The sequence below is a fragment of the Phyllobates terribilis genome, unplaced genomic scaffold (genome assembly GCF_046119375.1).
Source record: "Phyllobates terribilis strain yellow unplaced genomic scaffold, ASM4611937v1 Scaffold_1__5_contigs__length_1240528914, whole genome shotgun sequence".
NCBI classification, from domain to species: Eukaryota; Metazoa; Chordata; class Amphibia; order Anura; family Dendrobatidae; genus Phyllobates; species Phyllobates terribilis.
This window is the reverse complement of record NW_027362761.1, coordinates 895,765,785-895,837,873: the sequence shown is the minus strand read 5'-3', so window position 1 is coordinate 895,837,873 and position 72,089 is coordinate 895,765,785. Positions and strand designations below refer to the sequence as shown.

At 40.4% G+C, this 72,089-nt stretch overlaps 1 protein-coding gene and 1 long non-coding RNA gene across 4 annotated transcripts; both read left to right on the top strand.

Moving 5' to 3' along the window:
• Window positions 1–19,466: 19,466 nt before the first annotated feature.
• Window positions 19,467–42,773, top strand: PITX2 (paired like homeodomain 2). 3 transcript variants are annotated; one of them, XM_073640901.1, is made up of 4 exons: window positions 19,467–19,544; window positions 30,317–30,392; window positions 39,550–39,755; window positions 41,402–42,773. In XM_073640901.1, the coding sequence occupies exons 2-4, from the start codon at window positions 30,347–30,349 to the stop codon at window positions 41,963–41,965; spliced, it is 816 nt and encodes a 271-aa protein (XP_073497002.1). In that variant the 5' UTR covers window positions 19,467–19,544; window positions 30,317–30,346; the 3' UTR covers window positions 41,966–42,773. The 3 variants fall into 3 exon arrangements, with proteins under 3 accessions (XP_073497002.1, XP_073496991.1, XP_073496980.1); XM_073640890.1 differs by lacking the exon at window positions 19,467–19,544 and adding an exon at window positions 25,737–25,984 and having other exon boundaries at window positions 41,402–42,772; XM_073640879.1 differs by lacking the exons at window positions 19,467–19,544; window positions 30,317–30,392 and adding an exon at window positions 37,664–38,281 and having other exon boundaries at window positions 41,402–42,771.
• Window positions 42,774–43,387: 614 nt separating this feature from the next.
• Window positions 43,388–46,168, top strand: LOC141171847 (uncharacterized). The gene is made up of 2 exons (XR_012252383.1): window positions 43,388–43,791; window positions 45,261–46,168. It is a non-coding gene; the product is annotated as an uncharacterized lncRNA (long non-coding RNA).
• The last annotated feature ends 25,921 nt before the right edge of the window (window positions 46,169–72,089 follow it).

The window sequence follows — 72,089 nt, the reverse complement described above, 5'->3', positions numbered from 1 at the left end:
TTTACAGACTCACAATAAAACATGCAAAAACGAAACCAAAATGGATTTTCCTGGGAAAAATGTTAAGGAACATCCTTTCCAGGGTAATGACTTGTATATAAGGCAAAATAAATAACCTAAAACAAAAATGCTCCTCCATACCTTGGGCTATGTTCACATGTAGCATTTTTGATGTGTTTTTGCAATTTGGAATTGCTTTCAACCAAGACAAATGCATTCACTGCGAAATGTAATTTTAACATTTTACAACCTTATCTGGCCATGTGGTGTGTGACACATCATCAGACACATGCATACAGTGCTGAAAAGACATGGGAACAGCATGGGGAAGACCCCTGGAAGCATCTCTGACTCCCAGGTCACTACCTAAAAGTGTGCCCATCAAAAGTGATCCTTGGCTCATGCAAAGATGCCTCCCACCATGCACCTGTCATTGCAGACTTGCAACAATCACTGTCCACATACTTGTCCCAGCGTTCAGTTGTCCCTACCCCATTCCTGTGGGTGGCTGGCTGCAAGTATAATACTATACTGCCAAATTTTTTACAGCTGCTTGCACTTGAAACGTGGCCTTTTAGGCTCATGGAGGTGGAAGTTGTCCACAACCTTATTTCAGCGGTGGCCAGGTGTCCATTCTCGGTCCCCAGCCACTATTTGTCCCTGTGTCGTCTCCGCCTTCCACAAGCATGGGTCCTACAACATTACCCGTGCCCTCCCCAGTGCACTTACTGGGAAGGACCGCCTAGCCACAAACACGTGGACAATCAATGTGGCCAGGGACGATAAGGAGCCAGTCCACAGCTTTTTGTGAGAATTGTATTTCACCACAGCCATATTTTTTAGCTCGGTGAAAGGACTGACTTGGGAAACCGTATCTACTTCAGCTGTCATTTCTCTCAGGAAGTTCTCTAATGCAGCTTGGCGCATAAGCAATGGCAGCCCGTCCAACATCAGCTCGCACTTGTTGGTGGTGCTTCGACACACATACATCTTTCTTTACCCTTTAATTTCATGGCGACAGAGTTGGGCAATGGCCTGATCTGCAATGCGGTTTCAGAAATAACATGCATCAGCACGTCCAATCCACGTTAAAAAAGCAGCCATAGAGTGTCCGGGAACCTTCCCACACCTACACACTTTTCTTAGCCAGGGCTGCTTCTCGGCAGGGTTGTACGGGCCCACCAGAGAACCGGAGAATCCTCCGGTGGGCCCTGGCTTCTCCTTCAGGAGAGTTCATAGTACCGAGGTGAGGCCATGATGATGGTAGAGGCCACCATTTGCTTAGTTTTCTGTTACTTGGAATGCAAGTGCAAGTATGCAGCCAGACACCCACCCAAGCACAGGCCGCAATAGTAAACTGCCAGATTTTTGGGCAGCTGCTTGCACTTGAAATGTGGCCTTTTAGGCTCGTGAAGGCGAAAGCTTTTCACAACCTCATGGAGGTGACGACCGGGTGTCCATACTCAGTCCCCAGCTGCCACTATTTCTCCCAGTATCATCTCCGCCTCCCACAAGCAAGGGTCCCTGAACATTACTGCTGGTACTTTTCTGTGGTAATTTGCTTGCCTACTACCAGCCTGTAATATTTCCAGTGAACTATGGTACGACGCCATGGTATTAGCACTGGCCCCAGTACCAGTAGCGAAGCCATCACCAATTTCCTTCTCAGGAATTCTATTTGGTAGACTGAGTGGCTGCCCAAATACATTAGTTTCTCACAAAGGAGCTGAAGATAGAGTGGCAGTAGGTGCAAGTTTCTCCAGCCTGTTAGATATCAAAGGGTGAACGGCAGCACATTGGCTCAGTGGTTAGCACTGAAGCCTTGCAGCGCTGGGATCCTGGGTTCAAATCCAAGCAAGGACAACATCTGCAAGGATTTTGTATGTTCTCCCCCCCTGTTTGCGTGGGTTTCCACCTCAGTAAAAAAGGAGCCATAGATTGTGCCGGAACCTTCCCACACACTTTTCTTAGCCAGGACTGCTTCTCGGCAGGGTTGGACGGTCCCACCAGAGAATCCTCGGATGGGCCCTGGCTTCTCCATCAGGAGAGTTCATGATAGCGCAAACTTTGCAGCAGCTATGGGGCTCTTGAGCGGAAGAGAAAGGTGAGCCCTCAGAATCAAATCCTCTTGTGGGCCCAATGTTTTTCAGTCTGACACTGCATCTCAGTGAGAGTTGTATTTCACCACAGCCATATTCTTTAGCTCGATGAAAGGACTGGCATAGAGGGTAACCGTATCTACTCCGGCTGTCATTTCTCCACCAGTTATAGGGTAGGCAGTGAGTGCAACGGCTGCCAAAATTTAGGAAAAACCCTACTAACAATTTAAAGACACATAGAGCTGGGCCAAAGTAATGACATGTTCCCATTAGAAAGGAGAGTATCTGCTATACAGTTATAGAGTATGTGTAGCGCCCCGAGGGTTCGGCCGCTACAGGGGTATTGCACCTATGCCAGAGGTGTGATATTCCACTCCCAGGTAAGGATGGAGTATGGACCAGGGCTCAGTTAGCTGCATACAGCACACACACCCCATTTCCGAGGGACAGCTCAACGGTGCTCCCACTAGACATAAGTGCAGGCACGACCGACTATGTCCCTGCCTGGAGTGGGGAGGGGGGGGGTGGAACACCCAGTGCTGTAGGGGCAGATAGGGGTTGGTTCCTGAGCGTAGGAAGGAGCTCATTGGTTGCTGGTCACCTGGGCTCATGGTCAGAGGGAGGTATAAAAGGTGGGCACCATCTTAGATCTTCCAGAGAGGAGAAGACAGGGAGTAGAGGCTCTGTAGGAGCTCTACTCCAGAAGGGCCTAGTGAGAGGCCGAGGAGGAGGTGAAGGGGAGCTGAGATTTTGGCTCATCTCAGCTCCAAGAGAAAGGAACAGAAAGGAACAGAAACAGAAAGGAACTGCAAAGAAAGAGAGAGAGAAACAGAAGGGCTCAGGAACAAGAAGGTGGAAGGGACCCTAAGAACCCACGAGAATCCAGGGTGAAGGGTCAGGCAGATTAAGGGTACCGGATCCCAAGTTGGTGGAGGAGAAACTACCCTCAGCCAAAGACCGGTCGTCGTGATCATCTATTGGTGCGACACCTCATCAAACCTGCTAGGAAGGCACCATATAGGACAGCGGAGGAGGGGGCCCACGTTTAACCGCACGAGTCCGCGGCAGCTGGACAAAAGTGGGTCACTGGTGAGGCAGGCCAGAGAAAGGATTAAAGGGGGTCCTGTGCCATGCTCCTGAACTGCCTGGGAGTTGACCGAGCCCCTCACCTGGTGGACGCAGCACGGCTCGGGCGGTCACTGCCGACGGAAGTGACCCGGAACAAACGAACTGTGAGTAAAGACCCTGGACTGTAAATTGTTGTCCGTGTGCTCCTTCGCTCCTCCGGCACTACCGGTACTGGGACCTTCACCACCATCACTCCCTCCATCCACTACACTGCCATGGGGCCGCACTCTTCCCGTGGGGAGTCACACTACCCTAGCTGCACACCTCATCAGCCCCAGCGGTCTGCATGCAGCGGCGGTTCCTAATAACCGCAATCCACGGGTGGCGTAGTCGGACATTATCTGAAGCACGTAGCAGACTACCATTGGCCTGACCACCCTGAGCCGCGGGACCGGACCGCCACTACTACTACCCCCATCGTTCCCCTATTGCCCGGATTCGCGTGCCCCACGGCCCAGGGGGCGAGTCATATGCAGTGAGTCCAACGGCTGCCAAAATTTAGGAAAAACCCAACTAATAGTTTAAAGACACATAGAGCTGGGCCAGAGTAACGAGTATGACATGTTCCCATTAGAAAGGAGAGGGTCTGCTATTCAGTTATAGGGTATGCAGTGAGTCCAATGGCTGCCAAAATTTAGGAAAAACCCTACTAACAATTTAAAGACACATATAGCGGGGCCACAGTAACGACATGTTCCCATTTGAAAGGAGAGGGTCTGCTATTCAGTTATAGGGTATGCAGTGAGTCCAATGACTGCCAAAATTTAGGAAAAACCCCACTAACAATTTAAAGACACATAGAGGTGGGCCTCAGTAACGACATATTCCCATTAGAAAGGAGAGGGTCTCCCATACTGTTTGCCTATGTAGTGACTGCAATGGCTGTTAAAAATTTGGAGGCACTCCAATGCCCCTTGCAAGAGAAGTAGAGATCAGAGGGCCTCCTGAAAACAATGTTCCCATTATCAGGAAGTGTGTCTCCCATACTGCTTGCCTATGCAGTGAAGCAACGGCTGCTAAAAATTTGGAGGAACTCCAATGCCCCTTGCAAGAAACGTAGAGGTCGGAGGGTCTCCTGAAAACAATGTTCCCTTTTTTAGGAAGTGGGTCTGCCATACTGTTTGCCTATGCAGTTAAGCAATGGCTGCCAAAATTTGGAGGAACTCCAATGCCCCTTGCAAGAGACGTAGAGGTCGGAGGGCCTCCTGAAAACAATGTTCCCATTATTATGAAGTGGGTCTCCCACACTGTTTGCCTATGCAGTGAAGCAACAGCTGCCAAAAATTTGGAGGAACTCCAATGCCACTTGCAAGAGGCGTAGAGGTCGGAGGGCCTTCTGCAAAAAATGCTCCCATTATTAGGAAGTGGGTCTCCCACACTGTTTGCCTATGCAGTGAAGCAATGGCTGCCAAAAATTAGGAGGAACTCCAATGCCCCTTGCAAGAGATGTAGAGGTCGGAGGGCCTCCTGAAAACAATGTTCCCATTATTAAGAAGTGGGTGTTATGTACTGCAATTAAGAACTAAGGAATAGGAGGGAAAAGCTGTCCCTGCACTGAGACTCATCTTAAACCCTACGCTGGGATGGGTGCCCTATTCCTTGTGATTAGCCCCACTGACACTCCTGCACTGAACTCAAAAGAAGACCTAAAGGAAGGGGAAATAGGTCCCTAAAAGATCTAAGGACTGGGAGCAAAAACAGGAGACCTCCTAACAGAAAAGTTAGTTGCAGATACGAAGATTAAAGGGAACAAAACTGGTGGAACAAGAAGTCCCAGGATATAAATTGTCCTAAGCACAAAGAACTAACAAGGCAACTAGCCAGAGCACAAGCGTAACAACACTGATGTCCAGCAAGGAATGGGAGACATGTGCTGAGTAATAAAGAGTGAGGAGATCACGTGACCAAGACACCCAGCACCAAAGGAAAAGACTAGAAGCCAGCAAACCACAAAAAGGTGGCCGAAAAGTAAAACAACATAGATTCTAACAGTGGGTCTCCCATACTGTTTGCCTATGCACTGAAGCAACGGCTGCCAAAAATTTGGAGGAACTCCAATGCCCCTTGCAAGAGACGTAGATATGTTGATATGTTACATATGGTGGTGATATGGTGGTGGAGGATGAAGATGCGGAGAAGGAGGAGGACAAGAGCAAATAGACAAAATCAGGAAGCGTATACCCATGTCTGGGTGTGAAGACAGAGGTGCATGGGAATAGAGTTAGACCTCCCCAAAAAAAGACACTGTATTTGAGTTTATGTTATGCTGCTATCATTGGGTGGTGTTGAGAAGTCTGGCCCAATCCAGCCCTTGTTCATTTTTATAAGAGTCAGCCTGTCAACATTTTCAGTTGACAGGTGGATGCACCTATCGGTTATAATTCCACCCGCGGCACTAAAAACCCGCTCTGACAAAACGCTAGCGGCAGGGCAGGCCAGGACCTCCAATGCATAGAGAGCCAGTTCATGCCACGTGTCCAGCTTGGATACCCAATAATTATAAGGCCCAGAGGAATCACGGAGGACGTTGGTACGGTCGGCAAGGTACTCCCTCAACATCTTCCGAAACTTTGCACTCCTTGTGAGAGTACCCCCCGCCTCAGGGCCTGTGCGATGGCAGGGTCTGAGAAAACTGTCCCAGAACTTTGACAGTGTTCCCCTGCCTCTGGTGGATGGCATTTGTGGTTCTCTCGCCTGTACTCCTTGGTTGTCCAATGAACTGTGACCTCTGCCGCCAGCGTTTTCAGATGGCAATTTTTTTAATAATTCTGCAAAAAGGGCCTTCTCGTACTGCACCATTTAATTAGGCCTCTCCTGCAAGGGAATAAGAGACATAAAGTTCTCCCTGTAGCGTGGGTCTAGAAGCGTCACCAACCAGTAATGACTGTCATCCAAAATTTGGACAACGCGAGGATCACGGGAAAGGCAGAGAAACATAAACTGAGCCATGTGTGCCAGACTGCAAAGAGGCAAGGCTTCCGTGTCCTCACCAAGAGGATGACTGACCATGCTCTCCTCCTCATCCTTCTCCTCTTCCTCCTCTTCCCTGTCCTCAGGCCATCCACGCTGAACAGACGGTATGACAGTTGTGCAGGTAGTACCTTCTATAGTGCAGGAAACTAGCTCCAGTTCTTCCTTCTCCTCCCCCTCTTCCTCATTGTCACCCAATCCACGTTGTGATGAGATGAGGCTGGGCTGTGTGTAATCACCCTGTATGGTTCCTTGCCCATCTCACCATGCTCCGCCTGCAATGCATCCTCTTTAATTGAGATCAGAGAGCGTTTCAGAAGACAGAGAAGCGGGATTGTGACACTAATTATGGCGTCATCGTCGCTCACCATCTTGGTGGAGTCCTGAAAGTTTTGGAGGACGGTACAGATGTCTGACATCCATGTCCACTCCTGAGGTCTTATGTGTGAAGTCTGACCTGAATACCGATGGCCTTGTTGATGCTGGTAGTCAACAACTGCCCACTTCTGCTCACAAATCCTTCCTAACATCTGCAATGTAGAGTTGCAACACGTGGGGACATCACACACCAGTCGGTGAGCCGGAAGCTGCAAACGCTGCTTAAGCACGGCAAGGGCGGTGGAAGCTGTAACTGACTTTCTAAAATGGGCACACAGATGGCGTACTTTGACAAACAGATCCGGCAGATCCGGGTAGGTTTTGAGAAACCACTGAACCACGAGGTTAAGCACATGGGCCAGGCATGGTACGTATGAGAGCTCACCTTGCCTCAGAGCTGCCACCAGGTTCTGGCCATTGTCACATATGACCATACCTGGCTGTAGGTTCAGCGGTGTCAGCCACAGATCTGCCTGCTCTTTCAGAGCTGTCCACAACTCTTCAGCATTGTACGGTTTGTTACCTAAGCATATTAGCTTCAGCACAGCCTGTTGCCGCTTGGCTGAGGCAGTGCTGCAGTGCTTCCAGCTTGTGACTGATATGATCATTTCGGAGATGGAGGCTGAAGAGGAGGAGGAGGTGCAGGAGCTGTAGAATGTGGGGGCAACCCTGTTTGACCCAAAGCCCGCAATCCTCGGAGTCGGGAGGACGTGTTCTGTCCCAAGGTCTGACTGGGTCCCGGCTTCCACTATGTTAACCCAGTGTGCCGTCAGCGCGATGTCCTGTCCCTGCCCACAAATACTTGTCCACGTATACACGTGGACTTTCCAGGTAACTGCATTGTTGAGGACACGGCTAATGTTGTGGGACACGTGCTTGTGTAATGCGGGGACGGTACACCGGGAGACATAGTGGCGGCTGGGGACCGAGTACTGAGGGACGGATGCCGCCATCAGGTTGCAGAAAGCTTCCGTCTCCATGAGCCTAAAAGGCAACATTTCGAGCGCAAGCATTCACGAAATGTGTGAATTTAGTAGTGTGGCCTGTGGGGCGTTAGCTGCGTATTTGTGCTTGAGTTCCAAGGACTGGGGTAGGAACATCTGAACGCTGCGCTGGGACAAGGATGTGGACGAGCTTGCTGATGGTGCTATTTGAGAGTGTTCAGCGACAGGTGCAGGGCTGCAGGCATCTTGGCATGCGCCATGGACAGGGGATTGACGTGCACGCACAACAGCGGAACAAGCAGTGGTGTCACGCAGACACTGTTGCTGGACCCTGGGGATCGGCCTACTTAGTCGGGTGCTTTGCTGCCATGTGTCTGATAATGCTGGTGGTGGTCAGGCTGGTAGTTTTGCCACCCCTGCTGATGCTGGCCTCGCAGGTGGTGCAAATGTCATTTTTGGGGTTATCGGCAGAGTCTTTAAACAACCAGACTCGGGAAGACCTAACAGTTGTACTGGCAACTTCCGTCGTGTTGATGTTACGGGGAACGGTTGCCCACCTTCTGTTTGCGGCCAACACACTGCTTGTTCTTGCCTGTTGTGGTGCTACGCCTCCCTCCCCCCTATGTGCTGCTTTCCTCACTCTGCATGTCATCTTGCCAGGTTGGGTCAGTGACTTCATCGTCCACCACCTCATCTTCTACTTCTGCACCCTGGTCCTCCTCCTGACTTTCTGGCAATTGTGTCTCATCATCATCCACCTCTTGTGACAGTTTCCCACTGTCACCTTCGTGTAACCGTGGCTGTTCAAATATTTGGGCATGGCTACATGCGATCTCCTCTTGCCCCACTTCAAGTGGACCAAGCGAGAGGCTCGAATCTATAAATAGAAAAGTGAACAGCTCTTCGGAGTGTCCAAGTGTGGGATCAGTTGTCTCTGGGCACTCGGCATGGTGGGAGGAAGGAGGATCAGGGTGAGGAATATGCAGTCCAGACTCACGGCTACTGAGACTTGACCGTGTGGAAGATAGGGTGGTGGTGGTGGTGGCTAAGTGACTGGAAGCATTATCTGTTATCCAACCAATAACCTTTTTACACTGCTCTGTGTTCAATAGGGGTATTCTGCGGTCCCCTATTAATTGGGACAGGAAGGTCGAGCGACAAGATGTGGGTGTTTGTTGTGGCACAATTTCAGCTTGCCCACGATCTCGGCCTAGTCCTCTGCATGCACCATCACGTCCACTTCCCAGTACCTTGACACGCGCCTTGCCCATTTTAAATGGAGGACAATATTTTCCACGTTCACTACAAATGGCTGGATTTGAACTGCTGTGATATGTGATACGTGTGACGTAAAACCACAGTTTTAAATAGCTGGCCTGTAGGTTATTATTTTTCATAGCGACCTTGTGTCAATAACTTCACTGCCACACTGCAACAAAATTTAAATGGAGGCCAGAAATGGCTGAATTTGGAGCACACTTATATGTGATACGTGTGATGGAAAACCACAGTTTTAAATAGCTGGCCTGTAGGTTACTATTTTTCTTAGCGACCTTGTGTCAATAACTTCACTGACATATTGCAACAAAATTTAAATGGAGGCCAGAAATGGCTGAATTTGGAGCACACTTATATGTGATACGTGTGACGGAAAACCACAGTTTTAAATAGCTGGCCTGTAGGTTACTATTTTTCACAGCGACCTCGTGTCAATAACTTCACTGACACACTGCAACAAAATTTAAATGGAGGCCAATATTTTCCAAGTTCACTACAAATTTCTGGATTTTTATCGCTGCAATATGGAAAGGATCTGGCTGTATTCTGCAGTGCCAACAAGCAAATGGAGCAGAAAAATGGTGTACTCTGGATTGCTTTTTAAGCAAATAACCAGGATTAAGATAAAATAAAAATGTGCCTTTCTGTCTAGAAATATCTGTAATTATTACAGCAGCAGCAGACAGGACGTTCAGTGGACCCTCTTGTGCTGTATCATACACTGCAGTCTGCCACATACACTGCCTGCCTGTCTAGCACTGATTATATCCAGCTGGATTAGTCCTCGGAAGGACTGTTAGTTCAGATGGATATAGATATATGTTGTGGAATACCTATACTAACAGGATGTTCAATGGACCCTCTTGTGCTTTATCATGCACTGCAGTCTGCAACATACACTGCCTCCCTGCCTAGCACGGATTATATGCAGCTGGATTAGTCCTCAGAAGGACTGTTAGTTCAGATGGATATTATAGATATACAGTACAGACCAAAAGTTTGGACACACCTTCTCATTTAAAGATTTTTCTGTACTTTCGTGACTTTGAAAATTGTACATTCACACTGAAGGCATCAAAACTATGAATTAACACATGTGGAATTATATGCTTAACAAAAAAGTGTGAAACATCTGAAAATATGACTTATATTCTAGGTTCTTCAAAGTAGCCACCTTTTGCTTTGATGATTGCTTTGCACACTCTTGGCATTCTCTTGATGAGCTTCAAGAGGTAGTCACCAGAAATGGTCTTCCAACAATCTTGAAGGAGTTCCCAGAGATGCTTAGCACTTGTTGACCCTTTTGCCTTCACTCTGCGGTCCAGCTCAACCCAAACCATCTCGATTGGGTTCAGGTCTGGTGACTGTGGAGGCCAGGTCATCTGGCGTAGCACCCCATCACTCTCTTTCTTGGTCAAATAGCCCTTACACAGCCTGGAGGTGTGTTTGGGGTCATTGTCCTGTTGAAAAATAAATGATGATCCAACTTAACGCAAACTGGATGGAATAGCATGCCACTGCAAGATGCTGTGTTAGCCATGCTGGTTCAGTATGCCTTCAATTTTGAATAAATTCCCAACAGTGTCACCAGCAAAGCACCCCCACACCATCACACCTCCTCCTCCATGCTTCACGATGGGAACCAGGCAGGTAGAGTCCATCCGTTCACCTTTTCTGCGTCGCACAAAGACACGGTGGTTGGAACCAAAGATCTCAAATTTGGACTCATCAGACCAAAGCACAGATTTCCACTGGTCTAATGTCCATTTCTTGTGTTCTTTAGCCCAAACAAGTCTCTTCTGCTTGTTGCCTGTCCTTAGCAGTAGTTTCCAAGCAGCTATTTTACCATGAAGGCCTGCTGCACAAAGTCTCCTCTTAACAGTTGTTGAAGAGATGTGTCTGCTGCTAGAACTCTGTGTGGCATTGACCTGGTCTCTAATTTGAGCTGCTGTTAACCTGCGATTTCTGAGGCTGGTGACTCGGATAAACTTATCCTCAGAAGCAGAGGTGACTCTTGGTCTTCCTTTCCTGGGGCGGTCCTCATGTGAGCCAGTTTCTTTGTAGCGCTTGATGGTTTTTGCAGCTGCACTTGGGGACACATTCAAAGTTTGCCCAATTATTCGGACTCACTGACCTTCATTTCTTAAAGTAATACATGGCCACTCATTTTTCTTTACTTAGCTGCTTTTTTCTTGCCATAATACAAATTCTAACAGTCTATTCAGTAGGACTATCAGCTGTGTATCCAGACATCTGTACAACACAACTGATGGTCCCAACCCCATTTATAAGGCAAGAAATCCCACTTATTAAACCTGCCAGGGCACACCTGTAAAGTGAAAACCATTTCCAGTGACTACCTCTTGAAGCTCATCAAGAGAATGACAAGAGTGTGCAAAGCAGTCATTACAGCAAAAGGTGGCTACTTTGAAGAACCTAGAATATAAGACATATTTTCAGTTGTTTCACACTTTCTTGTTAAGTATATAATTCCACGTGTGTTAATTCATAGTTTTGATGCCTTCAGTGTGAATGTACAATTTTCAAAGTCATGAAAATACAGAAAAATCTTTAAATGAGAAGGTGTGTCCAAACTTTTGGTCTGTACTGTATGCTGTGGAATACCTATACTAACTCTAAACAAGCAAATCTCTCCCTGACGCAGCAGCACCTCTCCCTACTCTGCCTGATTCCTGAGTAGCCTGTGACAAGCATGGCGGCGCCCGGTCTTATATACACCTGATGATGCTGTGCGGCCAGCCAATCGCTGTAATGCCCACAACCAACATGGCTACAGCATTACAGTGTGTGGCAGGCAATCCCTGCATGTTCATTGGCTCTCTAAAGAGCGCCAAACATGCAGGGAGGAGACCCGAGCTCCAGCCCGAGCAACCCAGAAATACTCGTCGAGCGCCAAACATCTCGAACAGTGAGATGCTCGGGCGAGTACTGAGCAGTGGTGAGCACTTTCGCTCATCACTAATGCCGATGTCTCTTTTAAGACTAAAGCATGAAGACACAGATGTAGCACATAAAGGTGGAAGCGTTTGTGATATCACATGCTGCATCGCCTTGCATGCATCTGAAACTCCATCCGCACTGATGCCCATGTAATTTGGTTTCAAATTTTGCGGCCATTAGTCATCAAGGTAGGTTGAGTTTCGGAAGCAAGCAGCCTGCCGGAGTCTTTGGCATCACCCTTAAAGAGTGCACAAATGTAAAGAGCAGAGAACCACTGAAACTATGAGTAAACCACAGATCAAAGTAAAACTAAAACCAAAATAATTTTGGTTCTAGCTTCCGGTAGGGCAACTATTGACGTAATGATATTTTTGATAGCAAATAATTTTCAGCATTGATTGAGATGTTTATATATTCTTTGTTTTGAATGCAAGAAATTTGTATCAAACTTTTAACACATCCTAATGTTTCACAGTCTTTAGAGATTAGATATTACAATAAATCTATATAACCATATATTATTAGCTATGCCTGTTGTTACTCACTGTCCATTACTGTCTTCTATACCATTTTGCTGCTACCAGTGTCAATGAACTATACTCAGCAGGGTATCTACTTCCTGGCCATTATGTCATCTATACTGTAGTACTCCTGCTGCCCTAAACTGCCTGCTTCATCATAACTCTCTAACGTTCTGCTCCTGTCACAGACACTGCACAGCCACTTCAGCCACACATCTCGTGGCTGCCCACTGTGTTTTATAGTGCTAGACTGTACTGCTTCTGTCATGGCTGCCATTACTGGCTCTAAACAGCCTTACCTGCCCCATCCTAACTGTTTACCATGCAGCTCCTGCCACAGCCACTGCACAGCCATGCCAGCCAAACATCTCCCCATTGTGTTTAAAAGTTCTAGGCTGTCCTGCTGCTGCCAGGAAATGTACTCTTTTGAGGTTACACAAACATAAAACAGCTCACAAAATAGGGATCATTTTTGGAAAGTCTTGGTGACAACAAGCCATACCTTCTTCACTTTGAAAACAGTACTCCTGTTTTGTCTCCCTAAACAAGGGGATACATTTTGGAAGTATTGATAAAAAGCCTTTGTAATTTCCTAATCATTGTGTGATTACCAAACCAGTTGCAGGCCCCAATCCTAGTTGAGAAGCAATAACTTTTTCTCCTTCAAAACAGTAGACCTGTTTTGTCTCTCTCATTAAAGGGATCATTTTTGAAGTGGCTTTTGAAAAAGCTATTGCTTTTTTGCTTATGAAAATGCTACTTTCCAAATAGGGATGATTTTTGCACCCACCTTTGTAAAAATGCCTTGGCTTCTTTTGTTTGCACTGAGTCTATAATGGCGGACTTTTTTACAGTATAAATAGTATGCAAAGCCTAAAATTGCTATGTTTGGTACCATCCTTTTTCCCAAAGGCTGATAGGCTGAGGTCACTTGGACATTTTTGTGTTTGCATTACAGAGCTCAAAATGAGTTCAATAGACTACGAAGGAAACGTTGAGTGTTATGCACATGTTTTCCAGGCAATTAGAGGCTTTTTAGTTATGCAATTTGCAGCAAATAAATTCTAACTTATTATTTAAAATCTAATTTTGGCGGGAAAATGAAGCTGACAAATTTGAATTTCAAAAGATATATTCATCTCTACTATCTACATTGCGAAATGTACATGTATAATTTTAATATTGCAACAACAAGCCTACAACCGGCAGTAACCATTGTTCCACCATACCGCTGCACGACCAGCTCTACCCCCACCTACTGTATCTTCACCCATCCCTTGTAGGCTGTGAGCCCTCGCGGGCAGGGTCCTCTCTCCTCCTGTACCAGTCGCTGTCACGTTTTGTTAAAGATCATTGTAATTGTTTTTGCTATGTATACCCCTTTTTACAAATGTAAAGCGAGATGGAATAAATGGCGCTATAATAATATATAATAATAATATGATATCCAGCATAAGCTTTGTGAGTAATAGGTTTTCACAAGTTAGCCTAATTACAGACATTAAAACAATTATTTTGATTCCCAGCAAATGTATCCCATACAACATAAATCTGCCACAAATCCAGTCCCATGCTTCGGATCAAGTACTCTGATAGGACTTCTTTTCATTTATGTATCATATTATTAAAACTATTGTCACATCAGGACAACACTGAATTTTCACAAGAAAATCCAACACAGCATGAAAACTGCATTTTAATATTCAATTTGTGAATTTCTGCCCAAAGCTGCACCAAAACCACAGAAGTTGTTGCAATTATGTCTCTTGTCCTGTCTGTTAAAGACTGGACCTCAATTCATCATCACTGGTGTTTTGTACGCCAGCCTACAAGGACAGGTAACTGAAGTAAGAAGCATAAAAGATGCTTGCCTGTTAATGAAGTTCGCACATTTTTCAGTTGCCTGGTTCCACCATCAGAAAGGTACATTTATGACATAATCAATGGCATTTTTGGGGCATAAATTATGATGAATTTGTCAAACTTGTTTAGTCATGTCCCTTCCCACCCAAGTTCCGCTGACTTTTCAAAGAGTAGGCAGAGCTGTCTGTGACTAGTGTAGAAAGTAAAAAATCACAATAATGTTGCACTATTTCAAGCAGCTTGAGGCTATGTGCGCACGATGCGTACCAGCCTGCGGCCTCAGCGCTCCGGAATAGCCGCCGCGGCTTCCGCTCATTATGCAAATGAGCGGCCCATTTTTTTATTTATTTTTTTTTTTCACATGCGGACTTTCCTCATAGAGGTTAGGTCTATGGGGAAAGTCCACATGCGGACCCGCAAGAGAAATTGACATGCTGGAAAGATGCATTGCATGTCAGTTTCCGCAGATGATCCGCAGGTGCCCAGATACGTATAGTGGACATGAGATTTCTCGAAATCCCATCCACTATGCTGTAACATCTGTTTGCTGCGGATTTGACGCTGTGTAACACGCAGCTTCAAACCAGCAGCGTCTCCAGATCATGTGGACAGCCCCTTATACCAGAAAACTGACAAAAACTGCTTGATGAATCAGAGCCATATTTCTAGGCAGAGTAAGGGTATGTGCACACGATCAGTATTTTCTGCAGATTGGACGCAGTGCACTTGCGATGCATCCAGTCCGCAAGAGCCAGATGTTACAGCATAGTAGATGGGATTTGTAGAAATCCCATGTCCACTATGCGTCTCTGTACACCCATGGAAACTGACATGCGGCGCATCTTTCCAGACCGCAGCATGTCAATTTCTCCTGCGTGTCCGCATGCGGGCTTTCCCCATAGACCTAACCTCTATGAGGAAAGTCCACATGTGGAAAAAAAAAAGCCTCCGCTCATTAGCCTATTGAGCGAAAGCCGCCTGCGGCTTCCCCGCAGCGTCAGGGCCGCAGGCGGTGAGACATCATGTGCACATACCCTAACTATGACTGGGCCTATGGAAAACCACATTGTGGCAAAACAAGTTAATAAGTAATTCACCTTTGGCACATCTCTGAAACTAAATTCATTTTTCCATATATTTGGCATTCAGACAAAGTGCCACACTTTTCAATGTCTATATTTGCTGGAACTAAAGTTACCACTTGATCAATTTACCTTTACAAATATATGAAATAATGATGAAAGAGTTAATTTAGTTCTTCAACAACATGTGCTAAGTAAGAGACACCAGGGGAGGGTGTTAAATGGCTTCTCAGCCTCCAGAGTGTAAAGCCCAACCAACGTCAAGATTATAGCATTTTACAGCTATCCAACTTTAGGAGATTTGAAAGGCAGATCAAGATGCATTGATAGAAGGCAACACCTGTTTGGAGGGAAACCATGATTAATGTACCCTACCCACTTGCCAAATGTACCTTCAAAGCAATAAGTATTTTAAAGTGAACTTGTCATTGCTATTTCCACAACAAATAAACATATAGGACTGTGCAATTCCTTTAAATCATGTGATATTTTATATATATTTCAGCTTTTTTGAAAAGTGCTTAAAGGGGTTTACTAGTCTAAAATCACAAGTCTGCAGTCACTCTATGTGACTGCAGACTTGTGAATCCTCCCAGCGCACTAAGCACTGAAAGGATTAGCTGGTGTCTGCGCAGGAACAGCAGTCATGTGACCACAAGTATGCAATATGTATACTCCTGACCAGAACACGACTAGCTGGGCACAAGTGACTGCAGAATTTTCATTTTTACACAACCCCTTTAGTTTTTTTTAGAACTTGCCAAATTATAGTTAGCCAGAATTAGCAGGAATTAAGTAGAAAAGTATCTGGCTGCAGAATCAGACTACACCAAGTTTGCTTGCAGTCTGCAACCATAGAGACACATACAGGTGCTTCTCACAAAATTAGAACACCATCAATACCATGATTATGGCTTACAGCCAATGAAAACACAAAAGTAATTATCTCAGTAAATTAGAATACTTTATAACAACAGCTTGAAAAATGTTTTTAAAATCCAAAATGTTGGCCTACTGAAATGTATGTTCAGTAAATGCACTCAATACTTGATCGGGGCTCCTTTTGCATCAATTACTGCATCAGTGTGGCGTGGCATGGAGGCGATCAGCCTGTGGCACTGCTGGGGTGTTATGGAAGCCAGGTTGCTTTGAGAGTAGCCTTCAGCTTGTCTGCATTGTTGGGTCTGGTGTCTCTCATCTTCCTCTTGACAATAAGGTCAGGCGAGTTTGCTGGCCGATCAAGCACAGTGATAGTGTTGTTTTTAAACCAGGTATTGGTACTTTTGGCAGCGTGGACAGATGCTAAGTCCTGCTGGAGAATGAAATTTCCATCTCCAAAAAGATTGTGCCTTCTGGACATCTGTCAAGTCAGCAGTCTTCCCCATGATTGTGGAGACTACTGAAACAGACTAAGGGACCTTTTTAAATGCTTAGGAAGCCTTTGCAGGTGTTTTTTGTTAATTATTCTAATTTACTGAGATAATGACTCTTGTGTTTTCATTGGCTGTAAGCCATAATCATCAACATTACCAGAAATAAACACTTGAAATAGATCATTCTGTTTGTAATAAATATATATATGAGTTTGACTGTTTGGATTGGAGAACTGAAATAAATTAAGTTTTTGAGGATATTCTAATTTTGTGAGAAGCACCTGTATGTCAGCATTGGAGCTTCAATCGTAAAACTTCTGGATAGTTTTAAAGATAGGTCGTCAATATCAGATTGGTAATGGGGTCCTAAGTCTCATTTATCTATATCATGTGACTGAAGAACCTCTTTAAGATTATTGTCAAAGTAATCTAAACACTCAAATTTGTTTACTACTATTAGCAATTGTTCAGGAAAAAAAAGTCTGGTTAGGTGGTAATAATAATAAGTATAATAAAAAAATTATTGGTGGTAATCATAGACCCTGATATGTCCCTCCACCAGTACACTGATATCAGCAACTATCATAAAAGATAAAATTCATGTAACTTTGTCCGTTAAGCAAAAAAAAGTTGCACATTTACACTATTATTTTACTAGAAAAAGTTGATGGATGTATTCATATATGCAGCATGAAAACACTTAACAAACGGGGGAATCACTTTACTCCACCTGTATAAAAGTCTTGCAAATAAATATACAAAGATATAAAAAGTCTACACACCTCTGTTAAAATGACAGGTTTTTGTCATGTAAAAAAACCATACCAAGAAGAATCATTTAAGAACTTATTTTGCATCCCTACTTTCCAAGTGGCATAAAATTGTCATAACTTTTGCCTCACTCCAACTGTTAATGCCAAACAGTTTAGGTAAAGAGAGTAACAATTGATTCCCATTAAAAGCAATGGTGTTAGTTGTGCTATCAGCTGCACTTGTTTTATATGAAAAATCATGGGGCAAATGGGGCCGCATAGTGGCTCAGTGGTTAGCACTGTAACCTTGCAGCACTGGGGTCCTGGGCTCAAATCCCACCAAGGACAACATCATCAAGGTGTTTGTATGTTATCCCCTTGTTTGTGAATGTTTCCTCTGGGTACTCTGGTTTCCTCCCATATGACAAAGACATATTGATAAGGAACTTGGATTGTGACTCCCAATGTGGACACTGATGAGCCCATTAATATAGAGTTGTCTGCCCCCTTTGCAGCTATAACAGCTTCCACTTTTCTGGGAAGATTTTCTAAAAGACTTTTGTGGGTTTTGTGGGCACCTGTTGGAATTTTTGTCCATTCATCCAGAAGAGTATTTGTGAAGTCACTGATGTTGGATTAGATGGATGAGAAGACTTGGCTGTCCCCGATCCAGTTCAATCAAAAGTTGTCAGATGGGATTGGGGTCAGAGGGCTGTGCGGACCAGTCAAATATCTTCCATACCAAACATACTAAACCATGCCTTTATGGACCTTGAATTGTGCACTGGTGCACAGTCAGGGTGGTACAGAAAAGGACAACGAAGAAAGTAAACCATTGTCCAAAATGTCTTGGTCTGCTGAAGAATTAAAATTTCCCTTCATTAGAACTAAATTGCCTGGCAAACTGGTGAAAAACTACTGTAGAGGGAAGGAACTAGAGGCAGATTTCAGGGCTTCCTTGGTGGCCAAGGAATACTGATGTGGTTGCTGGACCAGGGACCTGCAAATTTATTCGCACATCTCTAAATCTTACTTATCTGCAGACTGCATGCACTAAGTTTGTGCTTTCTAAGTATGATACAGGATTAGCAAATGTCAGTTAGACAGTTAGAATTTACATCTTGAACTCAAGGCAGATATCCATGCCTGCTAATGGATCCCAGTGGAAAGACTTCATCATCATTAGTCTCCTAAGTCTCAGCTGCTGGTACAGCATGTGTGCTGTCATAGAGATCTCTATACACAGCCTACATCACTGCCCTCATCACCTTTATATGTGTGAAAATAATGGCATATCTGATATCACAATAATCAGTATTCTACCAGGACTACGCTCACATCAGCTCTGTCAGTCACATTTCTGCAGTTCTTTTCAGCTTTAGATCCTTATACTGACTACAGGCCATACAGTTACAGGAAAAAGGCAAGGTTCATTTTGTTTAGTGTTTAGAATTTTTGTTACACTTGTTCTTATTGTAGCAGCTCCTGCTGCTTCATTTTATAGTCATATAGGTGCAGTCAGAACTCCAGAAGTAGAGGGAGTAATGCCCCAGCATTAGGTGCCAGAGCTGTCCCCTCCTGGACTGGGTCTTGGGGATGGTTTTCTGGCAGATTGAAGTCTCCTTGCTTTAAGTAGTAAAGCTCAGGGGAAGACAATGAGTGAACACATGACGCTGTCACTATTACACTGGTTATGATATCTGATCGAAACCTATTCTTCTCATCTAGCCCTGATTTATTTCACTGAGTAAAAACACCAAGCCAAGAGTTGAAGGTTAAAGCGATTTTTGATATAATGCACTGTAGATGAAGTCAATCGATTGACAGACTCATGGCCAAGAGACGGGTTTCCAGCTCACACTGCTGCTGTTCTGCCTGAAGGAGAAAAGCTAAGAAGTTTGCAGCATAATTTAAAAAGTTTAAGTGTGAGTTGCTTGAGTTGATGTGGTAATTAAGACATAGTGAAGATCTCGGTCAGGTCACCTCTTTTCTCAGATCAGAGACCCATCAGAAATTCTTTCAAGTGTCCTTCTGCGTCGCCAAAGATGACAACAGCAAATCAATAAGTGTTTGAAATGAAAGGGGATGCTGGCTACCCCTGAGGCAACACACTTCACATCACCAGCCTTCTTCTTACCTCTTGTCTCTGAACTTCCAGATTCCTCCACAGAGCTCCCATCAAGAACAAATAGCAGGTACTACTTACACATAGGTGTGTGTGTGTGTGTGTGTGTGTGTGTGTGTGTGTGTGTGTGTGTGTGTGCCCGTGTTTTGTGAGTATATGTGTGTGTGTATGTGTGTGTTTATATATGTATGATGTGTGTGTTTATGTTTGTGTGTGTCTGTATGTATATATGTGTGTATATATATAAGTGTGTGTGTGTGGAGTGGGACAACAAGTCATATGGGCTAAATAGGGCTAGATTGTCTCATCAGTCACCTACTGACCAGTAGTTTACTGATTATGGATAATCTATCAAATACATTGATTTTTTTTATTTTATATATATATATATTTATATGTACTGAAAAAAATCCTCTATAATTCCTATGTATGTATGTATAAATGCAATATATATGTATGTATTACTACAATGTACATATTAATGTATAATTGAAATATATCTAAGGGCAATGCAAAAACTATGTGTAATTACAGTATATGCTGGGATGATCCTTTGTAATTTATGTATAATTTTATGAAAAATTGTTGTAAAGCTTGTATGCATAATCACAATACTTATGCATATTTATACTATATATACCGATTTTTTTATGTTTTTTTAAATATATATGTGTATGTATATATATATATATATATATATATATATATATATATATATATATATATATATATAAAGTAGATAGCTAGATAGCTAGATAGCTAGATAGATAGATAGATAGATAGATAGATAGATATTGCGCTTGGTGGCATAGTGATCGTGTGAATTAACAATATCCGGCAATATTGAAGTGCAAATCACAATTTCATTCACTTGTATTTAACCCTTTTGCTGTGACTTGTAGCTCCTTAAGCATGCAAATTGCATTACAGCAGACAGCTATATTACAGCAGAGCTCTTGCTCATGATATATGGTTGTCCTTATTACCTCCTTGTTCCAATACTAAGCTCCCTCTATATTATATCACATTCATAATAAAGCAGTCATCTAGATCTGTCGGCTGCAGCAAATGAAAAGCAGGATGCAATAATATATTAAAAACAATTAAATATCGTGAAAACACGAGGGCATTTGGTTGTACTGGGCAGGGAAAAGCACAAAGGGCAGATAATTTTAATTTATATGCAGATCCATTAAGCTCTTAAAATGTTTTCTTTTTTTCCTCTGTGTGATTGTGTTATAGGGACTGCATGGATGGGTAACCCTGAATGAGCACATTATCACTACAGGGATGACAATTTCGAACAGGCTTCTAATCAATACTGTTTGGAGTTGTTAAACAGATAGCCATTTGCTATTTACATATACCTGCTTGTTGTCAAGTATGCCTGCTTGGGTATAGATCATAATCCATCACGGATGGGAGGAAACCACTCGCTAAATAGAAAATCACTGCAACCCACGAAGAAACTGTGAAGACATGTGGAATTGATAGACATTTGTAAGGGATTATTTCACTTTCAACATATTTTCTAATTATGCTGTTGACTAGGTGATTATTGTTCTGTAAACTGTTTCTACTGAAATTATTTCAGCTATTTGGAAAGGGGTGAGGTGTGCTCCTGTGAATATGGCTATGCACATCCAACACTACCCTTGTCATTCTGTGCATTTCTGTGTGACTGTGATAGAAAAATGTATATTTGTAAACTACATGTTAAGGATAATAACTTTTTACACGGCTGATTTGTTTGATCTATAAATCCATTTATCTCATTATCTATCTCTGCATCTATCTATTTATCCATCTATTTATCTATCTAACCATCTATCTCTGTAGCTATTTATTTTTCTATCATCTATCTGTTATCTACTGTATCTAGTATCTAAATAGAAGATAACTAGTCCATCTATCTATCTCTCTATCCCAGATATCTATCTAGTCATCTATCTATCTAAAAGAAAACAATGAATGGAGGCAGCACCCTAAGCAATATGGCAAAAAAAAACAAGCTTGAGAAAGGTTCATACCTCAGAACCGAAACGTTGCCACTGCCACTATGGGCTAGTAAACCACTGTTTTTTGCAATATTGCTTTGTGTGCTGCCTCCATTCGTTGCTTTTGTCTGGATGGCTTGGTTTTTGCCAGGGAGGCTCTGCACCCACCTTATCCTGTTGCTGCTCCTGCTTTTTTATTTTTTTATCTATCTATCTATCTATCTATCTATCTATCTATCTATCTATCTGTCTATCTATCTACCTATCTATCCAATCTATCCACCTACTGTATGTATGTATCTATCTAGTCATCTTTCCCATCTATCCATCTACTGTATCTGGCTATCTCATCTATATACTGTATCTATCTATCTAGTCATCTATCTATCTATGTAGTCATCTATCTATCTATCTATCTATCTATCTATCTATCCCATCTCTCTAACTACTCTATCTATCTTTCCATTTTCCAGGCAAGGCTGTTTCTGTAGAGTGTGGCCTTGAAGTGGAAATTTAAGCTTGCTTATGTCATCACCATTGTGTGCCAGGCTGTGTATGGGGGTATAATGTGAGAATGTATGGCCTGTCTGCACCAGCATTATATGCTTTTCTGCTGTTTTGCACTGGCACATAGCAGATCAGGAGTCAGGAACCAATGTGTAAAGTGACTTTCTGTGATTTGCACAGAGCACATGACCCTGTTTTTCCGAGCAGCATGTCTAATGCTCTATTCCTTGGTGGTTCAGGGACATTAATTAGTTGTTTAATGGGAGTATGACTAAAAATGTAAAAGAAGGATTAGGAGCGTGAAACGTATGTCCAGCCTGTTCCTCACACTCCAGCAGGGGATGGAAATCAGGCAGCATCGTCTGGTTCTTTATGGGCCATTTCCATCTCTCACCAGCTGCTCACTTCAGTTGCATGCTGGGCAATGGGACGGGAACCGTCTACTTCACGCACTATTAGCTGACACTGCATGACCCGCACCCCCAGTTGTAGGTGCACTCAGGCCAGACCTAGACAGAATGACCTGCACTTCACACCATTGTCACAATCATGCCACATCGTGTCCTTAATGTGCTATGGACACACCACAGCTAGTAATATGATCACACCCAGGCACCTCATCTGCTTTGCACTGAGGACAGCATTACCTGCACCTGTACCACTCTCTTACCACCCAATGCCTTTTACACACTGGTGAAATTATCTTCACACTGTAGTTAAGCCCAGGTCCTCATGTCTTTCTGCACACTTTGGACAGTTTGACATGTAACTCATATTATGGTCACCTCATGTCCTTTACATTCTGTGAGCAGTATAACCTACACTTCACGTTATGACGTCATACACTTCCTTTCCTTACCCATTTGGACATTATTGCCCTACACTTCACATTTTGACCTCATGCCACCTCCTTTCCATACCCATGTGGACATTATGCCATACACTTCACGTTATGACGTCATGCCACCTCTTATCCTTACCCATGTGGACATTATGCCCTACACTTCACATTATGACCTTATGCCACCTCCTTTCCTTACTCATGAGGAGATTATGCCCTATACTTCTTATTATGATATCATGTCACTTATTTTCCCTACTCCTGTGGACACTAAGCCCTAATCTTCATATTATGACTTCATGCCTCTTCTTTTCCTTACCCCTGTGGATTCTATGCCCAGCACTTCAGATTATGACCTTATGCCACTTCTTTTCCTTACCCCTGTGGATACTATACCCTATACTTCCCATTATGACCTTATGCCTCCTCTTTTCTTTATCCCTATGGATACTATTACCCTACACTTCACATTATGATCTCATGATACATGCTTGGCTCACCCCTGCGTATTCTATGCCCTACACTTCATATTATCCCCTTATGTCATCTCCTTTCCTTACCCCTGTGGATACTATGCGCTACATTTCACATTATGACCTCATGCCATCTCCTTTCCTAACCCCTGTGGACAATATGATCTGCACTTCACACTGTGGACAGTTTGACATGATATCCTTCTATCATATTCACACTCTTTTCTGCACTCAGCATACACACAGACTGACTTACAGATCCCACACAATATGATCCTGTTCTGGCCACACTGGTGACCGCTTGACCACCATTAGGGACATCATAATTTTCACATCAAATACTTCAGTCAGGTGTGCTGCACATACAACATGACCTTCAATGGACACAGACTGTGGTCCTGTGGACCTAATGTCACTTTGTGCTTAACCCCAAACAATCTGGCGCAATTGTGTAACCTTACCTTACAATATATTATATAACTTGAATATGTATGTTCTGATTTAAATAATATATATATATATATATATATATATATATATATATATATATATATATATATATGAGACTTGCAGACACATTCATACAAAAATAGTCTGTGGTGTGTCAGGCATCCTTACTGTATGGAGATGGATGCTGTAGATAGATAGGTGGCGGCTGCTACTGTACATTCCTCACATACTTTTCTGTGGGATCAATGAGGCGGCCGGTGTCTGCTCTGCACAACTAATAACTGCACATATGATGTAGTGAGTGGACTAGATCGCGTCTGTTCCCACAATGGCACTATCAGGGGCATTGCACAGTGCCAGGCGGATGCTAGCAACTAATACGTGTTTCCCATGAATACACCCTGACTGTGTATATACTCCCTGTCCTCTATGCCGTTGGAGCAGTAAATGACGAGTCTACAACCTGGAAATTTAATACAGCATGACAAACCATTATCATAAAAATGGACTTCATATTCTACAGACTGGTCACCAAGTGATGAACTGATCAGCTAAAGTTTAACAATTGCACCCTTGTTCATATTACCGACGAGTGTATATATATATATATATATATATATATATATATATATATATATATACATCTGCAAGCCTACATGCTTGAGATATATATATACACATAGCTATCTGTCATGTAGATATAATATTATATATATATATATGTCCAGAAGAACATTATATATTGTTTTTTCTTTCTATTATATATAAGTAAGTATATTTAGCAATAAATTGATAAATATATAAATATATAAAATTTTCAATATTATCGATGTTTGTAGACTAGATCTATATTACTAGACTGCATCATGGACAACAGTAGCTCATGTTAAATATTATTACTCTGCTATATATTGTTATGATGACGACTACATTAAGAATATTATTTTTATTATTTCTTTTTTAATATCATTGATAATTTATTGTTGTTGTCATTAATAATATTGCTATTATGTTACTGCTGTAATGTGTCACGATTTTTTTTATAATTCCCATTATATAAACGTTCTATATTAAACAGACCGATGTGTACAGGTTTCTTAAATTAGTGGAGCACTATATAGTCTTTTAGTCTTTTATTGCAGAGATGCGCAGAATATCACCAACCCCATATGAACCCGCTGTCTCCATTTACAGTACAGGGCATTTTTCACTTTTACCAAGCTTTTTGGGTTTTGTTCAATGCATTTTATGTTTCTCAATCAGAGCTTCTTTATGACTCTCTGTAACTAATATTGGAAGTAGCCTGCAAAAAAGATGATAGATAGATAGATGATAGCTAGATAGATAGATAGATAGATAGATAGATAGATAATAGATAGATAGATGAATAGATAGATAATAGATAGATGATAGCTAGATAATAGATAGATAGATAAATAGATAGATAGATAGATAGATAGATAGATTACATTCGATTTTTGTCACACACATAAAAAAATGTGATAACAAAAATATAATCAAGGCAATACTACAGTCAGATATACTTTGATATTATAGATATAGTATTAACAAACACAAGTAAAATAACAGTCAACACCTGCAAAATAATATATGCTATTGTTTTCCTATATATTAGTGTACTGGTTCACACAATTTCATGGAATAACTAGAGTGGTGAGGATGATTACGATAATTACATTTTTGCAGAGTTTCATTGACTTCTATCCTTAGCATAACCCACTCTCCTAGCCTTGAGATATCTCTTTATGCAGGGCAGATGCTTGGAGTAGAGTATATATGTCTATCTACCAATACCCCTGTACAACTCCGGGAGAGTTTTGCACTATTCATGTCATTGTCCTTGTTATTAATCCAGTTTTCTTCTTTTTCCTGTGACCGGTGATCAGATTTTGGGTGCCCTCCTCCTCCTCCTTCCCTGTGTCTCTATCCCCTGACCCTCTCCTCCCTCCTGCTCTGCTGCCTGAGTTTGGTGGAATCTCTGCTGACGTCACGTCATTCCCACTGCAGAGAGGGAGAGAGACACACATAGAGGGAGAGAGAGGGGAAGAGACCCAGGGACAGGCACCTCTCATCTCACACTCTTACCAGGAACTCTTTCAGGAACTTGGGACTTTGCTTCTGGTTTCTATAGCATTGGATTCTCCTGCAGTCCTTTATGTGTGATGTCCTTTACAAGACTGCACTGAGGAACTGTTCCTAGACTAGATCATCTATAGGCACAGTAAGTACACAGCCACTAGAATAATACTCCTGCTGTAATGTAAAGATGTGAGATCAGGAAAGGTCACACATTGGTTCCACCTGGGGCCTATACTGTGTAGGATTTCTCTACTGACATCTAATCCCTTTTACTGCTTGTACAATGCGGTGTGTAAAAGTGTGGAGAAGTTCACATTATACTGGGATCTCTATGTATTTATTCTCCTAAAAGCACTAAATAAATGTTCACTACGAAACTCTTTCTGTAGAGTCCTACCACAAGGTTCTTATAGATTTTACTAGTGGGTCTGTGCTTCATGAAGATGTTAGGCCTCATAGGTCTGAACATTTTGTGAATGGAGAAAAGTACTATGATATGCGAAGAAACTTATGGGTTCTATTTTAATAATTTGAATATATATTTTTTATTTTAACATATAAGATGTAATGTATATATTGTGTCTGTGTGTGTTTATTACATGTGTTTATTTTTAGATGACAGATAATAGAAAGATAGATAAATAATATAGATAGATAGATAGATAGATAGATAGATAATATAGGGATAGAGAGATAATATAGGGATAGATAGATAGATAGATAGATAGATAGATAGATAGATAGATAATATAGGGATAGAGAGATAATATAGGGATAGATAGATAGATAGATAGATAGATAGATAGATAGATAATATAGGGATAGAGAGATAATATAGGGATAGATAGATAGATACATAGATAGATAGATAATATAGGGATAGAGAGATAATATAGGGATAGATAGATAGATAGATAGATAGATAATATAGGGATAGAGAGATAATATAGGGATAGATAGATAGATAGATAGATAGATAGATAGATAGATAGATAGATAATATAGGGATAGAGAGATAATATAGGGATAGATAGATAGATAGATAGATAGATAGATAGATAGATAGATAGATAGATAATATAGGGATAGAGAGATAATATAGGGATAGATAGATAGATAGATAGATAGATAGATAGATAGATAGATAGATAGATAGATAGAGTAAAAATTAGAAGCAGCACTCCAATGCAGTAGAATCATGTCTAAAGTGGTTTTTTTTTTTTAATGGCCCATATCAGGATGTGGAGTATTGCCTCTTACGTGGAAAGCTTTGCACCTTGGTATTTTTGCTGGTGATGCACCTATTATTATTATTAGTTTTTTTTTAGGTTTTTTTAGATAGATAGGTAATGATGCTTAGATAGATAGATAGATAGATAGATAGATAGATAGATAGATAGATAGATAAATAGTGATGCTTAGATAGATAGATAGATAGATAGATAGATAGATAGATAGTTCAAAATGTGAACACTGAATAATATGAAATTTTACCTGAAGTGTTTGGAAACGCGCAGATCACACACTGTGATATAAGATACTGCATACGGATACATTATTCCAAATAATAAGCGAGTCTATTTTATATTGCTATCTCCTGTGTATCATGTGCGGTTCCCCAATCATTGGACGTACATGGCTGCTTATTGTAGGAAAGTTAACCTCAGCACTTCCCTAGAATGTCAGGCGAGTCTGTAACAGAAGACAAAGCAAGTCCAGATGGTTGGAGATCTGAGGATACTGATATGTGTGAAATATTGCTAAATGTGCCCCAGACATAAAATTACATATCTCATTTTCTTTTGCTTTTTTTCATTGGGCTGCAGCCCTCAGTGCACAGAAGTGGACTGTTTGATACTTACTTGTGTTTAATTGTCTGCCATAATTTTTACAGCAGACTGACTGGCTATAGGACATAAAACACATTAAAAGTTTCACTGCTATAACAGCTGGGGTGGGGAAGGGGAATTGTGCATGTATGAATCAAGCATGAAAATAATATTCTTTCAAATGCACCGCAAAGTTGAGTAAAGTGGAGTAGCAGCAGATTGGTGGTCCAGTCATTGCTGCAAGTGATTACAACTTAGTGCATTGTACCGTATACAGGCCTGAGCTCACATCCACTACCTGTGACAGCACAACACCATGTGTGTACTATCTGCAGGCCATGCTGTACACATAGCCAAGATCTCACATGAAATACGTCTGTATGTGCATAATGAATATATAATAAATATATAAGGAAATCCATCTGCATTATATGTGTGAGTGTGTGTTTGTGTATATATATCTATATATATATATACATATATATACACTCATACATTATATATATTATAATGAAGTACACCTGTATGTGAAATCCATCTGCACGTGCATTATATGTGTTAGTGTATATATAATATATATACATATATATTATAGTGAAGAACATCTGTATGTGAAATCTATCTGCTTGTGCATTATATATATATGTGTGTGCGTGTGTGTGTATATATTTATATATATATATATATATATATATATATATATTATAATGAATTACATCTGTATGTGAAATACAAATGTATGTGCATTATGTTTGTGTATATATATATATATATATATATTAATAAGAATTTTTACGTATATAGCGCCAACATATTCCGCAGCACTTTACAATTAAGTATTGCACATAAATACTGTATTGTATTATAAATATAATTAAATACATCTGTATGTGCAATATATATATATATATATATATATATACATATATTATAATGAAATGCATCTGTCTGTAAAATACATCTGTAAGTGCATCATGTGTGTGTATATATAAATGTATATATACACACGCATGATGCACACACTGATGGATTTCCCAGACAGATGTATTTCATTATAAAATATATGTATTATATATTATGTACAACCGAGCTTAGCAAATTAACTTTTTTTCTCTTTTTGGCAGATGACTGCCATAAATAGAGATTTTTAGATTATATAATTTGTATGGATCTGCATTTAAATCTCAGGAAATAAAGCTTCTTACTGCCTGCACGATCAGGGAGTTGAGATGTGAACTGGTGACCATAATAAAGTTGAAATGAAAAGATCATTGTAATAATTAGGACGTAGCTCTGGGTCAGAATTCTGCATCAATGCAGACATGAAGTAATCATCAAGCCAATGCAGACATTAAAGGAGAGAAAAGATTACCAAGATGATGACATGCAAATTTCTTCCCAAATTATCATAAGTAAACATTCCAAGCCTGGCCTAATAAAATCCCATCTGTGTTACTTCATATCGAGTTAGGAGCAGAGAGCTGGGATAATGAATTTTCTAATATCTCACCAACAGACATCTCAATCAGCCACTAATCCTGTGATTTTACTGCACAATCATTCCAATCTGGGCAGCCAAACTTCTGCTCCTCCCTGGTACCAGCCTGGGAAAAAAAACAGGGACTACAGTGAAAATGAATGTAAACTTGTAGTGACTGCTGTTTGTCACAACTATTGCACTACATAGTAAATGTTGTCATACTAGAACTACACACTGATGCTCTCATCTCTGTACATATCTGCTTTTGTACAGTCAGTCTAGAACCCACTAACAATGCTTGGTGCAGTTCATATTATGCATCATATGAATTTACAATACATCACAATGAAGCCAGTACAGCAGCTTCCATATCCTTACACAAGATAATAAAACACTGTGCACACAGTAATATAGGCCTGCTCTCAACTTTCATTAATTAAAACCTAATTTACTAAATGAGCTACTGATGGAAATGTTAGGGCTGCCTGCAATTAGCTAATGCTTCCCTGTAAAAACAAGAATGAGGCGAAGATGTGCACGAATCACATCACAACTAATTGTGTTTGTGTGGTGTAACTCTAGATCCTGGAAGCATTGCTTTAATTTAGATAAGTCTGATATTTTTTTTTCGATATCTGTTTATTTAATAGGATGCATAAACGATTACTAAAACCTAATAATAGAACAATCGTTCAATTAAGATATAATTTGTTGAAGAGTAAATACAACAAGGACTATTATAATCTGTCAAATTGGTCCCAGTTTAAATTAAAAAATACTTTTATCCAGTTCAGAACGTGTGGATTAACTTATAACATTAAAAATAATGCATAAAAGTATATACTTGCATAAAATGTACAATAATCATCACAGTAGTATGTTTATTGATAGTTAGCAAAATGACCGTGCTTAATTTTAATGCTAGAACTTAATAATAATAGTAATAGTAATAATAATAATAATAATAATAATAATAAAAAGAAGAATTAGCAACAATCTGATGCAATAATATTAAAAATACTTGTAATATAACAATGATACCAATAATAATAATAATAAGTTCATTACTGTACTAGATTATCATTTTTCACATACACTATTTATTTGATAGTCTATTTCCTTCATGACAATTTTTCTAACTTTTATTTTCCCTTTTACCTTTCAGCATTTTACCGATTAAGTGACAATAGCTGAAATGGAGTCTAACTGTCGCAAGTTGGTGACAACTTGTGTCCAACTAGGTAAGAACCAAAGATCTTTGTGCATAGATATTAACAAATGCGCTGATTAAATGTTTGGATTCATACTTAAAACTACAATGATTGTGCACCCCGGTGTTATGGTATCAGGGTAAAGGAAAGGACACAGAGTAGTAGCCAGTGAGCCCCTCTGCCCATGTCTGATGTTCTGTCTTTCTGGACCCGGGGTGCAGTCATCTACAGTGGATCCCTCTTCTCTGGAAGCTGACATGTAGAAAAGTGACTTCTCTGGATAGGTCAGGAAGCATCACAAAGTAATCAAGTAGGAAGAATACATCCCAGTGCTACTGGTAGAGAGCATTTTTGTTTTTCTGTTTTTGTTTTTTTTCTTTTGTTTTAATTTTTTTGTTTTACTTTTTTTTTCTTTTTTTCCCATTTTTTTTTCGTCTAGTGTGGATAGTGTACAAACACAAGAACCAGATGGTGCATATAAATCTCAGAAAGTATAACTTTTATTAAACTAATAAATACGCAATTAAAACAGGAATAAAGAATAAAACAGTGAAAGCCCCAATGGAGGACCACATGCATAGATACATATGCTGTAGATTAATATATATCTCAATAGTTAGCCTTCCCAGTGCTAATGAAATGGCTATATATGCTGCCAGACCAAGACAGGACTATACAGAATGCAATATGTAGGGTATGCAGGTGAGAGTATATATATATATATATATATATATATATATATATATATATATATATATATATGTGTGTGTGTGTGTGTGTGTGTGTGTGTAAAAACCCTCTTTAAGGTATTAAATTAATACAAATTAAAATTATTATTATTGTTGTTATTATTATTATTATTAAGATTATTATTAAGATTATCCATATTTGTCGCTCCTAGTGGGGGGATAGAACTGTCTAATAAATTCTGTTAGTAAAGGACTTACATATAATGATGTGGCAGATAATAAGAGCATGTGGTCCTGCCCCTAATAGTGTGGATAGTGTCTGATTTAGGGCTGGGTCTTTTAAGGAGCAGATTAGAAAATCTACATATTAGATTCACATTTTTAGTAGAAGAATCCTGATGACAATTGATAACGTTTTGACATCAGTTGTGAACAATTGATGCAAGGCAGGAAATTATCCTGATGTCACCGATTGTGGAAACCCAGGGGGCAGAAGATAATGGGCATCTATGTAACAAAATAAATAAAAGTGCATAAAGTCATTGTAACCAGATAAATCTATGTGTCCAGTGCTTGTCGCAAAATACAAGCACTCATCTATATCACTGCTACAAAAATATCTTAATTTCTATAGAATCATATTAAAAATGTTAAGTGTGGCGCTGAGAATAGATCTAAATGAATGAGGAAGAGTGGAAATATCGTGATAATGCAGTTTATGAAACCTCCAGTTGTATAGGATGCAACGTGCAAGCCTTTAAGCACTCTTGGCCTTTTCCTATAGGGAACTTCAAATTTCCAAGGCTAATCATAGAGCGCTCTCTGCTGTCAGACAACGGTACTGAAATTAAGTATCTATCTATCTAGTAGCTATCTATTTTTTTTTATCTTAAACCAGACGGTCTTTTTAGTTTTTTTTTCTTTTTCTTTTTTCTAGTTTTTGCTTTATTTTTTATGTATTTTATGTATCTGTGCTCGACAACAGGGATTTATGAGTAAATACTATAATATAAAATATGAATGGTGGGATAGATAGATAGATACCATCGATAGATAGATAGATAGATAGATAGATAGATAGATAGATAGATAGATAGATAGATAGATAGATAGATAGATAGATAGATACCATCGATAGATAGATAGATAATAGATAGATAGATAGATACCATCGATAGATAGATAATAGATAGATAGATAGATAGATAGACAGATAATAGATAGATAGATAGATAGATAGATACCGTAGATAGATGGATAGATAGATAGATAGATAGATAGATAGATGCCATAGATAGATAGATAGATGATAGATAGATAATAGATAGATAGATAGAAAATAGATAGATAGATAGATAGATAGATGATAGATAGATAGATAGATAGATAGATGCCATAGATAGATAGATAGACAGATGATAGATAGATAGATACCATCGATAGATAGATAATAGATAGATAGATAGAAAATAGATAGATAGATAGATGATAGATAGATAGATAGATAGATAGAAAATAGATAGATAGATAGATAGATGATAGATAGATAGATAGATAGATAGATAGATAGATAGATAGATGCCATAGATAGATAGATAGATGATAGATAGATAATAGATAGATAGATAGATAGAAAATAGATAGATAGATAGATAATAGATAGATAGATGATAGATAGATAATAGATAGATAGATAGATAGAAAATAGATAGATAGATAGATAATAGATAGATAGATGATAGATAGATAGATAGATAGATGCAAGAATATTCTAACACATCAATCTGTGTACTAGCAGTTAATCAGCAAAATCTGTTCTCCTGAAAATTGCAAGTAACCTGCCATTGCCGCCATCCCATTAATCTTAGCACCTTCTGTTGATCAGTATAGTGTACAATGGCCTTCAATAGACAGGTGGTCTTCCTCACGGCACACCACCCAAAATATTACACTGCTCGCTATATCGTACATAACATCTTGACTTTCCACTTTTCTGTTTTGAATAAAGTGTCAAATTCCCTGTTCTCCATACATATAGGACGACATCGCATTCTTATTTTTCTTTGTTAAGTATAGAAATGTGTTTTGATGAATAATAGTACACCATCGATTAATTGTTCATTTTACTTCTTCGGTAAACTATTTTTACACACTATTATTCTATCTATTATAAAACTATTAAGCATACTATTATTATGTGCAAAAAACATATCTCAACTTTATATTTATAGTTTGCTTTTTTAGATTTTTACTTGATGTTTCTTTTTATTATACTAAATGTTAATGTTGTTTGCTATTTTTGTATTTGGTTTAGCTCTGTTCGTTTTATTATAATGTTTGTGTGTGTACAAATTTAATATAAATCAAATACAATTTATATATATATATATTTATGTATATTTAAAAAAAAATTATATATATATATATATATATATATATAAAATGGCAAGATATATATATATTTGTTGAAAGTTTGACAGTTTATTAAATTGCTTTAATTAATATGACTTTAATTAGAGTCATTGAGTGCTGTCTCTCAGTAGAATTTTCTCTGTTGTTCTCTCCAGTAATGATAATAATATAATATATTCAGGAGATGCTGAGATGACTCCAGGGAACTAGAAATGTACAAGCAAAGCTTCTTTCGTGAGCAGGAATAAACTAATGGAACAATCTGATGTCTGCTTAATCCTATGGAGAAAGCATTGTCGTTTGCCTAATATTGACTGAATGGTAATTAATGGCTCTCCATCCAGGAGAATGGCCAATAATCCAAGATATGTGCAGCAGGGCTGGGGCAATGATATCAAATGGCAGGAGCAATTTATCTATTAGGGGAATATTATGGCAATAAGCTGTATACATGACACTAGAGCAACTGGCATTGCATTAACCCGACGCATCTGCAGCCAGTTCAGGGTTATGTTCTTGCCCTCTTGTCAGATATAATGAATAATATTTTGCAAATATCTGATGATACACAATGATGATAATTACAACGAATGCCGCTCTGAGAGCAGTAGCTATGTGAAAGTCTGTGGTTAGCAGTGGCTATGTTATGTCTGTACATCAAATTAGTTTAGATTTTGTAGAAAGAATTGCGACTTTTATCATTGACAGTGCCTGGGAACTTATTATATGAGGTTTGTCACTGGCACTTTTCTGTCTGCATAGTAGAGCTCAACAGCTGCTTTTGCCCAGGTTTGGATCGATCTACAGGAGCATTATAAGGAATAAATACATAAACATGATTCTTTCAAGATAATTGCACATTTAAAATCGGAAATCATTATGGATACTTCTACTTACTTATTTGCATGTATATATGCAAGTTGCAAGTATATAAATATATACATATCAATGTTTTATATATATATATATATATATATATATATATATATATATATATATATATACACATATATATAGGTATCAATGTAAGATGGAAAGATAGATAGATAGATAGATAGATAGATAGATAGATAGATAGATAGACAGATAGCTATATGCACCGTGTCCTCCACAATGTGTTTCCACAATAGAAGAGCACTCCAAAGTTCAATGTAGATTCGAGCTTTCATATACAGAGAAAGACATAGATATATAAATAGAAGCATACATATATATCTATATATCTAGCTATTATTTTTAACAATTTTTACATGAATATACATTGGAGTTCTGCATGGGTCAGCATACATGGGGCGTTTTTTATTTTTTTTTTATTTTTTGAGGGCCGATGTCACCACTGATGCTACCAAGGACAAAACCCCAGGGAAAGTGCTGTATTTTTGTACTCATCACAGGAGTGGCAGATATGTGAAGGATTCCCAAATGTAGTGTATGCGATAATAAATATATTCTTGTTACTGTATATATTTCATTATTTATAGATGTAAAGAAGCCACAACTGTATTTGTTGCTGATATATATATATATATATATATATATATATATATATATATATATATATATATATATACAGCAGACTTTTCATTTATAACTGTATATATTCCAATAGTGCGGGGTTGTGCTGGGCATTGCTATAATTAGGGAGTGCACTTGTCGAGGGTCTGGATCTTGGGTAATGAGGTGCAATGGATGTTCTTTGTGTTCCTGTTATTGTAAAAGTTGTAACCTACGCGTCAGATTGTAGACCGTGTCAGATCAGAGCAGAGTGTCTGCCTCCCAGATTATTAAATCTCCACTGTCTGACAATTATGGGAGTGTTATGGGGCTGTATGAAACTAATAGACTGCTGTTATTAATTGTGGACCCTGGAGGCATTGACAGCTCTGTGTATATGAAGGAGGAAAGGACTGTCTTAAAATCTAGCATACAAATCCATATGTGTTCATTTCACTTGACACGTGTGTGCCCTGTGTAATGATGCTGCAAAGCACCTGTTCTGGTTGATTTCATGTATAAAACTTGATGTACTTTAATATCACTAAAATTATGTTTTTAAAAAATCCAGAAATTTAAAAATCGCGTAGAATATTCATAAAACTGACTATAAATATATATATTTATAGGTATAGACTGAGACTGAATTAAACCTAGAGGAGTATTTTTATTGTGTCTTTATAAACTAAAAGCCCAATATCATATGCCATCCATAGCAAATATTCTGTTTCACTGCTATAGATCAGCTTAAATTGGTGGTGTCTCACCTGGCCTGCCACTTATCGTAGGCCACCCCTAATGATCACATCACCCATCCCTGTCACATCACACATATACTTAATACACAAACAGTGCAAGATTGATCCAAATTCATATTGACTCAGTTACAGGTCATCAGCTGCAGTGCAGAAAGTGGAAATATTTACTTTACACATATACTTTATGATCTGCTGGGAATTACAAGGAATTCAATAAGAAAACGGCTAGGGCTGGTCTAAACCCCCATTTAAAAGACTTAAGCAAATTAGAGTCTTATCAGATTAAAAGGCACTACACAATGTAAGAGCATTGTCTCTGATGAAACGCTGTGGGGTCTGGGAGATCCTGCGCCAAATCTCAGGGATACAACGCCTCAAATAAGATCAACACAAGCCAAAGTCATTTCAAGCCATTTTATTTTTGCATACCGAACTGTGAAAAAGATAGATAGATAGATAGATAGATAGATAGATAATTATAAGCAATAGATAGATAGATAAATAGATAGATGGATAATTATAAACGACAGATAGATAGTTAATAGATAGATAAATAGATAATTATAAATGCTAGATAGATGATAGATAATTATAAATCACAGATAGATAATTATAAATGACAGATAGATGATAGATAGATAGATAGATAGATAGAAAGAAAGAAAGAAAGAAAGAAAGAAAGAAAGAAAGAAAGAAAAAAAGGAGGCAGCACTCCAACAAGCTGTTAAAAAAAAGTTATTTTTTTAGCCCTCGTGGAAATATTTCGGTTCTATTATAGAATCTTATACATTCTTTTCACTTTTTTTATATAGGTAGATAGATATTATTAGATATAGGGGGATGGATAGATAAATAGATAGATAATACATAGATAAATAAGTAGATAGATGGATAGATAGAGCATCCATCTATCCATCCATCGGTCTAGCCATCTATCTGTCTATCTATCTATCTATCTATCTATCCATCGGATAGATAATAGATAGATGATATATAGACAGATAATAGATAGATAGATAGATAGATAGATAGATAGATAGATAGATAGATAGATAGATAGATAGATAAATAGATAGATAGACAGTACCATTTTCGATTTCTGGATATTATTATGACATGTATCTTGATACAGATCTTGATCGCTGTCTCTGCTCCAGGTCCTGTCACTGGCAGATTATGGGCCTGGGGAGGATATAGGGCAGGGATATGTATGATGTCTTCCTTCTCTTGCAATGTTTGAAATTGTCAGACATTTCCATGAAGCTCAATGTACATAAATGGAATATAAATGGCAAAATTGAGAAGCATAAACCCCTCTTTCCCCCGAGCTATGAGCATAAAATTGTCACCAGATACAATATGCTGGAATGCTGCCCTGTTTTTACATGTCTGCACATACACATAAACCTCGAGTGAGGAAGGTCAGACCCCCAGCTATCAGTCCCCGCAGCCCCACTGTTCAGTGTCCATGTTTATGGGGCCCGAGCTGCCATGGATTCAGAACTGTGCGGAAATCTACATAGGCATTACAGATTTGTAATCTGCCTTAATATAGTCATGGCATAGTTCATATGGAGATTACTGAGGATTTATGGGGACGTTTATTACAACACGATGTCGTGTTATCTCCGTATTTTCCACCATAATCAGTAATTGCATGTATATGAAACTTTCTGGTATTAATAGTGGTTACTATACTTAATAGAAGGATGGACTATAAAGGCCAGCCATTACTGCGAGTAACCAGGGCGCCGGGCCATGCTCCTCTCCGCAGCAGAGGACTAGGCTGACAATTGTGCATTGAGGAGCCGGGCTGCATTCCCACCCTAGCCGAGTGCGGATTGGTGTCTATAATTACGGTAACCCCGCCCGGCAGGAGGAGGCGGTGATTGGCTAGGACGTGTGTGCTGGGCGTGCTCACAGCAGTGCAGGGGGGGTGATGTGGATGACGTCAGGCGGCTGGGTAGGACACAGCTCTGGTTTAAGATGTTAGTAAAACAGGGAAGCGGCTGAGCTATTGCTGATTGTCCATTGTCACTAGTATAGGTGCAGCCCTGTGCGGGGTACCGTGCCCTGACTATACCATGCACTGCCAGCTGCTGCTGCTCTAGAGGGAGCTCTCCTAAAGAAACTACAGAACAAGCTGCCTATATGTCTGTATACGGGACTCGGCAAGATTAGAAGTAATCCTGCACTTGCCAGTGACAGCTCCTCACCAGCCTGTGCTGCTGCCCACACTCGCATCTCCTACATTCTGGTGCCACCAGTTGGACGCGCAGTGGAACTGAACCTCAGTCTGTGACTTACAGGATTGTCCCTCTGTAATACCTCTGGAGCTGGTGGGAAGGCTGCTCCCTTCTGCACACATTCATCTTTTTCATGAACTCTATGAAAGACCCCTTACATTTGGAGCACATAGCCGGGAGTAAACTGGCATCAGCATCTTCCCATCAGCAGTCAGTAACCCTGCTCTCCATGGCTTCCTCGCTGGGGCAGCGCTCTGTGGAGTGTAAGCAGAGGCTGGAGGTGCACACCATCTCTGACACCTCCAGCCCAGAAGCTGTAGGTAAGAAAGAGGCACACACCTGTACCCTACACTCCCCATGCACCCACCATCCTCATCAGGCACCCTGACCTCACAGCTCGACACCACAGCTCAAGTCCTTCTGTCCATTTGCATTTTTCGCTATTATTATTATTATTTGTGGTATTCCATAATATAATTTATTATTAGTACAATTCTGATTGTTATTGCTGATAAAACTGTAGCCATAAAAAATCTATTTGCGAAATTATTATTACTATATATGCTGCTAATAACTATTATTATTAGCTGTAGCAGGAATTTAATTCAGATGACTAATTATCACAATTGCTTTGGAATATTGTCTTTATTATGTCTACTATTATGTGATTATTTGTATTAGTATCATTGTTTTAATAAGAGTTCTTGTGCGGTCATTTTGCCGCAGGAGGTGGTAGATTTCTGTTTCTACTGTCATAAACAAGAGGAAAAATTGCAGCAGTTGTAGTAAATGACAACAGGGCATTATTGCTGTGTACAGTGATTTCTTCACTTGTCCTAAGTTGTGTGACAGACTGAACACTGCCATAAAATTGTCCTTCCTCCAGCTCCACAGCCGCAGTATGATAAGTTTCAGTGAATAGCTGGAATGACTACAACTTGTCATAAATGACTCATGTGCTCTGCTGCTTTGTTGCTCCTGGGGATCAACCGATCTGTAACTTATCAGAAAATATTTAGCTAATAAAAATGACCAAAAATGACTGCAGCTAAATATGAAATGCAAGGGACGTATGGCTATCTACAACCTCCTTACTTGTCTATTTCTGTATCGAAATCTGAAATAAGCTGTAATTATTGGGGATATTGTGTCGCATTTCTTCCCTATTTCTTCAGTCAGTGAACTATAGTCCACAGCCCTGAGCTATTGGGGATTTAATGGATTTGTAGGCGAACCCTCTGCTTTTCTTTAGCAGGCCAAAGGGGTAAAGCTCATTAGCTGCTCTTTGTCTTTATACATATAACTGCAGTATATACCTGATATATATATATATATATATATATATATATATATATATATATATATATATTCTTTTTTCTCTCCACGTTTATATATATATATATATATATATATATATATATATATATATATATATATATATATATATATATATATACACACACACATATATAGAGAGAGAGAGAGAATATATATGTGTCAGTGTCATTATATTTCAGCATATTATATCAGCACAATTATATAATTCTATTGGATAATTGATTTTGATGTACTTTTTGCAATTGAACAGATAAAGACAAAACCCACCAAAGTAAAAATGAAGATAATAGCGCTGACGACCCGTCCAAGAAGAAGAGACAGCGCAGGCAGAGGACTCATTTCACTAGTCAGCAATTACAAGAACTGGAGGCCACTTTCCAGAGGAACCGGTACCCTGATATGTCCACCAGAGAGGAGATTGCTGTGTGGACCAACCTCACAGAGGCCAGAGTCAGGGTAAGGACAACTACTGTGTGTGACGATCTCTGTTTATATATAGACATTTATCTATCTATATATATTTATAACTATCTATATATATATATATATAGATGTATATATATATATCTATATATAGATATTTATTGTATTGTTGCATGTATACATATATACATTTATAATTGCAAATATTACAGAATGTCATGTTGTGCTTTTAATTCATTAGCTCAGTTTTAATATACTACAGTGTTAATATAATAACATATTTCATTATGAATATTACACACAATAATAACAATATATGACTTCCCAGCCTTGATTTACTATAGCAATATTATATCATAAATGTGCTTCGAAGCCTCTGCAAGTACATTTTCAATAATGATGTGGTATATGGACATAAGTTGTCTCCTGGGACCCGCCTGTTGGATTGCTTTCCAGCATCTGAGAATTTTACAGCTTCAAACTGATACACGTTCAAAGAGAAAGAATTATCAATATAAATACTGCTGAGTGATGCTTTGTAGCAGTGCTAGACTCATTTCAGGAGAGCTGCTTATTGAGCAAAGCCAAACTGCCTGAATATAATCTCCTGCTAGAAAAAAAAGATAAGATTTATAGCACCTAAAATCTAGGAAAACAGCCTTGAAAGACAATCTGCAAAGTTTGTGTCAGGGGCAAACTAGACGCAAATATTAGACAAGCAATCATTGTAAAATTTTGGAAACAACTTTTTATAGAGCTTATTCAAGGCCTATGGTCTCTATATAAATAACATGTATGGACTGGCCCTTTGTGACCACAGGGTGGTAATATCTAACAGTGTATAAAGAAGTACATTGCTGCTATGGCTGTAGTGAGCAGCAGGTATTTTATCAGGGAGGATCCTCGCTATCTTTTCAGCTCAAATTAGGCACATTTTGTGAATGCACAAGGCAGGCTAATGTGGTTCTTGTCAAGTGAGTGCCAGGGATTAATGGTCCAGTTACCAGTGATCTGTAAAGTACAACATGATGAGTGTAAACAGGGGGAGACTAGGGACTGCTCCAATCCACAAACTTACTCAGCAGGAGGGTGGCTGACAAGTCCCACACCCAGGATGTGTATTGCACATTGATCCCCCCATTGTCTGTGCGACTCAGGGATCTCATATAGCACGTAGTTAAAAGACAAGTCCTGCCAACAAGCTACAGAAAGGACAAGATGGGTCAGAAGTAAGGTCACATTAGCACTGGGGGATCATAGCAGATTTCTCTGCTCACTTACATACAGATAAAGCGATTCTTTTTATTTTACCACTATATAGGTTTAATTATTATTATTTTGTATTTATCTTTAGAGCACCATTGATTCCATGGTGCTGTACATAAGGGGTTACATACAAAAAATAAATAGATTAATTCGCAGTATATAGGAAGCACCAGTCACTTATTTTTGATGCCCCCTTTTATAAATACTAAGTTTATATATTATTGTTACCTAACGATCATTTACTGTTGCTTTGGTCCTATTTAAAGACTTAGAATAAATCCACATTCAGTTATATCAGTGTCAGGAAATGTTGTAATGTGTGAGACCAAGAATTCCTTTATCAGCTTGTATGTACAGAAAACATTATAGTTCACCAGAATTGACCATTTATTGTATTCTGTTTCTGACTTCAGGTTTGGTTCAAGAACCGCAGAGCTAAATGGAGAAAGAGAGAAAGGAACCAACAAGCAGAACTGTGCAAAAATGGCTTCGGGCCCCAGTTTAATGGGCTCATGCAACCATATGATGACATGTACCCAGGGTATTCCTATAACAACTGGGCAGCTAAAGGCCTTACCTCGGCTTCACTTTCCACCAAGAGTTTTCCTTTCTTCAACTCTATGAATGTCAACCCCTTATCTTCACAAAGTATGTTCTCCTCACCCAACTCCATCTCCTCCATGAGCATGTCCTCCGGCATGGTGCCCTCTGCAGTCACAGGGGTGCCAGGCTCCAGTCTCAACAGCTTGAATAACCTGAACAACTTGAGCAACCCTTCTCTGAATTCTGCCGTGCCAACGCCAGCTTGCCCTTATGCCCCTCCGACACCCCCCTATGTCTACAGGGACACATGTAACTCCAGTCTGGCAAGCCTTAGACTCAAAGCTAAGCAGCACTCTAGTTTTGGATATGCCAGTGTTCAGAACCCTGGATCCAACCTCAGTGCGTGTCAGTATGCTGTGGACAGACCCGTGTGATGTATATATGTGCATGTATGTATACTATCTGGGAACCATCCTTTCTGCAAAGACTCATCACATTTGGACTTTATACAGTAAAGGAGAAAACACGTTATGAAACTGCAAAACTCAAAAGTGTCTTGACTACAAGAGATCGGCTGCAGCGGACACTGAGAATTATATATATATATATGTATATGGACACGTTTGACTGGATATGGAAATTTAATGTTACGCTAAAGCTTGTTCATTTTTTTCTTACGTTTTGCATTGTTAAAATGGACTGAAAGGATGTACATATACTGATATGTCAAATTAATTTTATATGCAGCAGTTGTCGGTCATATGATCTTTACAGTGTTATGAATATGCACCAGGCTTTAAAATAAAGCATGCAAAGGGAGAGAACCAGAATCTGCCTCCAGGTGACTGTATATAAGCGATGTATTTCTATTTGCTTCATTAGACGACGGCCCCAATGGTCTGTGCACAAAGTAAAACATATCCTATGGTGTGCACTATGTTCCAACATGAATATATCCCACACAAGCTTCAGAAACATATCGTACTTTATTTCCTCCCATGGGAATTCTGAAGGTTTCTGTTTATTATTTAAAATACCGAATATTTTTTTCTCTTCAACAAAATAGAAAATTCACATCCGATAAAATAAAACTATAGCGTTTAGAAATGTCATTATTTATTATTTGAAATTTATTGCAAAATTCCGGTTGTAAGCGAATTATTGTCTTGTAAAAATATTTGGCGGATAAAAAAAAAAGAAAATGATGCAACTTTAACAATAAAATTATCTCTTCGGGAAATGTCCCAGTGTCTGGACTGAAATAATGTAACGTCTATTAATCAAATATATATGAGAAGACAATTATGCCAAATATGTGTAACTATTACTTTTATTTCGTTTTTTTAGACTCTAGAAAATGATAATATTTATGGATTAATTAATAATTAGTGTAAGGATTAAAATCCGGGTGTTACAATGTACAGCTTGTTTTTGTGTGATTAACGGGAAAGTAAAGCCTTGACATATGCAAACTATTTTACTAATATATATATATATATTTGTTAATATGTATTCACATATATATCCATCAATGTATGTGTATATATATATATATATATATATATATATATATATATATATATATATATATGGAGGGAGAAATATATATACGCATATATAGAGATATATATAGATATACATCCACTTATACATATATATAGATATATATATATATAGATATATATAGATATAATGGATAGACAGACAGGTAAAGGCATGGTTTTTCTCTGTACAAACCCGCGACCTTGTGTGGGCTCCCTCTCTTGAAGTTTTCCCAGCTCTTTACAATCCATCGTATACAAGGTATAATTGCAGCTGCAATGATCCAACCCTAACCTCTGCTCCTCTGCACATTGCCCGAGTGATAGGACTTTGCTGGGTGAGGGTGCCATGCACAGTCCTGTGTCTGGGTAGGGTGCAGGGTGAGGAGGCCGGGCAGACGGATTTGTGTATTGGGAGCAGTGTATTGGAAGTTTGTCAGATCTTGGTGTTGAGGAAGAGGGGGTGGATATAAGGTGATCGCACTCAGGATCCTTGGGGAGATAACAAGTGGCTATGTCGGCCTGCACCGCTTCTTGCACGGAATAAGAGCACAATGTTCTGAATAACAGAGAGTCGATGGGATTGCTGCTCCTCTCAGAATGGAGGAGCTGCAGGCCGGGGAGACCAGGCCTTATTTCCCTACTGTGGGCTTCTTAATGCTGAGCTCCTGTTCCACTCTCCTAATCGATTTATTCCAACGTGTCAACACATATTACTGGTGAGTGAAATGATCTGATCTCTCTTTCAAGATTTATCTTTTCTCCATATGTCTTTTATAACCTTACATGACCCCAGTACAATATCCAGAAACCAGGTGGATTATTTTATTTCGAGGTGCAAAATATATTCTCTAGCTAATGTCCAGTAAAGGCCTAAAACCTTCATGCAGATCACATCTATTGCATGCAATATGAAATAGATTATATAATAACCCCCCAGTATGCTAACCAGGTTTAAGGTACAATGTGGGCCTGTTATCTATTCCCACAGTCAGATCTACCATTTAGCCTACTCCACTACAATTACAATTGATACAATGCAATAACAATAATACCGTTTTATTATTTTTGGGGCAACCATTAGTTCATTCCTCATATCATTTTAGCACATTTATAGTTTGTACCCAATACTTTACCCCAAACTGCCTTTACATATTATTATATAGTATAGCATTGCTACAATAAGGTTAGAGTAGTATAATATCTAGACTCATGTACCTATATATTATATTGGAGTATCCATAGGATTTTTTCTATTTACTCTCCACTGTAATATAAGGGTCAGACCATAACACTCTCTGATCATTCACCAGGGTCAGGATGCAGGTTTTCTATACTAGGAGCAGCCATACTCCATAGCTGTACATACAGTACCTATCGATTGCTTTATTAATATGGGAGGTAACAACTCGCATAATGTCATTTATCTCTATGAGCCTGAGAGGGACAAAAAGTGGGCGGAAAATAAGGAAAACTACAATGAAAAAACTCGGGCAGCCTCCTTACATTAGGTCTTCTCTGGTTAATATTCCCGCCTGGTTATTATCTGGAGAGGGCTTGTTCCATTGTACTAAGTCTATATAACAAGGGCAGATAATGACAAGACTGTATTATCCGCCCTTTACAAGTTGAATCAACAAAGGTGTCTACTCTCAATACACATCCCTAGGAGGAGGGTGGCGAGAGGGACATTATAGAGGCACTGATATGCCATCACAGGTCCAGAGCTCAGAGATAGGTGCCAGCCTTGAACCTACAGACCTACAGGCATATTTATCTACGATTAACCCCTCATCAACCGCTATTAAATAATGCACACAGCCTAGTGTTTGCTTTTCTAACATTTATTTGTGAAGCAGTCAAGGATCCCTCTGTGATGTATTATTTCATCAATGTGGAGGAATGGAATCTCAGGAGAGCACTGGACCCAGGCAATAATGTCCTAACTGATCCACTTTTTATATCTCCTGTTTCTATACATCTACTATAGTATTTTTTTTACTTCTAATTATTTGGGAACACAGCATAAGGTAAGTGACAGACTCACTCCTATTAATATAAAATAGTCCTTGTGGAATACTAATGTTTTATATGGAATAAATTTAAATGTTACAGTAATGTATTACTTTTATTAAAATATAATAAAGTATTTTTCCTCATTTCTCCCATTTCTTTTGTCCCCTCCTAGATTCTAGCTATATTATAAAAATATCAAGACAAATTCTTGCCACATGAGAATGAGAATTATGATCATCAATTTGTAGCTACTTGTAAAAGCCTTGGATACGTACAATAAAATATGATATATGGACAATCGTAAATGCTCCTTATGTATAGAAGCTGAGCGGCTTCATTCTTACTCTCAGAAGCTGTTACATTCAGTGCAAGGAGAACTTTTACCAGTAATTATTTCCTAAAGAGAAACTGAAGTATTTCAGTAAGCAAGTATTAGCTTTGAGAAATTTAATTATAAATGTTATATTAACAGAACCTAAATGGTACAAATAATAATATTACTACTAGTAAATACAATAATAAATCCAATCCAATAGTTTACTGCTTTTGTACATAATATTGATTGTCCCTTTTTAATGTATTTTACACCCCACATCAAAATAATTCTATCAATCTATCTGCCTATCTATCATCTATCTAATTATCCATCATCTATTAATGCCTTTCTTTGTGCTGGATAATATAGAGGGTGGTCACCAAAGGCTACAATAATTGGATTTGATGGAAATGTGTTCTCCAATTTTGTACTCTCGCAGTCTGTTATCTATCTATCTATCTATCTATCTATCTATCTATCTATCTATCTATCTATCTATCTATCTATCTATCATATGAGGTTGCTGCTTTAAGTACATCTACATAACAAATCGTAAAGCAGCTGTAGCAGTGGTGGATGACTTGTGTACATTTCCCCCAGAGCCAGTGTACATCATAATGACGCCTCTGGAGGTGTTGGTTCCTATTATCCTGTCCAAGTATCATTTTAGGGATATTGATTCGTTATGGGATTATATATGATCGACCCCCAAAGTCCGTATCGTGAATTTAATTGTTCCTATTAAAACCAGGCTTTGTTACCAATATTCTCGTGTCTTTGTTGTCATTGCATTAACCCACATATGTCAGGTATACAGGCACAGCAGTCTTTTCTTCTGTAGGGCTGACCTTTACACACATATTTACCCCAGTCAACTATATATTGCGAATAATCCCCAAATCCGCCCCATTTAGGAATGCTCAAAAAATTGTAGAAACGGATAGGTATTTTACCTGTATTACTAGGGAACAAAGAACAAACAGACAACTAGCTAATAGGTATAATGAATACAGATCTACATAGACTTCCTTATAAGATAGATCGTTGATAGACAGATGATAGGTAGATAGACACAAAGAAAAAAAATGGGTCTACACGAAAATGCATACCTAGATAGATACATAAAAAAAATATTTGTTACAGGTGGATAGATACATTAGAAAAAAAATATAGATAGATAAATTGATACTATATTGTTAAGATAACAGTAAATAGTACATATATGATTATAGGCACATCGGTAATATAATTGATTAATATAGGAAACAGGAATAAAGATCTACATGCAGATTAATATAGTAATATAGATTAATCATATATAGATAATAGATATATAGATGAAAAATAGATAAGTGGATAAATAGAAAGATAGATAGGTAGATATTACAAAGATACAATTTTCTTCAATGATAGACTAATTTCTAATTGCCCTTTAACCTGATTAGAGGGGATTCAATTTGGAAGTGAAAACTGATCTGCTAAGCTAAGGTAAAATGTGTGTCTTTAGTAAATCATCCCCCAGGAACAAAAGAGAGAGAAAAAAACTCGCCTCGGTGTAAAGCCAGAATTTTAGCATTTTATCCAGATTTATCCACTGAAGCAAGAATCCATTCCTGAGGCCTCTTGCACAAACCCGTTTTCATTATTTGCAAGTACCTTATGTTGTGTTGATCCCTGATATGAAGTCAGTATTAGTCAATGGGACAATTCATGTGCCAGTGTGTTTTCACCAACCGTATTTCCATATGGATTCCTGTGCCTGAATTAGATGCCACATAATAAGCACATAGAAGCCAGTGGACCCCTACCTAATTAGGATGCATAGTATACATGCATATAAAGTACTGAAGTGACAATGATGCAGATTAAAAAGCAAACTCACAGTACAACCAGTCCTAAGTGCTCTGCACTTTTGTCTTATTAGAACACAACTTCTGCGAGATGCACCGATGTGATAAATTTCCTTAGTGTGACCCATTCACTGCCAAAGAATTCAGCCACCTTCATGAAAAAAAAAAAAAAGCAGGATGAGTTAAGCCGATAAGGGGTTAATAACATTCCCCTATGTATGGCACAGAAGTGAGAATAAGATACTGTGTGGGAGATGGGGTCATTCGGTGCTAGGCACTTTAATCCAGAACACAGAATATATCCCCTGTGTCAGTGCTGCTAACATCAAGTCAGCCTTACATGCTAAGTGGTCATGGGGCGTTTTTAGGGACAACTATCTAATTTGTGGCCAACGTATCTCATTCATTAAGAAATAGATAAATGTAGAATATATATATAAATATATATATATATATATATATATATATATATACACATCTACAATATATATTACATTATGTACACACAAGTATATATAAATATAGAGAGATTTGTATATACTGTATAAATATTTATGTAAATAGAAATCTCTATCTATCTAGCTATCTATCTATCTAGATACATGCAGATAGATGATGTATAGAATCGTTTTGCAGATGTAGCAGAGCTGAGTTTTTGCGTATTGGTAGACTCCATTGTAAGTTCCCCAAAGTCTACAAACATTTGGTTTTACCCAGGACTAGAGAAAAATATGTCAAGATATTATAGCCTTAGAAATGAATATACCTATATACATGTATATGTAGGGAGAGAAAAAACTTAAAAATTTCAATGATGGGACCAGCTTGTTTCATTGTTTTTGTGTATATTGGAGAAATGAATTGGCAGCTGAAAAATAAAGTTATATATATATATATATATATATATATATATATATATATATATATATATATATATACACTGCTCCAAAAAATAAAGGGAACACTCAAATAACACATCCTAGATCTGAATGAATGAAATATTCTCATTGAATTCTTTGTTCTGTACAAAGTTGAAGGTGCTGACAACAAAATCACACAAAAATCATCAATGGAAATCAAATTTATTAACCAATGGAGGCCTGGATTTGGAGTCACCCCCAAAATTAAAGTGAAAAAAAAACAACACACTACAGGCTGATCCAACTTTGACGTAATGTCCTTAAAACAAGTCAAAATGAGGATCAGTATTGTTTGTGGCCTCCACGTGCCTGTATGACCTCCCTACAATGCCTGGGCATGCTCCCGATGAGGTTGAGGATGGTCTCCTGTGGGATCTCCTCCCAGACATGATGTCCCAGACGTGCTCAATCGCATTCAAGTCTGGGGAACGGGCGGGCCAGTCCATAGCTTCAATGCCTTCATCTTGCAGGAACTGCTGACACACTCCAGCCACATGAGGTCTGGCATTGTCCTGCATTAGGAGGAACCCAGGGCCAACCGCACCACCATATGGTCTCACAAGAGGTCTGACGATCTCATCTCGGTACCTAATGGCAGTCAGGCTACCTCTGGTGAGCACATGGATGGCTGTGCGGCCCTCCAAAGAAATGCCACTCCACAACATTACTGACCCACTGCCAAACCGGTCTTGCTGAAGGATGTTTCAGGCAGCAGATCGCTCTCCACGGTGTCTCCAGAATCTGTCACGTCTGTCACATGTGCTCAGTGTGAACCTGCTTTCACCTGTGAAGAGCACAGGGTGCCAGTGGTGACTTTGCCAATCCTAGTATTCTGTGGCAAATGCAAAGCGTCCTGCACGGTGTTGGGCTGTGAGCACAACCCCCATCTGTGGTCGTCGGGCCCTCATACCACCCTCATGGAGTCGGTTTCTAACCGTTTGTGCAGACACATGCACATTTGTGGCCTGCTGGAGGTCATTTTGCAGGGCTCTGGCAGTGCTCCTCCTGTTCCTCCTTGCACAAAGGCAGAGGTAGTGGTCCTGCTGCTGGGTTGTTGCCCTCCTACGGCCCCCTCCACGTCTCCTGGTGTACTCGCCTGTCTCCTGGTAGCGCCTCCAGCCTCTGGACACTACGCTGACAGACACAGCAAACCTTCTTGCCACAGCTCGCATTGATGTGCCATCCTGGATGAGCTGCGCTACCTGAGCAACTTCTGTGGGTTGTAGAGCTTGTCTCATGCTACCACGAGTGTGAAAGCACAACCAACACTCAAAAGTGACCAAAACATCAGCCAGAAAGCATTGGTACTGAGATGTGGTCTGTGGTCCCCACCTGCAGAACCACTCCTTTATTGAGGGTGTCTTGATAGTGTCTTGATAGTTTCCATCTATTGTCTATTCCATTTGCACAACAGCATGTGAAATTGATTGTCAATCAGTGTTGCTTCCTAAGGGGACAGTTGGATTTCACAGAAGTTTGATGTACATGGAGTTATATTCTGTTGTTTAAGTGTTCCCTTTATTTTTTTGAGCAGTGTATATGTATATATATGTTCATAGCTAAGTTTATTTTTCAGATGCCAATTCATTTCTCCAATATGCAAACAAACAATATGACTATTTTCTCTCTCTACATATACATTTATATAGCCTAGGTATATTAATTTCTAAGACTATGGTAACTTGAAATATCACAAGGGCTTCTACCAATACACAAAAACTCAGCTCTGCTACATCTGCATAAAATTGGGTGTGAGCAGGGTCACTGCTAAGGATTAAGAATCGTACAGATCGGTACTGTGAATGGTAATGTAATGTGAATGGTGTATGACATGTTGAGCTGTAGCCACACTGCTCTCCATCCCTCACACTACACCTCTGTCTGACATCGTGTGTGTGGAGGCGGCAGGGGTCATCCAGCCTGGGCCAAGGGTGCAATATTTAGCCTATTGGCACACAAGTTGTCTATGTGAGTGTATGTTTGTGTTTCTAGGTTGCTCATGGTGTTACACAACTCCACTGAAAATGCAATGTAGTCCAAGTTGCGAGTGAATGAGGCTGGGGGAGGGAGTGGAGGGCTCAGGGTGATTAGTTCCTATCTGCATATCTAAACATAGAAAGCATTTAAATCCCCAGTGCTTTCCCAGTGCAGGGCTAATGAATGGGTTTGGCACATTATTGTAAATTACTTGTGATCTAATCACACTTACATTATTCCAGCTTATTCCCTCTCTTTGCCTTTTCTTACATGGATGATAATGCTACTCCCTGTAATAATTGGGACAGCCAATATTTACATTTATATTGCAGAATAAAGTCACATTGCAAGAATGTGAAAACAGATGGGAACAGTTGAAGTTTGTTGGGCACAGTGTCATCTAGCACATTTCCATTGTTTAGACTACTTTGCAGTTTTTGTGTTCTAGAGTTCTGTTACTTTTGCTCAGTTTTAATGGTAAAATGCATCAAATCACATAAACTAACAGGCAGCTCTATGAATCTGCTACTTGACAGTATTAGGGGTAGTGACTTGTTTTTGTTTGGGAGAATAATGAAGACATGGAACATATTTCATGTACCCATTATAGCTTAGGATTAAATTCAGTAAGACTTTATTTCCATTTATCCGACCATCCAGCATTTATTGTTTCCCCTGAAGCAGGCAACATAACTGATCCCATAGTTGTCTATAGTATCATTCCCATTCATCCAGTGCATCAGTTCTTGTACCGCACCCTTCAAAGATTCAGATCCCAAAAAAATGCATGTTTGGTGTTTAGGTACAGCCCCATGTTTTTTTTCAGTATAAACTAGTAAAAAAGCAAGTTCTGATTAGTTAAGGCACAAGAAAGCTGAAATGGGAACAAAGCCTCACATATTTTGACATATCCAATAATTACCTTTCACATATCTTGGAAAAATTGGGAGAAAATAATTTATTAGGATTATAACTAATAACATTTTTATTAATTAACTCTATATGTGCTCTTTGTTAATACCTGTTACATTTCCTACAACCCAGCACTGCTGCTCCAATAGTCTCCACCAGTTCTCCAATGATGAAGTCACATTCACCATTTACTTGACCATTGAAGCCACTTACTGGTCACAGATATCATGTGCCAAACATGCAAACACCACCAATGAGAGCAATTATGGGCTACAGCAGTCATGTGAATGACCTTCGTGATGTCATTGAAGCATGACCAGGAGTGGAACCACTAGAGTAGCTCACTGGACCATCAGCAGATTGAACAGGCTAATATTTAATTCTCTATTTTAGAAAATTACCAATTCAAGGCCAAGTATCTTATAATTCGAGAAAATCCTCATAAAGAGTAACAGTTGTTTTATTTTATTCTTATTCATTTTTTTCATAAATCAATAGTACAAATGAAAATAGGAAACTTTGTAATATATCTTAAAGAAATCTCAAATAAATCTGCTTCTTTTGCCTCCTGAATTGATCATTCATTCTCAAAATTCTCAATTCATATGTAGAATCTGTCTTTAGTGAATACTGCTGTTTCTGTTACTGAGATAAGAGATGACAGTTGGTGCACATAAAGTTCTATGGAGAACTGTAACTGTTGTTTCAGGAGAAGTTGCAGCAGGATGTCTGTGTCTGCCTCTAGTTCCTCTCGCCTCCTCCACCTCTTTCCTCTCCATAGAAAAGCCATTAAAAGCACCAATGGTCATCTCCTATCTCAGAAATGGGAAAATGTGTATTCACTGAAGACAGATTTTACTAATAGATTGGGAGTGAAATATCAGTCCAGGAGGAGAATGAAGCAGATTTATCCGATAAGATATATTACATAGTGGCATATTTTTATGTGTGCTATTGATTTATGGAACAATAGTTACTCTTCAAACATTGCAGTATGGCTTTTCAGTGGTTAGGACTGCAGCCTTGCAGCGCTGGGGTCCTGGGATAAAATCCCACCAAGAACAACATCTGCAAGAAGTTTGTATGTTCTCCCCTTGTTTGGGTGGGTTTCCTCCAGGTTCTCAGGTTTCCTCCCACACTCCAGACATACTGATAGGGGTTATAGATTGTGAGCCCCAATGGGGACAGTGAAGAAAATGTCTGTAAAGTGCTGTGGAGTTAATGATGCTATATAAGTAAGTAAAATAAATAAATATGCCTTGTAAATCTAATTTCTTCACGCAGGACTATGTTGCACAGCCGTAGTCCAGGGCTCATACATAACCTGACCTGGTCACATATTTTCCACCTCACTGCATCTTCACCTAGCCATCTAGGTCACATCTCTTTACAGTTTATAGCCACATTGGCTCAAATACTGTCTGGGTGACTGATTCATACAGTATTTACATTTAATTTAGATTGTAAGCCCTTATGCGTAGTGAAAGAGTGCTTTTGGTCATATTATTGTTCTTTTATAATGATATCCTGCTGTAGAATATGTTAATGCTATATTAATACTCATCTCATAATAGTAATGAAATGTACAATCCTCATAGTAAGGCTGTCAAAGGCTCAATAAAACTTCTTTCTGATTTTACAGAAGATGCAGTCTTCCTGTCAGAACAATGGAAACCATGATGGAATCCAACAGATCTATATGATCTATTCTAATCTAATGTTAGGAGGTTGGTATCCAAGTGGAGTGACTTACTAGTAAATACAGGCGATGAGACCTTCAAAATAACATGTTTCATAGTCACTATTTTTTGTTTCCTACAACACTTGATACAAAACCCTTATTTTTTTATTGATAAATTTGGGGATATTCTATATTACATTTATAATTCAATAATGTTTAGTGAGAACACACCAAAAATATATTTTAGAAGTGTATGCTCCAGAGCCTTAAGCTGGCCGAAAATGGGAGATAACTGTTGGGTACAGTATTTGTTCAGCAGACAGCAATCTCTGCAATCTCTCCCAACTTCTCTATTCACATGAGAATTTGATTTATGTGTTTTAAAAACAGGGAAAGAGGAGAAAGCCTCTGCCAGATTCCTCTGGCAGCGGTTTTCTCTCCCATAAGCAAAATGATCGGCCTCTGAAATTCCGAGTGTCCGATCTCTTCTCTAATACAGTTATATGAAAAAGTTTGGGCACCCCTATTAATCTTAAGCTTAATGTTTTATAAAAATTGGTGTTTTGGCAACAGCTATTTCAGTTTGATATATGTAATAACTGTTGGACACAGTAATGTTTCTGCCTTGAAATGAGGTTTATTGTACTAACAGAAAATGTGCAATCTGCATTCAAACAAAATTTGACAGGTGCATAAGTATGGGCACCCCACCAGAAAAGTGACATTAATATTTAGTAGATCCTCCTTTTGCAAAAATAACAGCCTCTAGTCGCTTCCTGTAGCTTTTAATGAGTTCCTGGATCCTGGATGAAGGTATTTTTGACCATTCCTCTTTACAAAACAATTCCAGTTCAGTTAAGTTTGATGGTCGCCGAGCATGGACAGCCCTCTTCAAATGATCCCACAGATGTTCAAAGATATTCAGGTCTGGGGACTGGGATGGCCATTCCAGAACATTGTAATTGTTCTTCTGCATGAATGCCTGAGTAGATTTGGAGCGGTGTTTTGGATCATTGTCTTGCTGAAAGATCCATCCCCTGCGTAACTTCAACTTTATCACTGATTCTTGAACATTATTGTCAAAAATCTGCTGATACTGAGTGGAATCCATGCTTCCCTCAACTTTAACAAGATTCCCGGTGCCGGCATTGGCCACACAGCCCCAAAGCATGATGGAACCTCCACCAAATTTTACTGTGGGTAGCAAGTGTTTTTCTTGGAATGCTGTGTTTTTTTGCCGCCATGCATAACGCCTTTTTGTATGACCAAACAACTCAATCTTGGTTTCATCAGTCCACAGGACCTTCTTCCAAAAAGAAATTGGCTTCTCCAAATGTGCTTTTGCATACCTCAGCCGACTCTGTTTGTGGCGTGCTTGCAGAAACGGCTTCTTTCGCATCACTCTCCCATACAGCTTCTCCTTGCGCAAAGTGCGTTGTATAGTTGACCGATGCACAGTGACACCATCTGCAGCAAGTTGATGCTGCAGCTCTCTGGAGGTGGTCTGAGGATTGTCCTTGACTGATCTCACCATTCTTCTTCTCTGCCTTTCTGATGTTTTTCTTGGCCTGCCACTTCTGGCCTTAACAAGAACTGTCCCTGTGTTCTTCCATTTCCTTACTATGTTCCTCACAGTGGAAACTGACAGGTTAAATCTCTGAGACAGCTTTTTGAATCCTTCCCCTGAACAACTATGTTGAATAATCTTTGTTTTCAGATCATTTGACAGTTGTTTTGAGGAGCCCATGATGCCACTCTTCAGAGGAGATTCAAACAAGAACAACTTGCAAGTGGCCACTTTAAGTAGCTTTTCTCATGATTGCATACACCTGGCTATGAAGTTCAAACCTCAATGAGGTTACAAAACCAAAAAAAGTGCTTTAGTAAGTCAGTGAAAAGTAGGTAGGAGTATTTAAAACAAGAAAATAATAAGGGTGCCCATACTTATGCACCTGTCAAATTTTGTTCGAATGCAATGCAGATTGCACATTTTCTGTTAGTACAATAAACCTCATTTCAAGGCAGAAACATTACTGTGTCCAACAGTTATTACATATATCAAACTGAAATAGCTGTTGCAAAAACACCAATTTTAAGAAAACATTAAGCTTAAGATTAATAGGGGTGCCCAAACTTTTTCATATAACTGTATCATCTCAGGGGGAGAGTCGGGAAGCCCCTATATAAGTCAGATGGTTGGCTGATCAACTGAAATTGGCGGGTTCCAACAAATTTCATCTAATTTGTATATGAGCCTTTAACAAACATATATAATCAAGCCAACATATTACCTGGCGCAGTAGCCCTTGTATGAACTTGGCATGAGATGCATCAGGTTAAATGACTAGGATAGGTGTCGCTTGCATTGCATTTATTACTAGTTCCAAAAACTCCACCCAGGTTTGCTACAGGATGAATAAACAATTGAATCTCTGTTTAACGCTGTCTTTAAAGTTTATTCTGTCAGGTTTACTTTGCGCTCTGCAACATATCACTCATATAATGTTCTTATAGTCAGAATTGTGTATTTTAGTGCCATTATTTTATGTAAAAATGATGATTGGTCCATTTTGCTATAACTGGTGGGTTCAGTCAATGTTGATCTGTTATGTATGGGAACCTTTACCCTACCCAAAACCTGCAGAAATCAATACAATGATCACATTAGAGGATGAGTTCACAGTGTGGTAAAAAGCTACGTTATTCCGAGATTTGCATACTGTAGGTTGTTGTATCTATATAAAAACTTAGATGTACAAATTGTATGAACATAGCAAATTTCAACCAGTAAGCAGTGAAGAATATGTAAAGAATACCCGGTGAGGTATCAAAAGTGGTGTATCTGGAGTTCTTTGGTACAGCCGGACCATTTCATATTACCATATTTAGAAGAAAGGATTTCATTTTTTTATTGATAATAATATTGGGAATACATATTTAAATGAAGAAATAAAAATATTGGTATTTTTCTGTTCTGATAGCATACTCAATAATTATTACAGGGAATTTAAGGTTTATTTTTAAATTTCTTACATTTTTTATCTTTCACAAAGTGTTTTGCAGTGTTTGCTTTACATATGTATCAACAGAACTCTTAGCTCTTATAGCAACAATATTTAAAGGCTCTTATTCACGTAAGAGATGAAAAGAGAGTCCTTTTAGCTTCTGTTAGCATACAGTAAATCATACTTATTAGGGTTGAGCAAAATGATTTGAAGGACCAGTGGAGGACATAGTCAGAAGAGGGCCCTATTGTAAGAACATCCTTTACCCTTTGCAGCTCTCTAGCCTATCATAATGCACAATTCCACCTGCTTTGGAGGTGGAAATGGGCCCCTTTACTTCTTGGGCCCTTGTGTGGCTGCACAGGCTGCACCAATGATATGTCTGCTCCTGTGTTGCAGCCTGATCAGAGTCCTGTGAACTTTCTACTACCTGCTGGCATCATAGCCACTTTGTTTGCTTAATAGGCCTCTGCAGTTCCTACTAACCATTAGAGGCACCCAGGATGACTGAAGATAGTAGGAAGTTTGCAGGGCTCGGGTCTGGCACCACAGAGTACTAACATGGCCTCTTGACCAGGGTCCTACAAATTGCTTTACTCAACAATAATCTTTTTTTTTTTTTTTACAATAGAAGTCTATGAGTGTGGGATCCTATTGTATATCTACTGTATATACATGTTGGAGGTATACATCTGGAAATCCTTCCACAATCTACTCAATAGGCACTGCAAAACACAATGTGAAAAAAACAAGTTACATAAAAGTGGAGAAATGGGACGTCTGTATAAGGTGCCGTGGGCAAGGCACTCGTCTTCTACTGTGATGCCCCGGTGCGCTACATGAAAGAAGCTGGGTGTTGGTGCTGTGAGGGCCTTGCCTCCCTGCAGGCCGACTGTAGTCGATGGTGTTGGCTGGCCAGGATCATGGGTTTCAGAGATCAATAAAGGAGGCTCTAAAACACAATCTTTAATGAACGGTAACTCGGTAAGGGTTATGTACAAGGGGTAGCGGGTGCAAAGTCTTATGGCTGTTTCTTTCACAGTGTAAAGCATTTTAACACAAATTGTTTCCTTCCACTGTAGTCTATTCCAGGGCTGGTGAAGCACACTCTTTTGCCCTTCATCACAGCTCAGCTCGTCACTACAGCCTTGATCAGCAAGTGTCTCTATCTGCTCAGCAGTTCCACATCCTATTTCTTCCACTACTGGTGCCCTGGATCTACCGCTCGAGACCCACACCAGTCCCACAAATTCAATACTGTTATCTTCGGCATTCACAAAGCTCAGAGCTTGGACCACTTTAAGTTGGAAGGCCACTCTGCCTTTTCAGTCACTTCAAGGTCGCGCTACTTCCTTGTCCCTTAATCTCCTTTGTTATAGTTCCCCTGAACAGCAGCACTGTTCACAGACACTTCCTTCTTTATCATGAACCTGTCCCTATCTGCCTATCTACAGGAAGTGGTCTCTGTCCCTATCACTAAGTCCCTCCCACTATGGGCTAGTCTTGCACATTAACTCCTAACTTATCCTAAAGTCACTAACTAACTACAGTCACTACCTTATCCTACCTATCCTATGTCCTAAGTCCTAACATATGTCTTTTCCTTTGGTTACCCTACACTGTACACCACTAACATTACTTATGCATTATACAGGCAAACATATTACACTTAACATGACACAATATATACAAAGACCTAGGACATAAAACACATTACGCGATTGGTGTCTTCATGGGTAAGAATGTGACAGTCCAGTCCACATCCCTAATATTCCTCCCCTTTTTAACAATGGTCATCCTCGACCATGTGGAACCTGGAAGACACCAATACACACTAAACACATAACACAAACAATGGTCTCCTCTTCCAGGGTTATATACGACTATGCATTAAGATGAAACTAAAAATATTTACAGATTAAAACTGATTCCTACATAATTTTGGTAACTATTTTCTAACTGTTCATAACCAATTATTCAATAAGTAATTTTTATGTTTTATTTATCTTAAGTATCCATGGTTACGACCACTGATATAGTGACAGTTAGTTAGCTAGTTGCTAGTGGTCGTAACCATGGATACCTAAGGTCCTGCAATGCCTGCACATGAGGAAAGAGACATAGCGAATCAGAAATACTATACTACATTTCTAATTGGAGGTATTTGCTAATATTATTATTATTACACCTACTACATATTGGGATAGGATCTTAGAGATGGGAATACGCCATTAAGTTCAAAATTGAGAGTTGTCCCGTGTGCCGCATGCTATACTGCTATAGTACACTGTTATGTCCATAAAATTTGCTCAAGTTTTGCTGACTAGAAAATTACACTTTATGGAAGCATGCTTCTGCAATTTTTTTTTCTTTGGCTTTTTTCTTACCTCCCCAAGGATGGAAAATATAATTTGTTTGACATCACTTGGTGGAAACCTTTAATGAGAATTATTTATAGATACTGGCCTAGCTGGTAAAAAAAGCATCTAATCACGGATTTATGGCACGGTCTGTTTATACTGTATGTGCATTTACTAGCTGCATAAGTATTTATAAGACTCTGCTATAAAGTGACATTAAAAAAATATAAAACCATAAAACCATAAAGCAGATTTATCAATGTTCACACTGAAATTTTAGCTTTCTGCCATAATTTCCTTTTTATGACTCCTATGTCACTTTTAATGACACATACAAAATGGTGGGACTTCAAAGTTGCTTGTGCAAGTGGATGGGGCCCGTGCGACTGGGAATGTGATGTAATAACTGCAGCGCTGAATCAGCACCGCGGCCTGATTTTTCAGGATCAATGGAAGTCCCAGTGGTCAAACACCTGCTGATCATAAAGTGGTGACATAACCTAGCAATATGCTATCACTTTATGTAATGGGAATACCCCTTTTAAGGGTAACTACAACATTTGTATCAAATTTAAATACAACAGTAGACCTTAAATTACATGGTGTACCCCTTCTTCTAATCTCATACAACCCCATGCACTTAGTTTTATAGTTTTATATTATTTTTTTGGTTATGAGACACATTTTGTTCATATGTAGGATATCTCCTATTTATTTCACCTATGTATATATAATGTCTGTGTGAATGGACACTATCAATAGCATCCTCACATGACAGCTGTTCAGTAGATAAAAAAAATAAAAACGCTATGGCTCTCATAAAAAGGCAACACACAAATTTATATTTTTTTATAAAATGGATTTTATTGTGCAAACATATGAGAAAATAATAAAATGTATAGAAATGTGGTATTGCCATAATCAAATTGACCTGTGGAAGATGGTTTGCTTGCCATGGTGGCTCAGTGGTTAGTACTGTTGTCCTGCAGTGCTGAGGTCCTCGGTTCAAATTGCATTATGTTATTCCAGTGTTTGTGTGGGTTTCCTCCCACTCTCCAAAAACATACTGCTAAGGCATTTAGATAATGAGCCCCAATGGACACAGTGAGTGAGGACCAAATAAAGCGCAGTGAAAGATGTTGGTGTAAGTATAATAAATACATGATGCATTTTATCCTGTATAGTGCAGAATTGTTGTTGCTGTTTTTTTCACCACCCCCCCCAAAGAAAATATTACAAAAGGCTTTTAAACATATAGTATATATCCTAAATGGAACCAAAAAAATATAACTTGTCCCACAAAAAACAAGCCCCCGTATGGCTACATTGGCTTAATAATTAAACAACTTATTATTGGAAGAAAGAAAAATAATCGGTGTTGTGGCAGTACAAGTGCTTCTCACTAAATTAGAATATCATCAAAAAGTTAATTTATTTCAGTTCTTCAATACAAAAAGTGAAACTGATATATTATATTAAGTCATTACAGAGTGATCTATTTCAAGTGTTTATTTCGGTTAATGTTGATGATTATGGCTTACAGCCAATGAAAATACAAAAGTCATTATCTCAGTAAATTAGAATACTTTATAACAACAGCTTGAAAAATGATTTTAAAATCCGAAATGTTGGCCTACTGAAACGTATGTTCAGTAAATGCACTCAATACTTGGTCAGGGCTCCTTTTGCATCAATTACTGCTTCAATGCGGCGTGGCATGGAGGCGATCGGCCTGTGGCACTGCTGAGGTATTATGGAAGCCCAGGTTGCTTTGAAAGCAGCCTTCAGCTCGTCTGCATTGTTGGATCTGGTGTCTCTCATCTTCCACTTGACAATACCCCATAGATTCTCTATGGGGTTAAGTTCAGGCGAGTTTGCTGGCCAATCAAGCACAGTGATACTGTTGTTTTTAAACCAGGTATTGGTACTTTTGGCAGTGTGGACAGGTGCCAAGTCCTGCTGTAGAATAAAATTTCCATCTCCAAAAAGCTTGTCGGCAGAGGGAAGCATAAAGTGCTCTAAATTTTCCTGGTAGATGGCTGCGCTGACTTTGGTCTTGATAAAACACAGTGGACCTACACCAGCAGATGACATGGCTCCCCAAACCATCACCGATTGTGGAAACTTCACACTAGACCTCAAGCAGCTTGGATTGTGGCCTCTCCACTCTTCCTCCAGACTCTGGGACCTTGATTTCCAAATGAAATGCAAAATTTACTTTCATCTGAAAACAACACCTTGAACCACTGAGCAACAGTCCAGATCTTTTTCTCCTTGGCCCAAGTAAGACGCTTCTGGCTTTGTCTATTGGTCATGAGTGGCTTGGCACAAGGAATGCGACACTTGTAGCCCATGTCCTGGATACGTCTGTGTGTGGAGGCTCTTGAAGCAATGACTCCAGCAGCAGTCCACTCCTTGTGAATCTCCCCCAAATTTTTGAATGGCCTTTTCTTAACTATCCTTTCAAGGCTGCGGTTATCCCAGTTGCTGGTGCACCTTTTTCTACCACTAAACTTTCCATTAATATGTTTGGATACAGCACTCTGTGAACAGCCAGCTTCTTTAGTAATGACCTTTTCTGGCTTACCCTCCATGTGGAGTGTGTCAATGATTGCCTTCTGGACATATGTCAAGTCAGCAGTCTTCCCCATGATTGTGGAGCCTACTGAAACAAACTAAGGGACCTTTTTAAACGCTTCGGAAGCCTTTGCAGGTGTTTTTTATTTATTATTCTAATTTATTGAGATAATGACTTTTGTGTTTTCATTGGCTGTAAGCCATAACATAAACATTAACAGAAATAAACACTTGAAATTGATCACTTTGTTTGTAATGACTCTATATAATATATGAGTTTCACTTTTTGTATTGAAGAACTGAAATAAATTAACTTTTTGGTGATATTCTAATTTAGTGAGAAGCACTTGTATTTGTAAGCCAAAACCAGGAGTGGGTGATAAATACAGAAGTGGTGACGTGTTTCTATTATACTTTTCCTCTGATTGTTCCACTCCTGATTTTGGCTTGCAAATACTGTTGTAGAATATTGACCAAATATTGAAGTTATGAACGTGGTCTCATTGTAAAAACATTGTATTAAACAGATTTTTTTAACTTGAGATACAATAGTTAGGGCATGTTGCAGATTAATTGTATGAGGTTGAGGTATGTACTCCATATGTGTCCAAAAAATATATTTTTAAGAATGTTTATTAATATTTGTAAATTAACTCGTTTGTTTATGCTATGCTTGGCACATAGGATAATTATATATTGTATTTGTTTTGGGTCTTGATGGCCTGTGTGAAATAACAGTCTTAGATTTATATACACGCACATATGGCATATACATGCATTTGTACACTCATACATATTGTATGCAGCAGTCATGGTCATATATAAATTTTTCCTTCTCATATACATCTCAGTCCCTAGTGGTATAACATACATGTGCACTCGTACACCTATACATATATCACGCATTGTTGTCATATAAAAACTCTCATTTTCTCATATACATATTTATTTTACTCTCCAGCGATAGTATTCATTCAGTCTCTTCACTCATTCACCTCAATGTAGTTACAACACTTACCGGTGCTTTAGCAGACAGGTCGCACATGCTGGATGTCTTTGACTTCCGGCACTTCCCCACACGGATCATGTGACCACTGGCACGCATGTTGCATAGCAACCGAGTGCTTGCTGGTCACCGTCCGTGGAAGGAAGTTGCCTGACAGGAAGCAGTCATCAGGCATGCGCGCCACATGGCTCTGCAGTTCCTTTCACACAGCTGTGGGGGATCAACTCATTCTCATCACTCCTATATAAATTAACACATGCACACACCATATGCAGCGCTCCTTGAAAAAGGTGTCGAAACGATCGTCGGAGCGGTGGGTGTTTACCATGCTTTCATTCATACAAACATTGGCTTAAGGTAATGTTGGCTCTTATTTATTATGCATGTGTATATCTTTTGATGTGGATTGATCTGTTCACCTGTTAAATAGGATATTTCTCTATGCACATTAGGGCCCAATTCAGTATCATTTACCTCCCAAATATATTGCCAAGTAGTAGCATGTATATACATCTCTTGTAATGATTCATGGTTTAACACCCTTCATCTGTGGTATGGGTTATCCACTGTTTTTATATCTTTAATTTTAAAGAATATCAATAAATATAATATATTTTAAACCTTAGTTACTCTTTGTGGTGGTTTGGATTTATATATCCCACACTCGTTGTTACTATATTGATTGAGTTTGGTGGTGGAGGTTAATTTCCTCCGTTTGGATACTATCCGGAACCTGTTTAGATTTTTTTAACTGCAACAAATCTGCCCCTCTCAAATATTTACTACTTTCCAGTGGCTTTGCACGATGATGAAGGCAATGTGTATAACACACCAGTTAGGTGGTCAATACTTGGCTGCCATGATCAAGTGTCATATACAACACATTGCACAATAAGTAGATGTAAACAACATGCGCCAATGGATTATGGCAAAGAAATGGCATGAAATTCAAATACAAGCATATAACTTCACCACTGATTCTTAATATGTTCAAGTACAAAGCCCCCTATGCACATTAGGTAGTTGTCAGCCGATAGACGTCTCTCATGAGGCAACCATACACAGGAACGCTCGGCTCGGTCAAGTGACTCAGTGTTCTCTATGAGACTCCAACAAAATGATCCTTCTCTTCCCCAACAACATTTGTTAGGGAAGAGTTTGGAGGCACCCATACACATTAGACTATCCACCGATCCCGGCGTAATTGGAGGCTTTGGCCAACATTAGCCTAATGCAGAGGTGTATATAGGTTTTCTGGCACCTGGGGCAAGAATTCAGTTTGGCGCCCCCCCAAAACACATCTGCATTTTGCATACTTAGTCATGTGCCGACAAGCTGCTCTCCATAATTATCTCAATGTTCAGTGAAAAACTTAGAGAAGCAGGAAGAGAAGCTTGTTGTCACGTGACCGTAAGTGTGAAAATCACATATGAGTGAAGTGGCCATGTGATGACTGCTGGAACCTGCAGGCAGAGCTGAATCCAGACAGTGAGTATATTACAAGCTTTTAGGATTGGCTACAGGGCTTCTTTTTGAAATTAAAGGGCTTGTACAGGTTTGAGATAAAAGTCTGCAGTCACTCTATGTGACTGCAGGCTTCAGAATTCTCACAGTGCATGCACTGCACACTTTTATGATTCTCCATTGCTGGTGGCAAGAGTGGACGGTCATGTGAGAACAAGTATAAGATTTGTATACCTCTGGCCGCATTCCGACTAAATGTGTCTGGCCTTGCTCAATTATTTTTCACTGAGTGAGGCCACTCACGTCTAGTGAGCACATGACTGCATGTACGCAAATTGCTGGCACCAGAGAATTCTGACAGCGTGCAGTGCGCACTGTGAGAATTCAGAAGTCAGCAGTCACATAGAATGACTGCAGAATCAGAATTAGTAAGTATCACAAAAAGCATTTACATCCAGGTACCTTATGGATGACGTTGTCTCTGATTGGAGTCATTCTCTTTCTTTTCTTCTTTATCTTGTCCAGACTTCATGATGACTTTTCACAGCCACAACTCTGCAGACTTCCATCTTCTCCGGTCTTCTGCAGCACATTTCCACACAATGCCCTTAAAAATTGCAGTGTCATTATAATGCTCCTGAATAAAAATATCCTACGCTGAGCCTGTAAATAAATAATAGCCCCTCACTATATTTCCTGCACAAAATATGACCCCACACTGTCCCTCTTTGGTACATGCCCTCTACACTATCCTCTCACACAGTGTCCTCCCTATAAGGCCCAGTTTCTCTACTGTGCCCCTCATCACACTCCCCCTCCTTGGCTTACTGTTCCCCCTTGGCTGTGCCCTTACACTGTCCATACCATACTACACTGTCTCTATTCTGTGCTCATGCACACTTTCCCCCCATACTGTCTCCTCACACTATTCCCCTCAATAGTCTCCTCACAAGTTTTCTCCTCTGTCCTCATACTGTCTACTCTCACATGCCCTCTGCCTATCATACTGTGTCCGCACCCATCCTATCCCTCTCGCTCCCCATATTGTGTCTGCATACATTCTTCCCCTTGCTCCTCATACTGTGTCCACGCCCATCCCCCTACTCACCATACTGTGTCCGCATACATTCCCGCCCTTCACTCCCCATACTGCGTCCGCACCCATCATCACCATTCTGTGTCCACACCAATCCCCCAACTCACCATACTGTGTCTGCACCCATCCCCCCACTCACAACACTGTTTTCTCATATATTCCCCCTCTTGCTCCTCATACTGTGTCCGTACCCACCCCCCCACTCACTATAATGTGTCTGCAACCATCCCTCCACTCACAATACTATGTCTGCACCCATCCCCACCTCATACTGTTTCCTCAAATGTTCCCCCTCTCGCTCCTCATACTGTGTCCTTACCCATCCCCCACTAACCATACTTTGCCTGCACCCACCGCCCCATACTTTTTCCTTATACATGCCCCTATCTCCTCCCTTGCTCCTCATACTGTGTCTTCAAATTTCTCCCGCTCCTCATATTGTATCTGCACCTGTCCCTTCCTTGCTCTCCAAATCTTCCCCACCCTGTTAAACAAAATCTTCAGTGTCTTCAGCTCCACTGGAGCACTTACTACCAATGTTGTTCATGCCTCTGCAGGGCTGGGAGTGACATCAGCAGCGTGATCACATGACCTGATCACATTGCTGACATCGCCCTGACCCAGTGGTCAGAGCTTCAATTGTACCCGCGCCTGAAAGATGTGAGTACAATTATTCAATATGAGCCGGTGTGCTGCACTTTGGCTGAGAATGACAGCTGACTAAGCGAATGGCTGTCTCCCAGTCCGGGGACGGCAAAATGCAGCAACCGGGGAGACACCTCAGACCACCACATCAGGCTTCTTGGCGGCGACCCCCTGCTGGCTGTGCTACTGTAAGTACTTGAAATAAGTTGTCTAAGAAATGACAGTATCATGGGCAACTAAGGCTCAATGATGCCCAAGAGGAGCAAAGGCCAACCTCTATACTAAACTACGTCCAACCCTTCAGAAGAGGTAGTATGGCACAAATTGCTGTACGCCACGGAGGTTTAGAGGTAGCAATTGCATATAGGCTAAAAGGCATTTCTGTAACATTAGAAGACAACAGTAATATAAATGCAAGTTGCAATCTTCCCCCTTTAACAAACAGTAGTAATAAAAAAAATGACCTGATGAAAAAATCTGTTATTTCACTTTCCTTTAAACTTGAGCCAGTACTAAAATATAATAAACTTGAAGTTGTAGGGGTTATCACTCACGCTATGATTTAGAGGGTGACTTTGCTTTAGGAGCTGCTCTTTTTAGGGGGGAATGGCTGTAATATACAATGTTACCCCCCTCTCCCTCTGTGCTTATCACATATATGGTGGCGATATAAAGAAAAAAAATGGGGAAAAAAAAAAGAAAAAAGCTACTTCTCGGTTCAGTTCAGAGTTCTTTTCTAGGTCACACCTTCCCAAGACACCAAAGTCCTGACCTCAACTGTAAGCAATTGGAGATTTTATTTGTAATTCTTGAAACTTAGTACATGACCCCTATAGTTTGTTATTGCAAGTAGGCTGGACCTAAAGCGGCACCTTTATCTAAAAGATAGGTGTAGATGGTCTCAGAATACCTTCAACCCTTGTGTCAAGGGATTCAAGACTAGTAAAAACAAAGTATAAGCTGTAAAAACAGAAGGGAAAAGACACCAACAATATTGTTTTCAGCCACCAGGTGGCTCTCTAAGCATTGTTACAAGTAAGCCACTTGTAAGCTGTGGAACGTTATAATAAATGTTTTCATATGGAATTACGAATGAATATATTACGTTAAATTAGTTGTAAACATTGGGGCTACACAGTTCTTTTTACCAAATGACTTGCTTATACTAGATTCAAGACAGTTTTAAGGAAATGGCATAAAAAGTGAATGTATGGACGGATCCCTGACGATTGCAAATAAGTCTATCAATCAGTGTCTATCCTCTGCTGAAACTGATACCTAAATTGTAATATATTTTGATAACACTCAAAAGCCCAGTGTGAGATGATACAGCTATTTAGTTTTAGTGAATGCAAGATCCATGGTCAGATATGAGCAGAAGTGGTCCCAGGTGCCAACGTTATAATAGAACTTATGAGGTCCAATAACCCCATCTAATGCTGATACCACAGTAAGAAGTTAATAACTACCTTCTAACTCCCTGCGGGTGATATGGTTTGTGTATGTGAAATTATAAAAGCAATTGAGAGTTTATCTGTAAATATGTGGTGATACGTCCTACCACCATTACTGCAGTGTATGAATATACCCTAATATAAGAGTATATTGAGAAGCTTCAACCAGTAAATAATAAAACAATAGACTACACACTCACCTTTGTGTAAATCATTTAGGCAATATTGCTAATATGTGCTCATAAACAGATGCAAACAAAGGTGCACCTGTTTCTACAATAGTACAAGTACCCTATAGGGCTTTATTGCACCCTCTAAAACAAACACAACTGCAAGGAGCTGAACGAAAAACACCTATCTATGTCGGTGGGAGAAGGCCGGGCTAGGTTACTATCTAAAAAATTTGTAATAATAAATCAGATATTGTCACATAGTCACATGGTACTATAGAAAAGCTTAAATTTGTCTAAATTTTGGACAAAAGTCTGTAGTATACATGCAGTGTGCGGACAATTCAACGGACTATTCAACAGACTGCAGACACACAGAGTGACTGCAGACTTTTTTTTTTCCAAAGCCGGACAACACCTTTTAGGCCATGTTCACACGTTCAGTATTTCATCAGTATCTTACATCAGTATTTGTGAGCCGAAACCAGGAGTGGGTGATAAATACAAAAGTGGTGACGTGTTTCTATTATACTTTCCCTCTCATTGTTCCACTCATTGGTTTTGACTTACAAATACTGAGGTAAAATACTGACCAAATACTGAATGTGTGAACGTGACCTAATAGTTTACATGGTGAAGAAGGTTCGTATCCTCTGGAGATCCAATGATAGAATAAGTGGTAAGCCACATTCACATGTTCAGTATTTGGTCAGTATTTTACATCAGTATTTCTAAGCCAAAACCAAGAGTGGGTGATAAATACAGAAGTGGTGACGTGTTTCTATTATACTTTCCTCTGATTTTTCTTCTCCTGGATTTGGTTTACAAATACTAATGTAAAATACTGACCGAATTCTGAATGTGTGCTGTAGGCTAACGGTCCTTCAGAAAATTTTTAAAGAATTAGTCCACAAACTGAAGGAATGGACCTTGGAGGTCTCTGGAACACTGACTATGCCAAGTATAAGAAAGAGAGACAGTGGAGACTTAGGAAGTCAAGTGCATAGTGTAAGTCTTGGTGTAATGCAGAAGGATTTGGGTTTCGAGAGCACTAGGCTGACTTATCATTGGGGTACAATCTGTATGCTGCAGATAAATTGTGCCTGAATGGAAGGTGGTCTGCTGTGCTGAGAGACAGAATTCAAGCATGGGTGGTAGAGTATTGAAATTAGGGACAAAGGAGGGAGAACAAGGAATAAAATAAGGAGGTAGATAGGTTAACCGCTTCGCGACGCCCCACTGTAGATAAACATCGGCGCTTGCTGGGCTCTGTGCAGCGCCGACATTTAAAAACGGTGGGTGGTCCCGCAGCGCTTATGACCCCCAGGGTCCTGCAAGCGCTGCGGTACCGGTTCAGAGCGATAGCTCTGACATGTGGCATCATGGGGACCTGATTGGATCAGGTCCCCATGATGTTAACCGGTTCCTATCTTCTAGATGCCGCGATCCATAGCGATCGCGGCATATTAAAGATAGTGACAGCCGGTGGTCGGCGATCGGGACCCCCCACATACCTTAGTAGCGGCGGGGATCCCGGTGCTGTGACCTCTGACATCATCATCAGGTCTCCATGATGTCAGCGTCACACCAGCCAATCAGAGAGATCACTAGGGAAGCTTGTTTTAGCAACAAACTTTCCCGATCTGGCTGATAAATACACTGTTTCTCCTCCGATCTCAGTGAGAGAGCAGAGGAGAAACAGTGTGACAAGAGCTCAGAAATGAGCAGTGATTCTGGTCCATCCTCAAGCCCAAGGACCAGTACAGCAATAGGGGCAAATAGCGCTACTGGAGAAACGTCTCCAAATCAGGGAACACTGCCCAGTACAAGCGCTGTCCCTGCTACCAGTGAATTGGCGCACGCCAGTGTACAAGGGGCTTTGCCACATGATCTAGCATTTCCCAGATGGGAGGCTTCGGATTCGGCTGCTCCATTCAGCCCTGATTTCAACGCCACTCCTGGTATAAATGTGGAGGTGGAAGATTTTGGACCAATTCATTTTTTTAATTTGTTTTTTACAGACAGCTTGCTAGAGCATATTGTCGTGCAAACAAATTTATATGCGTCCCAATTCATAAGCCAGAATCCCCGATCTTACTATGCTAGGGCAAATTTATGGACACCAACTAATGTCCCGGAAATAAAATTTTTTTTAAGACTTATGTGACACCCCAGGGGTCTGGTTGCCACAGTAATAGAGATATTATGTCTGAGAGCAAGTGGGAGGTTTCTCTGGTCAGGATCCCTAAACATGCAACACGGTCCGCCCAGACCTGGGAGGGGAGGAATCTGCCCTTTTAAACTGGGTCTGGGGCGGGATTAGAGTAGTCAGAGTGGAGCTGCAGACAGTTCCAGACACAGGGAAAGCAAGAACAGGAGCTCTGTAGGAGCAGTAGCAGAAGTCCAGGGGCTGGAGCTGAGCAGAGTTCGCCCTGGACGAAGATACTAAAGCCGGACACAGGAGTCCGAGGCTGTGGGGACTGATATACACCCAGCAGCAGAAACCAGCCGGCAGGGGATTCCAGGTCCTCTGGCCATAGAAGCCCGGAGGCTCAGTCACAGAGAAGGGACCAGCGCCGCCATCCAGGAGCGGAGGCTAACAGAAGGCCCCAAGTCACCAGCCATACGGGTGAGCACCACACGGTATACTCAGGGACGTGGGCTACTTGTAACCGCTGACAGCAAGGTAGCCAGGAAGAGTGCAGATAAACGGGGAGGCCTACAACTCCACCTGGCCAGAGGAACTCCTGCTTGCTCGCAGACTGACCAGGCCCCTTATACTAGCCAGTACTCCCGGGAGGGTCTGCCTTGTACCATCAGTAAAGACCCTGAACTGCACCACACGTCTCTGTGATTCCTTGCCGCACCAGCACCATTAGTACTGGGATGCTCACACCATCACTCCCATCATCTCTCACATTAGCTGCCCTGAGGCAATACTCCTCCCGTGGGGAGTTATCCCATACTCGGCTGCGTAACCAACATCAGCCTCAGCGGTCGGCAGCGCAGCGGCGGTCCCCACTGACCGCAATCCACGGGTGGCGTAGTCGGACACTTATTACAACATTTAGACTGCCACTGGTTTGACCGCCCTGGGCACGGACCGGGTCACCGCCACGGAGAACTACAACCCCCAGCGATCCGGCTCCGGGTATTCCCCCTGCACAGCAGCAGTAGCACAGGCCCAGGGGGCGCGTCAACTTTGGCGTAGTCGGCAGGATTTCGTGCCCGCAACCACCGGGTACTGCATGCCTGAAAAAGAGACTTTTATACTTACCTGTGGTGAAGTTTCCCACCGTCCGGAGTCGTTTCCCGCCATCCGGAGCCGATTCCCGCCATCAGACGCCATCTTGGACCATTTCCCGCCGTCTTCTGCCTTCTTCCCGCCATCTGCAGCTGCTTCCCGCCTTCGGACGCCATCTTCGGGACGCCGCACGGGAAGAAGAGGGGCGTGGACACCGAAAGCGCGCGAGACCCGAAGCTCCACCCCATGCTCCGCCCGACGCTCTGACGCTGCGCAAGGTCCTGGAAGGGAGGAAGAGCGAAGCTGACGTCATCGGAGCGCGACGCCAGGTCCTCAACCCCGACGATCGACTGCGGAGCCGCGGCCTACGGAAGAAGAGCATCGCAAGGTAGGCCACGGTCCACTAGGGGGGAGGAGGATGCCGGATACCGAGGGGAGCTCCACTGCCACAGCCACCGCCAGCGCAACCGCTGCAGCAGTCATGCCATTCACCATGCCCTATATCCCGGGGGCAACCTGGCTACCCCAGTACTCAGGGGAGTCACATACTCTAAATGACTTTAGAGAAAGACTGGATAGCCTCTTCCAGGTGTACCCCCTCACAGAAGAGCAAAAAGTGAGCATCCTGGTGGCCCAATTAATCGGGGCAGCCCAAAGGGAGGTAAAGTCCTGGCCACCTGGGAGGAAGAGGACTGTCAGAGAAATACTAGCCCGGCTGAAAGACACATTTGATACCCGCACCTCAGCCGAAATAAAGCTCAGATTTTACGGGTGTAAACAGCAGGCACATGAGAGTATAAGAGACTATGCTCTAAACCTACAAGAGGCCCTGAGAGCCATTAAGCAGGCAGACCCTGACAGCGTGGGAAATGAAGATAAGCTGTTGACTGAACAATTTATTGAGGGTCTACTGTGCAATGCCCACCGAACCCAGTTGCGGGCAATGGCCTTACAGGACCCTGACCTGGACTTTGCACAGTTCAAGGACAGAGCCATCCGGGTGCTCCGAGAACCGGCACCAGGTGGCGCTGTGACCCACAGGCGCCCTGCTATCACTTACCACCAGGAGACGGCGCCCTTGTCTGCAGGGCCTGTGGGAGCTGATGCGCAGGCTTTAAACAGTGACCCGGCTACAGACCTGCACCATCAGGTCCAAGAGCTGACTAAGAGCGTTGCCGCGCTAACCAGAACTGTGCAGTCTTTACAGGTCTCTTCTCCAGGAAAGATCCAGCTGGCATCCGGACCGGAGGACGTCCCGTGGCGCTGACTGAGGAGGACCCCACCGGCCAGAGGAAGACCTAGCGACAGATACAATGAGGACGGACGACCCATCTGCCGCCGCTGCAATCAACCCGGACATGTGGCAAGGTACTGTCATTTAAACGGGCACAACCTGGGGTAGAGGGCCAACCCCCAGGCATAAGACCATCAGGCCCATCAAACTGGCGTGATAAATACGTAGGGGGACGTCCAATCTTGCCTGTGGTACTGGATGGCATTCCTATGAGTGCCCTACTAGACACCGGGTCACAGGTCACCACCATCCCGTACGTGCTCTTCAAGCAGTACTGGAATGACTCGGACATAACCCGCTACCCAGATGACGACCTGAGTATCATCGCCAGCAATGGTCAGCCCGTGCCGCAGGTGGGATTCAAAGAGGTGACCATTAAGATCGGTAAAGTCGAACTGGCGGCACAAGGACTGATTATAGTGGACATAGACCGTCATGAGAGTCACCCTAGAATAACCTTGGGAACTAATGTGATTGAAAATTGTCTTGCAGAGGTGATTCTCATTTTACAGCAGGTTGCCAAGAACGCCAGTTCCGGCCAGCAGCGTGTGCTCCAAAAAGAGATCCGGGCACTGATGAAGCGGCAACAGGTGGAACTATCTGGTGGTGAGATAGGTAGCGTGAGAATGTGTGACTCGTTCCCTATTGCCATGCCCCCAAAAAGTGAGATGATGATTTGGTGCCGGGCAGCTATTGGTCTAAGAGGTAGAGACTACCAAGCAATGGTAGAACCCGTCTACTCAGACAGTAGGCCCACCATTTTGACAGCACGGGGGGTGGTCGATGTACGCCATGGGAGGGTGCCCGTTCGCATCATAAATATCGGGGAGAGAGAAGTACACCTGCCCCGGTATGCCACGCTAGCCAAATTGTTCACCATAAACCAGAATTCTGTACAGGCCGTGGAACCCTTGCCTCCATCTCAACCAGAGGAAGGTAACGGCTCTAAGAAACCAATGGAGGACTGGTGTCAGCAACTGCATTTGGGTACTGACTCCACTCCCTCACACCAGAAACAGGGAGTCTATCG

What these genes read in the sequence shown, in the direction of transcription:
- PITX2 (XM_073640879.1), top strand. Translation starts at nt 38,095, where the DNA reads ATGAACTCTATGAAAGACCCCTTACATTTGGAGCACATAGCCGGGAGT. An exon ending in CTCCAGCCCAGAAGCTGTAG is followed by an intron (nt 38,282 to 39,549) that starts GTAAGAAAGAGG and finishes GCAATTGAACAG; the next exon opens with ATAAAGACAAAACCCACCAA. An exon ending in TCACAGAGGCCAGAGTCAGG is followed by an intron (nt 39,756 to 41,401) that starts GTAAGGACAACT and finishes TTCTGACTTCAG; the next exon opens with GTTTGGTTCAAGAACCGCAG.